The sequence below is a fragment of the Zosterops lateralis genome (genome assembly GCF_965231275.1).
Source record: "Zosterops lateralis genome assembly, chromosome: 3".
NCBI classification, from domain to species: Eukaryota; Metazoa; Chordata; class Aves; order Passeriformes; family Zosteropidae; genus Zosterops; species Zosterops lateralis.
In genome coordinates, this window is record NC_139764.1 from 52909447 (window position 1) to 52981535 (window position 72089).

Genomic DNA, 72089 nt, shown 5'->3' on the forward strand with positions numbered 1-72089 from the left:
TCTGCTAAGTATCTCTTGGGTTATTTTAAAGAAAGTAAAATTTACAACACTGAGAATTTTAAGTTATTCAGACTGGATTTCATGGTCTTTATGCTCTACTTTAAGTCTCTGTGAATGATTAATAGAGACAGATCTGATTTGACTCTCTTTAATATAGGTTCTTGGCATTGTTCAAACCAGGATTAAATAACACCATTGTACTTTTCTCTTCTCTTTCTTCCTGGTTCAGAAAAAATTTGAAAGAAAGTGATGTCTTGATTGAGGTGAACTCAAAAAAACTATCCTGAGAAGAAAATATAGGATTGTTATCATCAAAGACACAAAAAAAATTACAACAGACACAATAACCTAATTGTCTCTCACAGTTCAAGAATTCCTCTATCAGAGGCAGTGATGGTCTTGACACTAATTACAATCAAAATGACATCCATGCTCCTGTTTCAGTTTTATGCATTCTAATAAAATGAAATACTTTATATAAAAAGTAAGTTCTTCTTTTCACATTGTCACTCTGCAGTTTTTCTAAGATGCTCTTCTGTAAGCTTTTCCAGGAGGTTTTGTTATTATTTGTGGCAAAGTCTAATTCTATTCCAAAGCACACACAGGATTTTGGGGTACTTTTTTATGGGACAAAGAAGACTAGAGGAAAGAAGGAGTCATTTGCCTGCGGTCCAGATTCGAAAAAAAAAAAAAAAAAAAAAAAAAAAAAAGAGTTAGTGATGGGGTCTCTGTGTAAAATATTGTTTAAAATATTGTTTAATTTACACAGCACATGGACTATTAGGAAACAGCTTTGGACTGGTTTTTAGAAGTATCATGAACAGGAAGTTTCCCAAAATACTAATTTTATGCCTAGCAACCCAGTCCCTATAATTAGACCCTTAGATACATGCTATAAATTGTGTTAAAAGATACAAAGAAGGAAGCTGGGGAAGAAATGCTTGGTTTGGATTTATTTACATTCATTGTTTGCTGTTGAAGAACTGACTGTTATAACTAAAAATACACTTTACCTCTCCATACTGAATCTTAAGTTAGTACACTGTTTGATAAAGTGATAAAATTAGGTAGCACATCAATTTATATTCATCAGCAGCTGAGAATTAGGGCGGCACAGAGATGAAAAAAAAACCCTAAATGTATGTTCTCATAGTGTGAAAAACCTATTTATATAGCTTGAAAGAATGACAATTTGGAACAAAAAGATGTACTTTAAACCAGCACCATTCGTCAAGATACAGCTTACTAAAATTCCTGGGAATTAAAAGCGCCTCCCAGTTTTATTTGGTAAAGTTCACTACGCGAGCTGTCCCAGGGACATTAAAAAAAAACCCACAAAAAAACCCAACAACAAAACAAAAACAAACAAACAAAAACAAACAAACAAAAAAACCAACCAAACCAAAACCTTATGAGCCTGCTACAAAAGACTTGATTTAAAAGAGGTTTTGGTAACTTTCCCCCTCTTCCCTCTGCACGATTTGGGCTCTGGGGAAGCCGAAGGCGCCCTGAGGGGCGGGGGTTCCTCCACAGGGGGCGGGGGTTCCTCCTCAGGGGGCGGAGGCTCCGCCCGCGTTCCCGCTGTGCCCCGCCCGGCCGCGGAGGGGGAGCAGGCGGAGAGGCGGCTGCGTGTCCCGGCCCAGCTCCCGTCCCTTCCGGGTTGTTGTTGCCGCCGCCTCCTCCGTGCCCCGGGCCATGGGGGCGGCTGCCGGCACGGCCGCCCAGGACGGGGCTGTGGCCGCGGCGCCGCTGGAGTCCGGCCGCGGGCTGTCCCTGCCCCGGGGGAGCTCTGCGGCATCCCAGGACAAGCTCTTCTTAATCAAAGGTGCAGACAGCCTTCGTCTCCTCGCCTCCCCTCCCTTCCCCTCCTGCCCTGCACGGGTCAGGGCCGAGCAGCGGCGTGTCCGGCAGGCCTGACACCGTCCCCAGCCGCCCTCCCCTTGCCGCAGCCCCAGGTCTCGCCGCTCTCTCCCGCCCCTGGGGAGAAGGCGAGGCGTTTGGGAATGGCCTCCCCGAGGCTTCTGGACACAGCGAGAAAGCCCCTGGAGCGCCGGGCGCCTTTTCCCTGGCCCTTGGCAGCGGCGGCGTGGGTCACCCTTCAGCCGCCCTCCCCCGGCAGCAGAGCGGGAGCGGGGCGGGGCTGGGCGGAGCCGCCTCCTGCCGGAGGGAGCTCAGCCCTGGGGGGCCGTGCTCGGCTGCCGGGCCCCAGGCGGCTGGAGCCCTCGGAAAGAGGCGACTCCTGCGGGCTCCTGGCAGCGCTGCGGATTCCCTAAGGGAGGGAGCCGGTCTGCCCGATCCGAGCCGGGCCAGGGCAGAGCCAGGATCCCCGCAGCCGCACACAGCTGCGGGCAGCGGGCGCGAGTCCGGCGGGCTGGCGGCGCTGTGCGACTTTACGTTTATATTATATTGTAATTTTTATCCGTATCTCCGGGCTGCTCCCGGTATCTGCTCGGTCTCCCCGCGCCCCCCGGCGGAGTGGAGGCCCGTCCAGGGGATGCGCGTACCGCCGCCAGTTATTGTGCCTGAAATTGGGGAAATGTTGGTTACCAGGCCTGGAAATGTAAAATTTAGTGGACTGCATAATTCGGCCAAGATGCGAAGTCTCTGTGCTCCCAGGCAGAGGAGGTACCTTACAGATTTCATTGGGACGAGTACAGGAAACTTCTTCAACACAGTAATGAGATCAGTAACTTTTTTAAAAGTGAGACCTAACTTAATAGTATTTTTGCCTACTTCCTGTTCAGACCATTTCTAAATTACCTAACTGGTATTAGGAAAGGCAAAATAGGATGGGTATCAATACCTGCAAAGGAAGAACATGTAACCCCCTGAAATTTTAAAATTTTCATATGAATCAGATTGGTTTCTACAGTGCAGTAAGTCTTGGTAACAAGCCTCTTTCTTAAAAGTGGGCAGGTATGGCTACATGAGCCTTTGGTGCAAGAACTAGAAAGGATCAAATTACCTCAAGTATTTTGGAAAGACTTTGGAAACATTGAAAAGCAAGGGATGCTTTCTTGGGATAGCTTTTGCTAGTGTAACTTCATTTTTTAAATTAAAAAAAAAGTTTTTAAAATTTTTAAAAAATTTTAAATAGAGCATTTAAACATAAAGCTGAAGAACAATTGTTGCTTATGTAATGGTCTTCAGAGGAGCTGGTGGCGACCATTTTTAGGTGGCCATTTGAAATCACAAGTGATGCAACAAAACCAATTACATTTCCCATTTGGGGAAGGGTGGGGCATCGCCATAGAACAAGATGATTTTAGTAGGCTGGCTCTGGAATGAGGGAAATTTCAAACTACTGCAAAAAAGGCATCCTGAGATTTGAATTTTGTATGTGTAGCTTGATAGTATGTACACATGCTATTATTTTCAAAATGCCCTGTTTCATAGAACTAATTCTTTGTCTTGCTATTTTGTCATACAGAGCATAAAAAGTGGAGACAACTGGGCCTCTCCCTTCAGCATGTACTGACAGATCTTACTTTTTCATGTTTTATTTTCTAAATAGGTTGGTTGGTTTTTTTCTTCCTCTTAAGTAACAAAGTCTTGACTTTTATTTCTTCAACTTTTCTTGGCAGGTGGAATTTTTCTCGGTACAGTTGCTACAGCAGGAATGATAGCAGGTTTTGGCACTACGCTTGCAATGACAAAAAAGAAGAACCCAGACTGGTTCAGTAAGGTTTGTTCTTTTAAGCTGTTTTCCAGTAGTGATACGCAGGAAATAAGAATGCACTGAATGCTTAGTAGACGTGGCAATATACATGGAACTTGGCAGAGTCGATGATAAGAGCACTAAACTTAATTGAATTTGGTACAGGCGTAGGATTAATTTAAAAATCCATTCGAAGTTGCTCCTGCTAAATACTTAAGTACCTGAGATTAGCTGAAATACGTAATGCTTATGCTGTTTGCTGGGATCATACTTCTCTATAGTGAAATACAGTTACTGCTCCCTTCTGATTCTGTGATTTGAACACACTTTAGACATGAGCCTGCATCACCTCAGAGATCCAGTTCACCACGCAGTCTCATAGTGCTGCAGTGAGTCTGGAAGCGAGGTGACTGCAATAAGGATGGGAAGGAGGAGGTAGAGGGCCTGGAAGCTGTGGAATATGTAAGTGGGATCATTTAGTCAAAATTAAAGCTCTCCACTCCCATCCCACTGTGTAAGGGGAACAATGAGAAGAAGTACTATGGGACTGTGAGATCTCACGGCCAAAATGAATCTGAGCTTAGGCAATTACTAACCGGGTCCATTTGTGCATTCTGAAGGAAAGAACTCCAGAGGAGAGCTAGCAATTATACCGTGTTGGTGAATTAGTTTGAAACACAGCATGTTTAATTGAAGGATGCTTTTTTCCTCACTAATGCTGTGTGATTGCCAAAAGTGTAAAAATAGGCCCTTAAAATTGATCAGTCTCATCTCCAGCAAGCTCTTAAAATGCAACATATATTACAGATGTTCTTAGGGAATTAAGAACTGATCTATTGTTTATTTTAAAAACAAAGATTCAATATCTCAAGTTAATTCAATGCATATCAAGAGAAAAAAATTCTTTCATTATACTTTATATCAGAACCCTTCATTTCTGATCAGTTTCGAGTCTCCTTTCTGGTCAAAGAGCATGAGATCCTTCATTTGCTTTCCTACTTTCCTCTGTGGGCTGCTGTGTCATAACTCATCCATTGCCTTTACAGAAACAATAAGCATGAATTTCTTTTTTGAAACAGATAAGATAGAAAACTCCATGAGATGTTATATCACAAGCTGTGGAAATACATTACAATAAGGAAATTGTCTCCTTTTTTACCATCTTTTTTTTAAAACTTCCTTTTTCCTGAGCACTGCATTTTTTCCAGCTTGCAGATATTCCTGGGTATCTGAGCTGTCCTGTTATCAGTGCGAGACTTATCAGGAGTGACATTGCATTGACATCTGAGAATATATATGCTAGGAATGTCATCAGGTGATGTATACAATTTCAGTCTTTGCTGAAAACTGTATCGGCTGCTATTTGTGCAAAGGCATTACAACAGTTTGCTAGCAAAAATCTGTGATTTCATGGCCCCTCAACTTCAATACTCCAGAGTGTAGAAAGATACCTTTTAGTCAAGGTACTTGTCAGTGAGCAGTTTAAAAAAGGAAAGACTAGACTTTGACAATGGCTTAACTCACTATAGAAGCTCTCTGAGGTACCAATGAGGTTTTGCATTAGCATTCTTACTTAAATTTATAGTTACTTACTGCCAGTAACTTTTAATAGTACATGCATCATAATAACTACAGAAGATTGCATCTTTTTTAGACATACAATATCTAAATATTATTTTTATCCATGTTAAGGTGAGGCCATAGTTTGACAGATACTTTAGGCCAGCTTCAACCAGCACTGGTTTTGAAAGAATTAATTCTACCAGCCCTCAGTTTCTGGCAATTTATTCCTGTTCCAGTGAAGCCACCAACACATGTGCTGTTGGGTTGGTGATATGATCCTGGTTAATTGATGGGGTTTTTTTGTTAAAATTAAATGCTCAGCTGCAGCAGCCACCTTTTGAGAAGTGTCCAGTTTTACCAGCATTTATCCAGGTGTTTAATTTCACAAGGGATTAGGTCACACAAAAGATTGAACACACTGAATACAATAAACCAAAACTGTTGAACACACTTTATTTTAGGCACTGCTTCCTTTTAGACACACTCTGCACAAGGGAGCAGTTACATGATCAAGGCCAGTGTCTCAATAAAAAACAATGTGATCTTTTCCTTCTCCCACTTCCTGTTTATATCTTCCAGAGGAGAACAAAACAACAACAACAACCAATAAAATGAAAAAAAGAGTATATATTTGGAAAACAAATCAGCTAATTCCGCACTGGTTGTGTTGTTTTTTTGGGTTTTTTTGGCCTGTTTTTAGAAAGACTCAATATTGTTTAAAAACTCTTTTTTTTAAATTAAAGAATGATTTTTTTAAAAATACAGAAGAGTAGTGATGAGAAAACAATCTGAACATAGAATAACAGGTTAGTGAATAAAACTCAATACTCTTAGAAATGCTTTTTTGTTGATGTCATCTTTTTCTCTCATGCTACTGTTGTCCTTTTAAATTTTTTTAGCATTTCAATAGTCAACTTTCTTGATCTGAACAGCATATCTGGTAATCATTTAACCAACTGTCCTGTTTACAGAAGCCCTTATCTGAGTACTTAAGTACCCTGAGGAATCAGCCTGTGACTGAACCCCGTGTGACTGCAGTCAGTAAAACCGGATCAGTTGTTTCCATTTACTGCTTTTTTTTTCTGGGACAATCAAACATTTAAATAGTACTGGGTTGGGTTTTTTGCCAGCAATTTTCACAGATAATGACTCCTATTTAAAGATTCTGTGTAGAGGATATTTTTGTCCATTCACTTCCCATTTTCCAAATGGGACCATTTTTTTCTCAGTGTTGTTATATATGGTTAGACTATGGAAGCAGGAAAAATGTCAAAAGTAATCAGCATTTCAATACTCAGAGCAGTCTCTACCGAAAGAGTTATAATAGCTCATTATGTGTGGTAAGGAGATAATAGGGCCTGATATTATAGTGTGACTAGAGATCTCTGCTGTTTGTGTGTGTGTATGCTTACAGAGCATTGTTTTTGTTAACAACTTCCACTTTGGGACGTCCAAATTGGAATGAATAAGGCTCAAGATAGGTTTTGCTTATGCCCTTTCCAAGTGCATGTTTGTCCTTGGGTAGCTGTGCCTGCAGCTAAATCCCAAGGGAAAGTGTCAATGCTGAGGACTGTCTATTTCAATAAATACACAGCCAAGAGGAGAAAAACTACCGCTGCTATTTGACTGACCATAGCGGTAGACATTAAGTATGTTTAATTGTATCAAAGAAGAGAATAATTTAAAAAGAAGCTAAAAATGTAAAGCTTTTTTAAAGCAAGAATACAAGAGATTTTCCCCCCCATTTTTGTGATGAGTAAAAAGAACAGTTCTTTGGCGTGTTTTGGAGAAAATTATTTTTGATCCTTCCACAAGTTAATCTTGCTTTTCAGTATTTTAGACTATAAATGAAAGAAATTTTTGTAATTTTATGTGTACAATCTCATTTATGTTACCCCTGAGCAATACTTACTTGATTTTTTTCCAAGATACCCAGTTAAGTAGAACTGTTGAGTTGTGTAAGGACCATAAATGCTAATCTTTAACAATTACCATCTGAAATTTATGTTTGCTTGTGAACAATTCAACAGTGACCATTCAGAGAGCAAAAAACTCCTCTGAATGGCAGTTGGCACTGTGAGCAAGAGAATTCTGTCTGCCACTGCTGCTGTGGGCTACACAGGTTGAAGCTTTGCTGTACCAAGTAGTTGCAGTACAGTGGGCGCTGTGAGGCAAGAACAGCTGGCTGGCAGTGAGTGTGGGGTGCACATGTATGGATGCCACCCAGTGTGTGCCTGGTGCCCCTGGAAGCTGCAATTTATGTGCTGTGACAGAGGTTTCCTTATGGTGGGGCCCCCATCATAGCCAAGGCTGCATTCTTGGCCTGAGGTGGCTTTCCCACATCTTCAAGGTACTTGTGTTTTCAAGATATGTCTCATGGCAAACTTTTGACAAAAATGAGAAGTGTGGAGACCACACAGAATTTTCAGTGTTGCTGCTTGGTGAACTCTGCAGGGGAATGGGTTCAGTGTTGTTTGCTTTTACAAAATTTTCCTTAGTAGTTTCCAGAACTTCTTCAGAGTTGTATCCCTCTGAAATTAGTCCCTGGGTCACTGCAATATCCTTTCTGTTAAAAAAAATAAAAGCTGCTCTTGCAGGTTCCCAACGAGCTTTTCCAGAAGTGCAGATAAAGACCTACAGGCCATTGGTTGCCACCCATGAAAGTACTAAAATCAATGACATACCGTGATTATGTTCAGATGTCACTGGCATAAAGGCTTGTGACTGGCTTAGATTCAGTTTTGTATTTTGACTGGTGAGATAACTTAGTGTTGGATTCTTGTGCCCATGGAACAACTGACTGGTATTTCTGGGCAATGAAAGTCATCCCCAGGTGGCACTGGCTACTGTGAAATCTGCTCCTGGTAGGAAGGCACTTCATCCAGCTCCTTTCTTGGCTCTTGAGGTGTGCTGGCTGCCGTAAGATCTTCTGTGCCCACACAGAAAATTTCCTGACCGGCAGATCAGGAAAAAATCTAAATCACCGATTTTCTTAGTGTGGTGGTTTGGTTTTTTTTGTTGTTGTTGTTTGTATGTGTTTTTGTTTGTTTGTTTGTTTTCCAATTATTATTCACTTTGTCATGATCTTTATCTTTGTTTCTAGGGGATTACTGCCACAGCTGCACTACCAGAGAGTGGCTCATCACTGGCCTTACGAGCCCTAGGGTGGGGCTCACTCTATGCATGGTGCGGAGTTGGATTGCTGAGTTTTGCCATCTGGAAGGCTCTGGGCGTGCACAGTGTGAGTAGCAAGTATGATCCCCTCAAGTCCATGTTTTTCCTTGGGTAATGCATCTTGGGATGGCAGCTCTGTACTACTTCAGCCTAAGAATTCACCACTTGTAGAACGACTAACCAGAATGTGTGCAAACAGGGAAGGTGCTCTTATACCTGCAGAAAATGGCATGCTGTGGGAGGAGACAGTTTAGGGGGAGGAACAGTTTTGTCCTGCTTTATGTTTATTTGCACAGATGTTTCAGGTACCTCACAAAAGGGCCAGTGTTCTAATTTAGAGACTAAAATAGTAGCTGCAGGCTTTCTATAAGCTTTGCTTATTGAGCTGAAGGCTACCCCCCCTGAATCCTATTTTTAGAGCAATAGAGTTGTTTGTCCAGATTCTATTTTTGCATCAGGGCACAGAGGATGTAAGAAAAACTGAAAGGAAACCAGCTGGCTTTCTAGAAGCAACAAGGGGATAGAAGATTGAGTATCTTGTGCATTAGAAAGGTGGTCCTGGACCATGTCATGTCAAGGCAAAGAAGCTCAGGAAGCATTTGTACATCCCAAGATACCAGCTACGGCTATCTTTAGTAAATTGATTATGTTTCAGTATTTCACAGAGTTGAGTGTCAACACTAAAGTTGATGTGAGCATTTTTGTTTGCCCCCAGTAATGAGCCATGGCTTAAAGAGTCCCCTGCAGCTGTAAGTTTGGGAGAGCTGTTTGCATCCTCTTTAGGACTAGGAATGAATAGACTTCCTCTGTCTTACATGGCAATTATTTATATATTCAGCAAAGCATATATAAAGGAGAAAGATGATACTACTTAATCTTATTGCTGTTCTCATTAATACCTTTATTCAAGGTCTCATTTCTTATGTACTCTGGTGATGTATCCTGTAGCTCACAATTTGAATCCCAAATACAGCATTACACAACCCTTTATTTCTTAGCTTTCAATGTTGATTCTCAGTAGGAAGAGATAAAGGAAGGCTGAACACCAAAAAAGCATGGTAGGACATAGGAGGCAGCTACAACACATTTTGTTTAAACTGAAGTCCTCCGTGTGCAGCTGTGGTGGAATGTCAGGGAAGGGGGAAGAAGAGTGGGAGTTGATACTCTCTGCATGCTGAGCTGCAACAGCTCACGCAGTTTGCTGGCAGTGGGATCACCACTCAGAAGGACTCATTTGACACTACACTGCCTATTCTGATTCCTCATTCTGTCAGAGTGTCTGGTCCTGCTGAAGGACAGCAGAGCCTGACCCTAGTCTGCAATTTACATTATCTGTTTCTTGGTAAGCTTAATTTTTACTTCCTTGAGAAGTACTGGCCTAGACCCACAGTTACTGGTTTCCCTGTGAGGCTTTTCTTGAGGCAGCCTGCCAGGGAACACTCACATAAGCTTGAGATGGCCAAACCCCAGGACATCTGAGTCTCATGGGGCTTCTGACAGCAAGGACTCGTGTGTCAGAAGCAAACTGCAAGCATTTTAGAGAGTTGTTGAGTGCTCCTGATCGGAAAGGTGCACCCTACTATATTCTGTGTTGTGTTGGTGTTGAAAGGAGGTGGAGGAAACTGTATTTTAAGAGGCTCTTGCAAATGTCTGTTAGTATTGTTTTCTGTTGTGGAGTGCTTATGTTTCACTGTAGAGCACAGTGAGAATTGCAGATGCTGAAGGCAATAGATTTCTGTTGAGATGATTTGGAACAGCTCTCTCTGCTTTCACTGAGATATTTATTGCATTCACTATAGACTTCTAAATTTTCGCTGCAGAAAGGAAAAACATACAGTAATGCTATTCATAATTGCAGAATCAAAAATCAGCAATTTTTAAATTTCCTGTCACTATATAGCTGTTAATATCAAATATATATATGTTTAAAATTACTGCAGGTACAAAAGAAGCAGCATGTTACAAAAGGAAATATTCTGACCAAAGAGGTTCATAGCACTAAAAATAATTTAGACCCTTAAATGTATGCTCATTTTCAGAAGGGCCTGTTTTTATTTGATGTGTTTTCCTGAAATTTCTGGGGAACATTGTGATACTTTTGAAAAATTTTAATCGCTTTCATGTAAGCAGAGATAATAGATTAAAAGTCAGTTACAATACTGATTTTTGAGTAAATCGCTGTGTATATGCGATGTCTAATAATTATTAGTTGCCCACAAAAGTAAATAAAGTTTTATTTTTAGGAAACTGAATTTATGACTGAGTGAAATAAAGTTTCTTTCCACAAAAACTGTTCAGATCATGGAAGACACCATAGATTTTGCACTAAGCTTTACACTTTCAAATGAACATCTTAACTTCAGTTAAACATTTTAAAAAGAGGCTTTTACAGATTCACCTGAACAAAATGTCTTGAGTCTTCAGTGTACTTGAGAACTGTGAATTTGTAGTCTATGTAATCTGGCTCTGTAGTCTGTGCACATTTCCAATCCCTGTAAAATTTCAAGTCACAATTTCCGATCTAGCAACAGGTATCAAGATTTGAAAACTGTGGACTCAAGGCAGAATTTAGTCTTCCAGTGTGCTATTCTAGATGTAACCTGAGGGGAAACTTCACTCATTTTGATATCAGGAACCTGTGTGAATTTAATATCTAAAGTTTTGGCAGCTGGACAGAGAGAAGAGGTTATGCCCAGCCTCTTCACCATAACATTAACGAGCTGTCCCTGGGACCTGCTGATTAGTGACCTGGCCCTGCCAGGCAGCAGCTTCATTTCTTTAAGAGCAATATTGATAACATTATTGACAGCTAATACAGTCTCTTGATCTTAAATTGTTTCTTATTATTAAATTGTGAAAGGTAGTAAAATTCTGATTGTAAGCAGTGCAGGTGTTTAATTTAGCAAACAGGAAGGATGCTTCATTTGCATGTCCGAGTACTCAGCTCCAGCACACTCTCAAATCCTTTGCCAAGCTCAATCCCTGTGACTCTCTGGTGGGATCTTGGTGAATAAAGGACTTGACTTTCACTTGCAGAGTTTGAAAGGAAGTTCCAAGTCAAGTAAGACTGAATTGTTAAGTGTTTAATGGCTCGAGTCATCTGCGAGAGTGAAGTACGAGGAGCCTCAGTGGAAAATGAGACATGATGGGATCAGCAGAAGTCACACCAAAAGGAGTAACAGGGCCAGCAGATCTTGATGCAGGACTGGTGTGGCCAGGGGGGCCATGGGGCAGCTCCCGTCCAGGCGAGCCCGCAACTCCCCGGGGCAGGGCTGGCTGGGCCGGAGATGGAGAACAGAGCTGGTCGCTGAGGTTGGAGAAGTGCGGCGCAAGGTGTGCTCGGTGCTTTTTGTGCCTTGAACGCTGCCCACGCCAGCGGCGCCCCGGGGTAAGGGCAGTGGGATTGCAGTCGAGGCACGGCCCTGATCCCCTGCACCTGCAATGCCCTGTGAGTGGCCCGGCCCGGCAGGAAGCGGTGGCGAGCCTCTCCCGCACACCTGGAGGGCAGAACTGAGCCGGGCAGGCGCTGCTGTGCCCCGCTCCCGGCTGGGTTCTGGGCTTTGTGTTCCTGCCCCGCTCCCGGCGCCTCCCCCAGGGCCGGGCCCTGCCGCTGCCCCGCAGCGACACCCTGTGGCGCCGGCCGGAACTGCAGCGGGCGCGCCAAGGGCCCGGCTCATCCCTGATCCGGGACTGCGGGATGTGTCCCGCAGCCAGCCGGGCTTCGGGCGAGCCGTGCTGCCCACAGCCACAGCCCCGCACAGCGGCCTCCCTGGCCATCGCTGCCAAAATGCTTCTCATGGTGGAATGCGTGTTTCCCGTGAGCGTGAATTATTGATGGGACAGAGAGTGATTGATAAACTATGTATTACCCTAAGCTTTGTGGCTGTTTAAATTATCTTGTCATCACTCCCAAAGTCAGAGATGAAACGACAAGAACAAAGTGGAGTGATATTTCCTTGATGAGTTGTAATTAATCTGTGTTAGTGGCGCGATTGCTCAGCAGTTTGTGTCCTGGAAGGAAACTGTAGCCACAGTTCAGAGCGCCTCATCCTCATACCTGAGCCAGCCTGTGTTTACCCTAGAAGCAAGTGATGCACCAGATTTGGTGATTCTAGATTTTTATTTAATCTTCGTGGTTTATTAGTTCTTAAAACAGTTCTGTGGCAATATCTGCTTCCAGCTCATAAATGGTTTTATTGTTAAAGGTGGCTCCCTATAGCTTTGCAGTCCGCTGCTTTTATGCCAGCATCAAAACCCAGGGGTGAGAGTAAGTAACTGATCTTTATGTCTTGGTAAGGAATATAAAAGATATTATGCTGTCTCAAGTTGGGTTGTTAACATTCCCTGATTGCAGTTACCACTGTTGTAATCTGGGGACAGGCTGATAAGTAATAAACGCTACTAAATTCCACTCTTATTCTGAAATGAAGAGGTGATGGTTCAGTGAGGACTTACTCTGATAATGGTTTCAGTTCTATTTTTCAGTAGCATAAAAGAAATCTTTATTTTAGAACCTAGGAGATGGTGCTTATATACTTTTATATTGTACCTCTTGCAGAAAATGATTAGGTGTCAGACTTCTTTAACTTGCTTCCTGCAATCAGTCGGGAAAATATTTCAATTTGTACCATCTTTGATTATCTCTGAGCATAGAAATTCCATCTATGTTAGTATCACTGACCAGCAGCACTGGGGCAGTGAAACACTGGCAGGCTGAGGACCTGATCTACAACCATTCCAGGAATTTTCAAAGTTTGGAATGACACTGGCCTTGCCCCATGGCTTGAATGCCTGTTGGCAGTTGGGCTATGCTAGGTGCACTGCTAGAATGCTTCATCAGATTTGTGTCACCCTAAAAAACTGCTAGTCGTGCATTTTGAGACTGTTCTGTAGTTACACAGACTCATGCCCAGGGAGCATGGATAACTGGGAGATTGGCTTCCAAACAGCACGGCTGATCTGAATCTGAGACTCATCCAGACATACCTACAGCCTTCCTCTCTGAGACACCTTACAATGTGGAAAGACACATGCTGTGTTCAATACAAGCTTGAAATAAGTCTGGCTTGAAATAAAATGGCACCATTGTTTTCAACAAGTTTGTTTGCTTTTTAACAACTTACACATCATGGTATTATCTTCCATGGCATTACCTTACTGGCTTTGAGCTTGCAACATCCAAACCATGTAGGTGGCCACTCCTGGTGCAGTGAGATGGCTGTTTGCTGATGCAAAACACACAAGTATCGAAATACTTTTTTTAGAAAAGGTTGGGTTAGGCCATTTTATCATTTCAGGTTTATTTTTCAGTTGAATAGTAGTTGAAACATCTTATTTCAACATTCTGCATATGAGCTGTTCAATGAAATTTAAAAATTTCAGTTAAAGAATAAATGGCATTTCAATCAGTAAACATTTTTTAAAAGTAAAATATTCAAAACATCTTAAATCCACTGTTGTTACAGTTGAGCTAAACAAGTATTTTCATTGGAGTTTCCAAAAATTAAACCTTTTTTATTTTATTTACCTATTCTGCTAGTGTTAGGATCCACCACACCTTTTTATTACTGTGAAAAATTTTAGTATCATGGAATCACAGAATAACTAGGATTGGAAGGGACCACTGGAGATGATATAGTCCAATCCCCCTGCCAAGGCAGGGTCACCTAGAGCAGTGACAGTTTTCTGTAAGTTTTCTAGAAGTTTTTAGAAGTTAACTCTGGAGTTGAAAACCTCTCTTTTAAATTAAACTCACAGCTTGGAGTACTTGGCAGATACTAAAATATACCTATTAATGTCTGATGCTCTTTTTTTTTTTTTTTTTTTTTCTTTTAAGCTGCCAGCAATTATGAGCCTTCTTTTAAAAGCAGAACAATGCCCTCAGCCTTTGTAGACTGAAGTGTACAACAATTAACAAACAAGATAAATTATGCTTTAAAAGCCCTCTTGTTCTTCATGTCCTCAATAAATTAGGTTTCATTTCCTCAAAAATAAAAGCATTCTCTGTCCCATAGAAGAAAGGCCAGGATGATTCATATGTAGGTTTGTGAGATTCTGTTTGTTGCTGTTCTGTGGAAAGCTGGAAAAGCAGCTAGAAGAATTGCTTAGAAATTTGTGACTAATATATTACAAAATATTAGTTTATCAGTTTTATGGTGTCTCCTAATGAAATATCCTGTTTTTCATTGATCGTAACCTTTAAAATATTAAGAGTTTAAAACAATTGCATGGCCATAAAGAGACATCTAAAACAATTAAAAGCAATGTAGAGAATATATACTTGTTGTGGCTTTGATAGTAAGAACATTTCCTAAGTGAACTGCTTTTCTCCAGAGAAAATCTAACCTCTGAATCACCATTTTAAGCACAAAAATAACATGCGCCTGCCAATGGTGAGAGATATTTGTTATAATTTTGTGAAATATAGTCATAGGCACAGTATAAATACAAAGGAGTATTGACTTTAAGGATGGATTAATTTAAAACAAAAGGTGAGAGCATGGAGACAAAGTCTTCAAATATGGCATCTGTAAATTGTACTAAGATTTATAAATCCCAATGTAGGCATATTGCAGTGGCTGAAATTCTTAGTCCATTTCATAAATGAGCAAATGTTGCTATAAAAGCACCATATCTCCTAAAATACTTAGAGTCATCCTAGAGTAATTCCTAAATGTTTTGTTCTTAGTTCTTAATTATTGTTGTATTTAATCCTTGCAAAAATAGTATTCATGAAATTTCTATTCCTTATCATGCTTGTGTCTGATAGCATAATAGAAACTTAGCTTTTCCTTGCTATTTCATGATCACGTATTTCTATATAAATCAAATCTGCCCTTTTTTTTTGATGCTTTTATTTCCTCAATGCTTATTTAAACTCAAGCTCTTAGAAAGAAGATGGAGTACAAGTAAGCACTTCCTCCTCCTGTTTGTACTGGATTTTTCTCTGCTGTTTATATTGCCTAATTAGTTTGGTTTGGAGAAGACTTGCCTCCGCACGTACGTACTGTTAGTATTTTATTCAAGAAGGGGAAAAAATTAAACCAATGAACTTCACTGTTTACTTGATAAGGCAGAATGCTTATTCAAGGATTAAGATCATCATTTTCCTACTGGAAAGCTGCTACATCTGCTTTATGAATAGGGACAGCTGTAAGGGAGTATTTCAAGGAATGGAAAGGCTGCAACTGGAGCTGTCTGGAGGAGTTTCGCTGTTGTGTCCTGGGAGAGACTTGCAGCTGTTGGCTGCCACCAACCCTTTGGGAATCCTGTGGTCTGAAATGCCTGTGTCAGCCTACGTGGGTGAGGGGGGTATCCACATCTTGACCACATGTAGCTGTGAACTGTGCATGTACAAGTCAAACCTGAGTCCAGGCTTCTCTGATAGGTGTGAGTTATTTGTGCTACATCTTGGTCCTGTGGCATCATCGTGTGTGGTGTGTGGCCATGCCATGCCCCACTGTGGGACAAGACTTGGGCTGCTCTGCTTGCCTGGGGGCATCTGGCTGTCCCTGCCTGCCTCTGTGTGTCACACTGGCTCTGACAGCTTCCTGCGTGGAATGCAGCCCCCATCAAGGCAATGAAGCTGAAGCCTCACCAAAGAGTTTCGGGTTTTTGCTGGCCCTTTCCCCTGCCTTGAATCTCACTTGTGGATCATGCATACAGTTAAGTCCAGGACATACAGAAGAAAAATATTACTTAGGTTGCTCTTTACAGGAAGTGCCTGCTTGCAGACCACCCATATTTTTGAGTTTAATTCAGAAATCCAAATTACAGCTCAGAAGAGTTGATAGGGTTGGGGCACTCATCCTGAGATTTTCGGTCCATTAACCAGCTAGATTTATAAATTTGGATATTTAACTAGTTTAAATTTAAAATTATTTCAAGATTTCAAATTGCCCAGGGTGACTAAGGGGCAATGACTAATACACCATAACAAACTAACCGTCTGAATGTCCTTTCTAGGCATCCAGATTTGAAAGTAAGATTCTCCAGAAATAAATGACACATTCTTCAGTAATATCCACACCACATTTTTCTTCATGGCACGGAAGTCCTTACTTTAAGATACTATATACTACAAAAACATTTAACTCCTTGACATTTATTTCAGGAATATCAACATGGGAATGTATAAAAGTAAAAAGAACGCTCCTGTATTTCTGAACCTAAGGAAATTCCCTTTTTTTTCAGAATTCAGTTAACAGAATTGCTGTGAATAAAAAAGTTGAACATAATTAGCTAGCCACTTTTTTTTGTTTGTTTTTGTTTTTTGTTTTGTTTTGTTTGTTTGTTTGTTTTCTAGCCGTAACCCAGAACAATTTTACTTTCTTTAGGCTTTTCTACTCGATCAGCACCTTCTCCCCACTTTGGGATCTAAGTCACATTTGCACAGAAATGAAACCAAAGTGAGGCTAGTAAAACATGTTTGTAATGTAGATCAGCTCTCTTCCCATTTATGAATGAGGAACATGTCTTCTGCACTCATGGAAAAGTAACATGAGGAAAATATTTCATGTGTTTTCTCTCTTCATGTGACCCAATAATTGGAAAAGAGGCGGCTTGACCCCTGTGACGTGACAGCTCTCTGTAGTTCACCAGTAATTCAAGACAGAATATGGAGTAGCTGTGGGAGGCTACTACATATTTATAATTGTTTGGGAACTGTGGCAGCTTTGTTCTAAATGGTGATGGTTCTCTCCCTCTCCCCCTGTAAAGTTCACTTGGGTTGTTTTCATGGTGTTTTTTTTTTGTTTTTTTTTTTTTTTTTTTTTTTTTTTTTTAAAGTACAGGACATATTTTACCCACTTACACAGGATTTATAGAGATAAATTAGTGGGAAAATATGTCTGTATGTTTGTTTAATTTTAGGCATTGTAAATAGCCCTCTAATTTCAAAGAGAGTGCTCAACACTGCGTAAGGTTAGGCATGTGTGTAAGCCTCCATGAGATGGGGCCAGTATGAGCTCCTGATTTCTCTAGGTGGTTTAACACAATTCTGCTGCTGCTTTTCTCTATGTAAGCCTGAAATGCTGGAATTAGCAAATAGGTGATAAAGAGGGTACTGTGAGAGTACATCGAAAGTATTAAGTTGTTTACTGCCAGGATTGACACTCTCAGGGCCATTTTCATAGACCTATAGTTCTACACAATCCAAATGTTCATGATGCCTTTGCCAGTGAAGTGAAAGATGCAAGAATGTGAACCAGAGCTATATTTTCCGTGTTATTCCAGAGCTGGCACAGAGTGACCCTCAGTGAGTGCCCCATTTTACACTGAGAGGAGGACAATCACCTTCAGCTGCCAGGCTGGCTGCTCTTCCAGTCCTGCAATGGCTCAGCACTTGTCATTTTCTACAAATAACTTGCTATTTCTGTATGTGGCCCTTGGTAGTCATTTGCTAACAAGGGCAACAGCAATCATTTTAAGATTTGGGTAAAGGTGGCAAGAGCAATCCTCACTGATGCTTTTAAATCCAGGGCAGCCTGCCTCATCTTCATCATGCCTTGTGAAATGGATGGTGGCTGAGGAGAACAGAGGGCATGTATGCACTGCATTCTGCTGCCACTTGATCTTCCAGTTCAGGGCATCTAACCTCATTTCACTTGGAAGCTAATGTAAGCAGTTCTTACTGATACAAGTACTAAAAGAGGAAACTAATAATTCCTGGAATCTGCGTTGGCCTATTATGAATGTCAGACATTAAAGAGACCATTTCTTCGTAAAACTTTCATTCTAGGAATCAAATAGACTCTTTTAGCCCCTCTTCCATTCATTTTAATATGAACGGCCATGTAAGTGCTCTCAGTAATAGTGCTATCCCAATTTTTGTGTGACATTCTGTCAACGATGTACATTAAAAAGAGATTATTAAATGGAAGATGCTTTTAGGTCCCCATATTTTTGCCATCTGAGGCAGGATCATTAGGTTAAGATAAGAAAATAACAGTGATCTGTAGCTATTACAGATTATTTAATGCAGTAGGGTAGATGATACCCTTTTAGAAAGAAGCCTGACAGAGGTAGAACGGTTACTGTAATTTATTTGGCAAGAAAAAAACAGAATAAAGCTCTGTAATATCTGTGACAAAAAAATAAAATTCACTTGAGTGAAATTCACTTCAGAGAGTTGCCTGCAGGAATGGAGTATGCTGGAATGTTAAGAAATGTGTTACAAATTGTTCATGTACAGGAAGGTTCAGGAGCAGCAGTTGAGAGTGGCCTATGGTGCTGAAGGCGGCAGGAAGAGGTAAAATACATTCAGCTTTTAGTGCTGAGTTTACTACACTATTAATTGAAGACATTATCACAGTTGAACTGAGTACCCCAGTGCCAGTGCAGCTGACAATAATAAAGAGGCAGCCATTGCAGTGGGTTATTCAAAACATTCCAATACTAAGTACATAGCACATTAGTTCTTGTAATTAAATAAATGCCTTTTGATTTGAGACAACTGACATGAGTATTGTGGAATCTGGACGAAATAAAGGAGGAGATTTTCTGGGAAGGGAGGAGAGAGGGGAAGAGACCTCTCATGTTACATGTCTGGTAAAAAGAAAAGGCAGGGCAAGGCAGATTCTTAATTGCAGCATTTCACTCATCAAGAAATGTGTTTGTTCCAAGCATTAAAGCAAGTAAAGACAAAGTCCCAATTCTCACGCCTCAAGCGTTCAGTATTAGTAGGACATAAAGCTGATTAATCATCTTCACGAGAAGCTCACCACATTGCAGGAGGACTGGACACTGCTAAGTCCAGTTTGTTGAAGGACTAACTTACATGTTTACTGGACAAGTTTTACTTTCAGTGCAAGAATACTTTGAAGTTGCAATGGGCCTAGTATGACAGTGTCAACTAAATGCAAGCAAGAACAACAGGAGGTACTTTGGAGGCCAAATTTAGTCCTAAATATAAAAATATATTTAATTGAGTTAGATCAGTCGAGGCCCAGAATACTGAGCTCTACCTCTCTGACTGAAAGAGTCAGAATCATTTTGACTGGAAAAGACCTCTAAGATCATAAAGTTTGTCCATTAAAAAGTTACAGCCTAAGATGGGGTAAGAGAATGGTTTGTAAGCATTCAAGCCATTGTCAGTGGGCGAGAAGGGACAGGAACTTAGGGATGCAATTTTCATGGTTATTTATGTGAATATACACCAGTTCTGTGACATCAGAGAATAGTTCTCTTTGAAAGCTTTCTCCATGGTTTAAGGTAAGTGAGTTTTAGAGGAATGCTGAGTGCAGGGAAGACATTGACTGGGATTTGGAAATGCATTCGGGAGAACACCAAGCACAAATGTGGAAATGAAGGAAGAAGCTCAGAAGCTGATGTTATTGGTGGAACAGGAAAGAAAGGGGAAGATACCTTAAAGGTCCAGATTGAAGCCCTAATGAAACATTGAACTGCACTTCCTGACTGGAATGAGAGGAGGAAAATAGGAGTCCATGATTGGTACTAATTAGGTTGCTTAATGTCTTACTGGTGAGAACTCAAAAACTGTTGTGGAGAGAAATAATCAGGTGCAGTATCTTTTAAGGGCTATAGAAATGAAAACTTCTACTAAGAGTGAGCAGCTGTGACATTTGTACCAGGAAGAAATTTGCCACATTTTAGACATACTGTGAAGTCATGTATTGATGAGGCCCACGCCAGTCACTGCAGATAATGTCCTTCTTAAAGAGCTGACAGCCTGAAGTGTTATACTCAGAAAGAGCTGACAGCCTAAAGTGTTACACTGAGAAGACAATGCACAGTAGTGATCAGCTTGGCAATATGATTTATTGAAATAGATCACTGTCCAGGAATCACGAAGGAAGAAAATCTGTGGAAAAACATAAACATGGTCAAAGTTGTGTATTGCAATGAGAAACTATTTTTGTACAGAGCAGGCTTGTGGAAAAGGGCAAGCGAGAGAGGAAGTGGCAAATGAAACACTGAGTCTGGCATCACTTTCAAAGTGGTTTTACAAATAAGCATCAAAGTGTGAGAAGACAAGGCTGAGGAAATTTCTCGGTGAGTCTTAAAAGCAAAAGGACATTGAATAATATTTCAGATCTGATCCACATGTTAAGGAAAAATTGCTTTTCCAGGAAATTAGTTGCTTTTACCTGTTGAACATGAATTAATGTTCTGAGGGGACAGAAATCTAACTAATATTCTTAAATCTGTGGCTGCTAGCAGTGTTTCAGTGCTTTCTAAATAAATACCTTTTTTCTTTCAGAACCAAGTTGTAGTGTTTTGTTTCCCTGACAAGTCTGCTTTTTGCATTCAGGAGTTAGGGTTTGGCACATTAGTAATTGTGAGGTGATTGTCAGAGTGAGGAATCACTGCAGATTTCTGAGTCGCTCCACCCATCATTTTCTTTTTGGAGGTTTTATACTTCTTTATATTTCTTTTTGTTTTCCTTTGGTTTTGTGCATCTTTAGTGGGGTAGAGGTGTCTTCTAGGGCTTATGAGTGCATAATTTAAATTTTACACTAAGAGAAATTTAAGGCTGGATTTAGAAGCAGCCAAAAAATCCACATTGGCTGGTGCTGAATGTTTTACCTTTGGTTATATCAACAGAGCTACAGCATCTTACATCAGGTTAGTGTTTGACCATTCCTGTGTTCCAAACACCCAGATAATATTTAGAGTGAGCTGAAAGAGTAGAAGAGTTGAATCACTCTTTAGGAAGCAAAAAATGTTAAATAAATTGAATACTTTCTGCCCATCAGTGAGCTGGGAGGACTTAATCACATAGGACTGGAAAAAACAGCTAAGCCAAAGCTCCTAAAACATTTCCTACTGTAAATACTTGTATTGAATTGGCAGCAATTGTTTAATGTAATTTGGGCTGTTCCTCTACGTCAGCTCTGATACTGGTGTTTATTATTCTTGGAAACATTAGCTGTCTATGAGAGCTTCTCTGTTTTAAATGAGAAGCAAAAATGTTAGTTTAGGAACAATTATGGGTGATGGCCAAGATTTTTAAAAACCAAGAAGGAATAATTAATCAAAACAACTATCTGATCAGAAGGAAATATGAAACAGAGAGTGAATTAGTTTTACTTAGGAACAAAATTAGGAAAAAGCAGAAAGAATAATTTGGCTCTGAATTTTCCTTCTACTTTATATAACATATATTTTATTTGATTAGCAGTTCAGGCATTATTACACAAAAAACTAGAGTTCTGAAGTGCTTTCATCCATCATAGTTAGCTACTGTCTTACTAAAGGACTGGCAATTTCTTTGTAAATTGTTTCATTCTTTGTATCAGCTGTAACATGAATAATTGCACTCCAGTAGCATGTCTATAAAGAAGCACCAGTTCTTTGTCAGAATTATTCATACACAGAAGGACTTGAAGAGAAAACAACCCAGAGTTACTTGTATAAATACTGATGACCTATAACACACGAAACATAGGCATATGAGAGTAGATGCCTGTGTGCCTGTTTGGAATATCTAGATTTCCTGGAACCTCTCTGTGGGACGTACTGCCTGAGACAACATTTGCTCTTCAAGAGGTCATTGCATCCAGTGCTTGAATACCACATCCTGTCTTCTCTGTGTGAATGTCACAGATTCTGTCCTAGAGCTTCCTAAAAATAGCAGACCAAAACTTCCCCTGTACATCCTGCTGTTTGTGTAACAGGATTTTCACTGATCTGGTTTTTCCATGCCTATCCTTTAAAAATAAATTACCTGTAATAATACATGTAAAACTCCTGAAAGAAAGAAGCTCACTAAATCTAAATATTCTGATAGAAGTGATTTTTACTTAAATGAATGTTGGATTCTGGCATTTCTGGACTATTGAATCAGACATTGGTGATAAAATTCTTAGTATAAATATAAATTGTAATATATCGATCTATATAATATAGCTATACTTCCTCCTCCACAGCATTTTAACAGCAGTGAAAGAAAAGCTTGGTCCCGTATATCGTAAGGAATCTTATTTTCTTTCCTACTGTTACATACATTTGTATGAAACTTTGTCACCTTTATCCATATAGTGGGATAAACCTAAGCCGAAAGAGCTGAACAGTATTCTGCTTTAGCCCTTGCTTTAAAATCCTTGAAGAGACTACTGGACTTTTAATCCATTACAAGTGTAGGAAAAGGCACTGCAGTCAAAATAGGGGGCACATTCCATGGAGGTAATTTTCTTCCAAACAAAAATATTCTAAGTGTGTGTGTGTATAATAATTCATGTAAGAGCAATGGATCATTCAGGCAAGCACTCCTAATCAGGCACCCCAGCGTGGTGCATTAGAAAAGGTTATTGTTGTGGATCCCTTCATGCTTTTTTTTACTTTGTTAATTGAACCAACATAATCAGAGGGAAAGTCCTAGTTTCCTATTTTAAAACCTTTTTACTTATTCTTTACCTCACACAGCTTGTTTTGTGGGATAAGCCTGGGGTTCATGGTGCTATTTCATTTGCTCCTTAGTAGCAGTTAACTGATTTTATTTTTAAATCTCTTTTATAGATGAAAGAATTCCGAAGTAAGATGCAGTCAATCTTCCCAGCAATTCCTAAAAATAGTGAGTCCAATGTTGAATGGGAAGACTTACTTAAATCCAAGTGAAAGACTCAGAGCCAGTTGGAGATGTCTCTTCCAGCAAGAATAGGAGTGGAAGTAGCAGAAGTGTCCCCTCTGGAAAACAAAGAAGACTCAGACTGAGCAAGTTACTGACTGACTGCACTGAACCTGGGAATGGCAGTTAGCATTCAGGAGCAAGGGAATTCAAACCAATTTATACTGTACTTTTCAGCATGTTTGGTATAGTTGATTCATGAGAAAGTGAACCCTCCAAGATAAGTTGGATTCAACTGGAAAAAAGACTTTTTCAAAGACTCAAAGAAGAAACTAATCTTGATTAGTAAAAATATGAATATAATCCCAGTAAATTCTTGTCCCATCCTGCGTTTCAAGAAGAATTTATGAAATTTCTCTAGGAAACAAGAACAGTACTTTCAGTGACTTGTCCTATTACGAATATAACCATCAAGTCAATCACAGCAGATCTCTTGTTGATCCTGAGGGTAAAGCATATAGTGTACTTGTCAAAAATAAAGGACACATTTGAATTTGCAGCAGAGAAAGTATCTAAATGTTTTTTGTATGTCTGAAGGGTAAGTTTAAAACCCAATATGCAAGTAGTGACCTATGAGCTCCTCTGCGGAGCATCAGAAGAAATCTCTACGAAGTTCACTGTTTTCTCAGTATTAACTTTTAAAAATTGGATCTCACAATAATGAATCTGATTGTATATATAAAGTCTCTACTATATTTGTATATCAATTGAAATAGTAAATGAAAAAGATATAAAATAGTGAGACACCCAGTCAGTCCTACGCAAACGTTTTCAGCTAAGAATGTGTATGACCAGGACTAATTTTGTGTGTTCCAGTCATTTCTGTGGCCCTTCTACCAGGAGAAGCAGTGTGACATTTTCCACACTGCAGTAATCTCATGAAGTGTGGGTGTAAACTAGAAAGGGTAATGTCTTACTCAAATGTTGTACTTGCAGAACTGAAGATATGTAAAACTGCAGAAATAAAAGAAGTGCTATCAGTGAACTGTCCTTTGTTGCTCAATTATCAGATTTTCTTATTAATTGCACCAAGTGCAGTTAGTCAGTTGTCAGATTTAATAAAGTCCTGTTAAAACTTGTCTTTTGTGATCTAAGTCTCTATATTCCTAGGAAAGAATATAAAAAAAGCTTTAAATGTCAGATGAATAATAGAGAAGTATAGTTTTCCTATGAAACATGACACTAAAATAATACCTTTAAAACAATTGAAGTGTAATAGTTGACGTCTTTTCCACAGCTTGATGCTTGTAATTCAATATTAAATAAATTGTGGTGAATACTGCCATCATGCACACCTGAAAAATGGTACTATTTTGTATTTTTGTTAGTTTCATGTGGGTGGTGATACCTGTTTTGCCTACATTTAAGCATATTAGTGCTGACTTAACAAGTAGCTGTGTCATTATAGCTGGTCAAATACTGAAGTGGACTAAATAAATGCAAGTCACATCACACATCAGGATTACTTTCAGTTTCTAAAATGGGATTTGGGTCCTCTCTCTGGGTTAAGTAACTCAACTAAATCAGTCATTCAAAGTGCCTTGCATGTTTAATGGAGGAAAGCTGGCCAGAGGGTGGCTTGCCCTGTACTGGAGTGAATGGCTATCCCTGGAGTTGTACAAGGCATCAGATCTGTCCTGCCTGCTGGCTGCCTTTGGAGAGACTCCTACCCTTGCTTACCCACATCAGCACAGTGACTGCGCGTGGACATAGTGCAGGAGAAACTCAGAAGGAAAAGGAGTGGTCTTCTAGCACTTCAGATCTCTGAGGGTTGGGTAGGTAGTGAGTCTTGGCACAAGAGAACTGTCCCTTCTGGAAACGGTTAGCCATTCGATTAGTGTAGCTATATTATAAAAATAAAAAATTTTCCTCATGACAGATCAGATTAATTAAATCTGAGGGTACCCAGTAACAAGGACATATTAGATGATGCTCCTCAAAAAATGCTAACAGCGAAATATACAGACAAGTCTTTAAAATAGAATCACACTTACAGGGCAAGTACTGAGTAATGAAATAAATCCATGTTGAAGTATAAGGCTGAGCATTAAACACGTTTCAAAGAGAGAGGAATTCATAAATCATCTTATTCCAAACTTTATTCTGTGCTTTTGGCTGGAAATGGATTTTCTCTATATAAGGGTTTGTGTAGAAGAGTGCAAGCGTAAATCAAGTCTCAGTTGACATGAAAAACATGGGAGATCTTGGATATTTGTTGCTGTACTGTGCAGTTCTCTTCACTTGGTAGTCATTCTGCTGGTTTTGTGATGGGTCATTTTTTCTTTCTATGAAAGAATGGCAAAGAGCTTCTCTTTGGCAAAGAGTTACTGGAAACTACAACCAAACATTGAACAAATAGAGGGAAAAGTACTTAGTGTACCAATAGTGGCTAGATACAGTAGTGTATGTAGTTATTGAAACTGAGCAAATGAAATTAGGCAAAAAACAACAACAGACGAGACATTAAAAAAACCCCCTAACAATTCTCAAAAGTTAAGTACTAGAAGTAGATACTGGTGCAAAAAAAGTTGGTGGGTTGTTGCAGCAGCCCTCTTGTTAGAGGGTAGAAGCGAGCCAAGATAAACAGACTTCTTGTTTATCACAGCATGAAAAGGGTCCTGGTTTATTCCTGTTTACAGCTCAGCCATCCCGACTCCAATTATTCACTGCCTGCCTGCAGCAAGCTCCTGCTGTAGGCTTCCCTTGCAGCCTCTGACTGCTGGTTATTTCCTGCTAAACTATGACTGCAGGCTTTCACCTGGCTAGACTATGGCTGCAGGTTCCAACAACAGACTCTAACTGTAGACTCCACTGACCTCACAGCAGTGATTCTCTACCCCAGGATCCTTCTTCATGATTCCCCCTCACTAGCTAGCCCACTCCCTTTTATCACACTTATCTTCATTGGCTATAGCTGTGACTCATCAGGGGTGAGGCTGTATTGGGTAATTAACAGTTGTTACTTATCAGGGACAAGGTCACCTGTATTCCCTTCTACAGTGGCTCAGTGACCTCCTAAGTGGTTTATTTTATTTTAAAACAGCTTACTATCCATCTCTTTCAAGGAAGTGTAAGAACAAAACAGAAGTTTATTTTCATCATCAACATTTCCTGTGCAAAAAGTTACACAGAAGTAAGGTGACATTTACACTAATACTGAAAGTGGATAATGTAGAATAGCCACAGTGAGTTCAGCTGGTCTCTGTTTCATTTCCACTGATTTTTCTCAACTTTCTGGTCACATTTAATTGTAGGAATAACAGAGGGCATGTATGTTCTTAAAATTAGCCTGTAGGCTAATGCTTAATAATCCATGAGCTCCCTCCATACTTGTGTGTTGCTTAGAAGCAAAAAGAAAAATAGGAAAACAAACGGTGATGAGAAGAGATCAGCAGCCTGCCCCATTCTGCCATGCTTGCGATTACAGAGGGAGCCCCCACAGTACCACCAGCCCCAAAGTCACTAACAGTGTATTTGCTCTAAAAGGTAGAAAATTAAAACAAACTGGGAATGTTTGTTTAAGTTGGTCCACTACCCACTCTGGCAAAAAAATCTCAGGGGCTTTTGCTGTGATTTTGGTCACCTATGGCATCTGCTGACTTAAACCAGGCTCCTAAGAGCTCACTGTTTTAGAAAATTCAGGTCACCTAGCATGCACGCAGAACCAAGTAGCCTTCAATATTTAGGCTGTCAGTCAAAACTCTCCAGAGGGTTACATGCCTGAAATGCAATTAAGGATGAAGAGCTGAATCAACACTCTGAGAATCTGGGCTGGTGGTTGTGAAATTTCTAGATGTTTCAAACCTGATAGGCCAGAAAACAATCCCATCTGGGCAAATGGCCTGCTTTAGCAATCGGGATTAAGCTGACAGAAGTTTTCCGTAATTTGTGTGTTTCTTTTGTAGTGTGGACATATTGTTAAATTAGTTAATGGGAAGAAAAAATGTTTAACAGCTAATGTGATCCTTTATGTGGCATACCATCTGTGTATTCTGTGCTGAATGTCACTGGTTGTGGGAGAGAAGAAATCATAAAGAATTTCAGCCTTGTCTTCTTTACTGTCATTATCTTGGGCAAGTATGATAAATAATCATATTTATGTTCTGGAGCATATACAGTTTAAATCAACCTATTAACCAGGAAGACGTTCTTCACAGACTTTGGAAGGCACAAAAAAAGACATCATCTCACCATAAGCAATCCATTTCATGGGTGCTGAGCACTAGAAACTTAGAATGGAGTGAACAAGACAAGTTATTTTTCCTTTCACATTTAAATAAAGCTATTTACAGAGACTTTATTCAGGTATATTTGAGGGCTAATCCTGAGGAAGGGAAGGGAATTTTCCCTGGAAGGGAAAAATCAGATTTTGTAGTCTGTTATGCAGATTGTTTAAGAAATTTTTAATCCTCTATGTCCCCAAATCATCAATTTTATTTAATTGGACATGTTCCTATGAAAGACTTTTTGCTATTAATTGGACCTTCAAGACAATCAGTTCAGTTATTCATCAGTCTGACAACTGTGGATCCTGCTCTCCTTCCAATCTGAGGTGTTTCTCTGATCATCAGCAGAGCAGGGAGGAGGTAGCTGACAATGAGCAATTGGGGTATGGGTGCAGTTCTTGCCCTGTGACTTGCTGGCCCTCACTCTGGCTCACCCGCACTCACCTGCCGGCGGTGCAAGGCTTTCCTCTCCTGAGGACAGAGGTGCAGCTGTCACTCACTCACTCACTCACTCTCTCACTCACTCACTCACTCACTCACTCACTCACTCACTCCAAAGAGTTTGAGCAGTTGATGCCAATTGCTCTGCAGCACAGCCCGCTCAGCCACAGCAAAATTTCCCAGACCAAAGCTCTATTGCCATATGCACGGTTTAGGAGCGTGCAGGGACAGTGTCTGCCTCATTATTAGCTCCTGCTGAAGCTCTTTAATTGAATGTAAATAGCACAACAGTTATTGCATTGGAGAGAAAGAGGAAAAACCTGAGGAGCTGACTGACAATTTTGTGGTCAAGCTATTCATGGGATAGGAAAGGGTAAAGTTCAAGAATATCTAACATAAAGGGGGAACAGTTTTGACAGTGGAGAGGGAAGCCTCCTGTGTCAGATATGCCCCAGGATAGCATGGGACATCCTAGGACATGAAGACGTACTTCAAATTTAATGCTTTCTGCTTTGCTCTTCCTTACAAAATAAAACCTCAAAAAACCAACTCAGAATGGGAACATTTACTTTCATGGTTGGTTGGATTTTTCCAGTACAGAAACATTTTCTGTATTCTTTCCTAGAAGAAACATTTTCACCACAAGACTGAGCTTACTTTCATTGTGCACCACTGGACTTGATTTACATTTGTCTTTTCTGTAAGGCCTCTGGAGTTCTTGCAAGCAATAGCAACTGATTAAACTCTATTCCTGATTCCTATCCTTCCCCTTGGCAGTTGGACTATGACTTAAAATTGATAAAATGTACTGGACAGGTTATTGTTCTCTACTCTGCTTGGCTACGCAGCTTATTTATTATTTGGTACGACTTATCTCAAGAGTACTGTGGAGATGATTTGCAGAAAGTCTGGGATTCACTCATATATCTGAGTCTGGTTCATTGCTTTCATACTCTGCTGTTCTACAGAGACATATGTAGATCCATACCAGTTCTTTATTACTTTTCCTTCTCCTTTCATTTAGGTCCTCTTTTTTTTTTTCTTTAAAAGGAATGAAGAAAAAAAGGACAAGCAGTTTTAGATGTGTGGATTTCAGATGTTCACAGTAAGACCTTTATTGATAATAGATAGGCAGACAATACTGACAAGTACTTTTTTTGCAGCCCTGTAGAAGAGAAGGATTTTCAGATTGGGAACACAGGGTTATCTGCCTTTTAAAAAATTGCTTTACTACATTATGTATTTGTATTTGTAACGTATTTGTATGTCTTGTGGGACCACAGTGTGGCTCTGTTACAGAAGTCTTATTCTTATGGGTCACAAGTTTATTTTATGTCATTCATTAGAACACACTGTAAATTAAAGAAAATTTACTGCAGTGATTCTGTTGAAAAACAGAAGCTCACTTACCAGGGATGACTTACTTGATGCCAAACACTAATCTGATATCAAAGTACATAGCAGTCAAAAACAGTGCTTTGCAGCCAGTGCTTTTCAGTTAATGTACTGGATTTCCATTCCCAATTCCTATAGATGTCTGCAGAAGTATATTTCAGAATTCTCAATGTTAAAACATTTAAGTGAAAAATAAACTGCACCTTAAAAACTATACCACAAATCGTATAATAAATTAATCTGATTTTTTAGGCCAATTGCTACTGTGTAGTCAAAATGATAATAACTTTGCTTGCAGGTTGACGAGTCAAAATAGAAACGCTTGTTTTGAGTTAAGTTGGTTTTTCCCTCTTTGTTGTTAAGCAGCATTCTTTCCCTCCAAAACTTAGTGCTCTGGACCCTACTGTCATTAAGAAAGACCAACGATTTTCTGGTTGCCAGGTTTTGCTACCAGATACGGAATTTTGGAGAAGAGCTTTCTGAGTCCGTGTTGGAATCCTGTGGCCCTTGGCTGGCCTGACCTCAAACCAGCTATAACATGGTGGGTTTTGCTAGGGTTTTCTTTTGGGTTTTGAGTTTCTTTAAAGCTGAGACTTTGAAGCTCAAAATCCTCAGAAGGAACAGAAAGAGAAATCTCATGCAAACAAATACCACTGATCTTTATACAGCTTTGATCTCTTATGTATCTATAGTGCCTTTCATCATGAAGAAGCCCAGTAAGATTTATAAACTGCCTTCAAAGGGAAATATCTTATCCTCTGTACCACAATGTGCACACCACTGAAAACCAGGCTTCAGAGCAGATGACCTATACCTCAATGTGCACACCTGGACCACAATGCATATTAACTGGGTAATAATTAGCATACACAGAGGAAAAACATTATTTAGTAGGATCTACAATGCCAGAGAAAATGGTAGAGCCATCGATGACATTTTAATGTCATTATTTATCTTAACAGAAGAGACTTTATGAAGCATTTCAAACTCCTGGGTGCAACAACTCCTACTGCTGGAGGATGGCTCAGCAAGTGTTTTTGTTGCACCTGTCAGCAGGTGCCAGTTATGCCAACCCATCTTCAGCACAGGGGCTTCTGTATCTCCTCTCAGCATGCACTGGTACCCCACAAGACTTTTGCACAGAAAATTTTACAGGCGCATTTCTCCTCTCCAAGTCTGGCCTCTCCTCTTTCAAGTCTCCTCTTGAAAGTCCTGGCCTTAGGGAAGTGAGCTGAAACAGCTCTTCTCCCTGCTTTCCATTACCCAGAATCTTTGATTAACTGAGCCTCTGACTGTCTGAAAATTGCAGGCACCCTTGAAGACTTTCAGGTAATTGCAGTGTCTACTGCGTTTCAAAGCTAAGGCTTAGGTTACTAAGCCATCTCCGTAATGTCTGATCAATGTAGTGATCAATTAGGAATGGGAAAATGAGCTACGGTGCAGCAAGTAGAATAGCTAATAACCTATCATGGAGAAGTCTTTTAATCTCTGGGTCTAATGACTGCATGCCAACCTGCTCCCCCACAAAGCTGGCAGGGTCCTAGAAAGTTGAAAATTACCATAAAAAAGGGAACAAATGGCGACTGGGTAAAAATCAATTAAAACTAGTGGTATTGTAAGGACCTAGAATGGGCTCAGGAAAAATTCTAAGTGTTTGTTTAATGGATATGTGAGCTTGTTTGCCCTAGTAACTGTGTCTCTGTTTGATATGTATGAGGCTCTGAATATTTTATAACAGTGATGGCTGCGATCACTTAAAGGCAGCTGCTTAAAAAAAAAAAAAAATTGAAATTCCAGAAAACACTTTGTCTTTCAACTCAGCATTATGTAATGTTTCAGGCTTGATACCCATTTTCTTTGAAGGCTTTTCCTACTGATAACATCAGAAATGTCACCCAGAAAAGATGTTTTATCTGAAAAAGAAAAAGATTGTTGGGTCTTAAAGGTTTTGTTTTGTTTTCTTTCTTTATTCCACTGACAGATAATGAGTGTTAATGCTTCATCTGAAACAAAAAAAAAAAAAAAAAAAAAAAGATAGCTGAATTGGAAGAGTGCTGGAGAGGAGGGCACTGGGGAACACATTTGTAAGCCATCATACAAATTCTCTGAGAAGCCCAGGCAGAAATTCAGAACATCACATCTTAACAGAACATAATGTATACTCCAGAAAGAGTAGAGATAATGTATCCTAATGTATTCAATATTTGCCTTTGATGTACGCTTAAGCATTATTCCATATGTTTTACTCCATCACTATATTAATTTTGGTTGGAAACCATCACACATTAATTATCAAATATGACTAAGCTCCAGCTCACTCATTTTCCTAGGTTAATTGATGTCTGCTGTGAGACAGTTACACTGCAGAATTTTGTTTATAATAGCTGTGGCTAACGTTAGCAGTGACTCTGCCAGATTTGTCAACCATACAAATAAATACAGCTCAGCTGTCCAGGGTGGAGGCTGTATAGGAGGGGAAAGACCTGAGCCCCAGCAAAGATTTTGCAGATGCATGCACAGGGTTTTCTTTGAAACAAAATAGAATAAATTACAAGGAAAGAATCAACTCATTTGGACCAAACATTTTATATATTGCATGGCAATTACCTCAAGCAAATGCTTGAATAGAAAAGGCAGAAATGTATTTTAATTTTTCCCAGTATTACAGACCACTCCCTGACCTAATGCTTTACTTTGTTTTGAACAGCTTTTATGTGAATTTTCAAGAACATTTTAAATAATAGATGTGCCATAATTACAGCCTGTGTTTCTTATGAGAAGGGGTTTTACTATTCAGATCTTGTCATTTTAAGATCAAAAGATTTCTATTTCAGAACTCTTTTTCTTGCTGAGCTCTAGACAGACAGACTAGTTCGTGAGTTGCCAGATCTTTAGCTCTTGTAAGCTCTATTTCCATTAAACTAAAGAAATGTTCCTGAAAAATCCGTTATTACACAAGCAGCTTATTGCAGTATTGCCCACGCTTCTTTAATAGAAAAGACCACGTTCCCTTTGAAATAATCTAGAGACTATCTTGTGTAAGTGGATCCAGAGTGATTTCATCTAAAGAAAACCATTAGAAAATTTGAACTAACAGTAGAATTTCATGGTTTTTTTCTGTTTGCTTACTTAATCGTGGATGTGTGCAGTTTTTTGCAATGTTTCATCATAACTTGTTGGTCACCAGAGATCCCTAAGATATGTGGCAAGAGTATGACTCCATAGTCAGGAAAACAAAGGGAAAAATGATACTGAAGGTTTTCTGAAGTTGTTCTTTGCTTATTCATCATCATAAACTAACATATAACCTTCTATCACAAGCTAAAGGTTCATAAATCAACAATCTCTGTTGTATGAAAAACAGCTCATCCAGTCTGTTCCGTTGACGAGATGCCCCTGCCTACAGGTGGGGGAGGCAGAAGTGAGGAGGGAGTGTACACAGCTCGTATTTGGCTCTTCACATTCAAGGCTAAATGACAAAAGCAGTCTGAGCACAATAATGGTAAAAATCACACAAACTGCAAAAGCTTCGGCCCAAATATTTTCAAGGGCAAAAATCTCTCAAGAATGATGGGCTTTTTCCTGCTCTGTGTCATTTCAAATGTTGTTAAGAAAATAGATTGTTTCTAGGTTTAGGCTCTGACAAAAGAGACGGTTTGGGCTAGAATGGAGATGTATTTGTTCTACTTATGACCTGTCTCTAGTGATGTGCCAACCTTGAACATTTGCTTATTCCTATTACAACTGCTTCTAGCTTCGCTTGGGGCTTTAATGGGACATTTATTTAAGAGGATACTGTTGCATGAAAAAGTAGCCTGTAAGTATCTTTTTTCCTGCAGCCATGTCCTTTGCCATCCCCTCAGCTCAGCTACCAGTATCAGTAGTGCGGCTGAGTGACAGCTCAAGCTGAAAGATAATTTCTCCCAAAAGGATTATTTTTCAGCTGCTCTGGTTCCCTGACCCAGTGCATCACAATTCCTCAGCTTGGGCTGACACAGTGTACAAAGTAGAGTTTGGGGACCAATTTGGGGCAAGCAAGCTTTGATCTTGTTGAAGATAGATTTTTATTGTAAAAATCATGACCTTAACAAACAGGAAAACTCATTACAGTTACTTTCATAGTGAGCTAAATTCTTCAGGCTTTAATCACTTTTTACCAAAACTTCTGCAGTCAGTGGAATGTCACCAAAAAGGGTGAAGGCACAGGCAAAGTGCAAAGTGCTTTGCCACAGGCAAAGCTTGAGCCAGTGAAATATGAAACTTTAGAGACAGGGTAAGAAAGGGGGAAAAATATGAGAATGGCAGAGATACAATAATTAATTTTTAGAAAATGTTGAAAAACAAATCTGGCCAAAATATTATGTAATGAACACCAGAATCTATTCTTGTAAGACAATGTTCAGAATCAACTCCTACTTTTTTTTTTTTTTAATTGTCCTACTGGCCATCTGTTAGTATTATTCCACTTTCCATTTAAAAAGCCATCTCATCTTTAGCAGATGTTCAGTTTGTCTACATATATGTTTTCTAATACCTCTCAACTCTACTAATGGTTTTTGTACTCTCATAACTACAAGTTTTCTTATATTGCCTCCACAGTCACTGTAACATCCTCTTAAAATTTGAATAGAAAGCTTCTATTAAGATCTCCCTTCTTTGCGGAAATAGTGTTCAAACATCTTCACAAAATAGCCTTTGCAGTTATCCCTAATGGGCTGTATCTGTAAACTCCAAAGTTCCAATTCATTCTGAAATATAAAGTTGAAAGCCTTAACTATCTCTCCCATAGCTTAACTTGTCACAAAAAGAAATGGTTGTCTGTTCACGAGGTAGTGAAAATTTCAGCACAGAATATCTGTCTGATACTACTTGACTGGGGACTGAAATAGACTTTTCCCACTATTTCACATCCTGTATAGAAGTCCATGTGTGTGGTTAATAGTAAAAAAGGTAAGGGAAATATCACACAAGTCCATTTTGTGTCCTTCCAGCCAAATGAACATGAGGGATGTTTGCCTCCTGTTTGGTAGGCAGAGGTACAAAAGGTCAAACATTTGTATGGCATATATTGCAGTGCAACTTCCTGACATTTATAAGTTTTTCATGTTCTAAAGGAGTCATGTACCTGTCTCCTTTAATATATGTGTTAGCATTTTCTCTTCTCCATTTCTAAATTCTCTCTTATTTTATGAAATAGTTGTACAGCTAGGCTTTGTACCTGTGACTGATAGAAAAAATCAGGGTAAAAGCAATTGAGGAAGGAAGAAAGGGATGTTTGCAGTGAGTGAAGAATGTGGATTAAATGATGACCTCAGTAAGATGAAAATTCTTAGCAGGGCAGCAGGTGAATGTGAAAGATGATGAGACTAGGGACACTGAAGGCTCATTGTCATACTAAAACAAAAGGTGTGCAAAGGTCGCTATTTCATACCAAGTTGCCTTAAACTGATATGTTCGATACAACAGCTACACAAGTGGGAGTCAATTATTAGGTGGTGCTTCAGATTTTCTGCAGAGGAAGCATTGCACTCTTCCATCATTGCTGACTAACAATTAGGTTTTCTTTAAAACAGCTTGCTTCCAGCCATCTGGAGCTCTTAGCTTCCTTATCTTTGCTTTGTGCTTCTGCTTTCCCAAACAGACTTCGTTTTGATTGTCTCAGTAGCTAAAATAGCACAGCCTAAAACATAACTGGCATATACAAGCTCTCTCTGCCCCCTTACTTGCTAGAGGGTTTCAGCCTTCCCACTTGTTTCTGGATCTGTTTTTATCTCTGCTGTCACTTCCAGCAGGGGCATGAGGGAGGTGTGCAACCTGTGCAGATCTGGGCTGAACACTCTAAGAGAAGTGATGAGGAGAGCAATTTTAGCCATGAATATCCTAATGAAGCTCCTGTGCTGACCTTACACACTTCTGATTAAGCAAATATGCAAATGCGAAGCAGTTCAGAACTGGATTAGCATTCAAAGGTTTTTAAAAAGCTACTGTGGCTACATGCAGAGTGACCTTTAGGCCTGCTCAAATCTGCTAGAATGCAGATGAGGAAAAAGAAAGACATTATAAATACAGTAGAACTTGCAGTCACCATAAAATGTGCCACAGGAGGAAAATGCTATCCAGATCAAGGTTTTACAGCTGTTCTGGTTACAGGGCAAGAGATTATTCTGCATCATTCTTGGGGATGTTTCTTCCAGCGCCTTCCAAAACTAAAGTTATCTCAACAGTTGATTTGATCATAATCCTGCAGGTTTAGTACTTTAAAAGAAAGCAAAGCTGATAAGTAAGGAACCAAATCTGTGTCCCAACAGTGCTGTAAAAATTCAGGGAGGAACAGGAAATCCAGGACAAGTAGGAGACATATCTCAAGGTAACAGGAGGGTCAACACTCAGGAATCTGCTGTTTCCAGCAGCTGGTGATTAGGAGGTGAACATTAGGAGCAAAACCTTCAATTCCCTTTAATTAAAGAACACTTGTGTAACGAGAAGATACTCCATTATCATTGTCAGGTGCAATGCTGGATACAGCAGAGTTCAAAACCACTATGTGGGCTGTGGTTTTAAGATCGGGTAATCAAGATCCACAGATGCCTGAAGGTTGTTCTAAGCTTGTACTTCTAAGAGGAGGGAAAATCACTAGAAAGAAGTGGTTAAGAAATACTGGCCAATTTCAGGAAACTGCACCATCTACAAATACACACCTTATTTCTAGGGGCACAGCACTGGAAGAGCCCCCCTGAGTTCTCAAGACTCTGATTTCAACACCATGTTATATTCTTCATAAACTGATGGGGTTTAGTTGCAGCTGTTCTGACTAAACTCACTGAAAATCTGTTCCAGAATGAGCTTCCCTTATAACTGAGAACTTCCTTCTGATTTTTCAGGCTAAATGTATTCGTAGCTACCTTTCACCCATTCTTTTCAGAAAGCTGACTTTGTTCAGTTACTTCCCAAGACCTATGTATCAATGTCTTTATTTTCTTGTTCTTGGAATGCTATTTGAAAAAAACTCAAAACCACAATGAAATAATGAAACAGGAGGGTACTATAAACCATATAAGATCCTCTACTGGTATAAACTGTTTTAACTTTCATGCTAATGTGTATGGCCTAGGAATTTAAAAGAAACTTTTCATGTGGGTTTTTTTTTTTGCAGGTTAGACAAGATAAAAAATATCTGTGCTAAAATGCTATGAATACATCCATAGCAACCACACTTTTGGGTAATATATCTGTCTTTTTTTTCCTAAGAATTCTTTTAAAAGAAGAACTGAACACTGAAAGAAACAAACAAGCAAAAAGTTTTCCTATTGTGATTTCTTGGTCATATTATATTCCTGTATCTTAATGTAGCATGTCTATTTCTGTTTATTTTTGCATCAATCAACTTCTTGATTTGAAAGATATTGTCAGATATATTTGTTTGCCCAATGCATACTTGAGGTACCAGAATGTCTTTATGCAGATGGCAGCAAAACATTGCTTTATTTCCTTGTTTTGGAGATAAACAATAAAGATCAAAATTTACCACAGCCCAAAATACTATAAAATGTTCACAATAATTTGTTTGAGTTACAGCTGAAAGATATAAATTTGTTTTATATCTTAGAAACAATCACTTAGAGTTTTTGAATCTACTGATCCTTTGCATGAGATGATTATTTTGGAGAGGTTCAAGAACTTGTTTTTCAATAGTTTTCTAAATCAACAGTAAACAAAAATTTTGATAAAGATAACAAGAACCCTTAAAAACCAATATCATGAAACTGTATGGGAAAGTAGCAACATTTCTGTTCCTAATGAGGATAGAACATATTTTTCCTGTGATTTAAACCCCATCAAGCTGTATTTAGAACTCAAATAATAAAAAAGCTCCATATTTTATGCTGATTTAAAATGACAGGCTTCATATGGGCTCTGAGGCAAACTCTAAAATAGTGCAGGCTGGTTCAAAATCAGATCTGAGTCCTGTGAGAAAGCTGGCTGGCTGTTCCGTGCTTATCACAAAATGTGGAACTGAATTTTGTACCTTCACATGTAATAACTCTTCATACAGTAAATATCCTCCTTTATTTCTGCCCAATAGGAGGGCTACATATTGCAGCACCAGGACAAATATGGCTGATTATCCTATGAGACCTTCTGTTTATGCAGTCTGCAAACCAGAATCAAATGTTCCTTTATGAAAACAGCCTACACTTTAAGAGAAAAAAACAAATCAACAAACCTTTATGAGACATAATCGGGATCAATAGAAATTACTGTAATTCTGAGATACATTCTACAAGTTTTTAAACCATCCTTTAGTATTCTGTACTAAAGGCATGATTATACATTAAATTATAGCAGATGGCATCATGTAGAAGTATCATTTGTTAATATATTCTGCTGGGCTTAGCCATCAAGGTAGTACAAATTGGCATAAATTACACTTTCTTTGGCTTTTTGGCATGTTGATTACATTGCATTATGTTCTTTCACAGCTCTATTCTTACCCTCTAAACTATGACTAAAAAGTCATCTTGTATAAACTAAATTCAAGAAGAGCAAAATCTTTGAACGTCAGAACTACAAACCCCATTGGCTGGCACGAATTTTACAGAAAAGTCCAGTCAGCTCATCTTCCTCCTGAACTAGACAGTCACCCTGAAAAGGATAGGTTGCCAAGAAGATGGACAGAAGACAGGGGGTAGATTCCAAGATTCCAGAGGGGAAAAAAAAAAAAAAAAAAAAAAAAAAGGAAGCTAAGAAGTGGAATTAGACAGAAGCAAATCGTGTCCATGCAAAGAAAGAAAGCTGCAGGGATGTTCGGGTTTGGACCAGCTTTTTACATGCGTTCAGGGCTGAGATGAAAGCAAGAAGGGCTCTGTGCAGCGTCACTGCCACGCATTACAGGAGATAATCGTGCCTTGCTTTGTTCTTAGAGCCCTGCAGAGAAGTCAGGGATACCTCTCTGATGTCATATTTTCCACGTGGAGGGCAGCCAGGAAAACACTGCAGCTGGTGTTCAGAGCAAGCAAGCCTGTGAATCAGGACAGCAACCTGATTTTGTCTGTGTCACTCCCAGCGAGCTTGGGACGAGTCACCCGAGGAATAAGGCTGGAGAAAAGGCAGCTGTAGCGCCGCAGTTCCAGCAGAGAGCAGCATCCGTATATGGAAAGATGCTGCTCTCCTCCAGCCAGCGCATCCTGCTCCCTCTCTTACAGAGCCCGGGAATATCACCCTTTTCCCCTCTCTGTAGTTCATAGGCCAATGAACTTATCATCAGAACCTGAACACCTAATTAAACGTGGAATAGTATGATATTAAAAACGTTAAGTCAAGATCTAAGTTTACATTTTAAAAATTAAAATGATCAGCAATGACATCATTCCGATTCCAGAAGCAAAGTTGAACTCTCTCTCCATGTCTTACATTCTGCATGTTTTATGACACAGACAGTATTATAACATTGATTACTGTGATGATTAAATATACATAGTTTAGGAATGGATAAATCATTCAATCCCAATCGGGGAGTAGATCCTCAGTTCAGAAGGTGTTGAATGCAGAATCATAGAATATTCTGATTTGGAAGGGACCCCAAGGGTCATCGAGTCCAACTCCAAAATAAATGGCCCATGAAAGGATCAAACCCACAACCTTGGAACTATTGGCACTGTGCTTGGACCAACTGAGCAAATCCCAGCGTGTGTGTGCCTGTGTGCGTATAAAATTAACACATTCCAGCAGAAACACACCTGAGCAACTTTGTTAAGCACTTCTATGCTCTTGGGTTTTAAAACATGGGGTGAAAAAACAGTCTGCTTATGCAAAAGCAGCTAAATTAGTGGTTCTTGGAGCCTAATCTTTTACTTTTTTTTTTTTTTTTTTTTTTTTTTTTTTTTTTTTTTTTTTTTTTTAATTGTTGTAGTTTCATTGTCTCAGTAAACTAATGTTGTTGCATTAATGTAAACTACTGGAGGATATTTGCCCATGTTGAGAGGCTGAGCCGCACTAGGGCTGCTCTGCTTATCTGTGCTATTTCTTCCTTCCAGGTGTCCCTTTGTCTGAATTTATGTCTTTACAACATGATGCGACTTAGCTTCATGAGCAGGGTGGTGTGATTCACTATAAAGATGCTGAAAGAGCAAGTAGTTTGGATGTTCCAGCCACAATTCAGAGGTAATTAATCTGCAAGGCTGCTACCCTTTCCAAGAAGTTGACAAGTGTCATTAGGAGAACATGAGTGAGCTTGGGAAGTGATGCTACATAAACAGAAGTTCAAGAGACTGCTGGAAGCAACAACCATGTTTTAAGATGCTGAATTAACCTCTGAACTTCTAAAGTGCACCAGTGACTGTGGGAGACACACCTGCTCTTCAGAGATGTGATTCATGGTAATGAGTAGAAAATGGCTGAGCAAAACCAACTTTGTGAATTTTTTGTATGGTTTGTGTGACACTGACTATCAGACTGATTTTGTGGTTTCTCATGCTGAGAAATGATAAACCATGTAATAGAAATGAGAATATGGCTTAGGACATATTTCTGCTCTGTGTCTTTTTGACAAAAAAGATATTGACATGAAAAACCCTCAAAAATTAAATAACTTGTGCAGGCAACCCTTCAGCATTCAGAAAAACAAAGATCTACGTGCTCCTCATTTATTTACAAGTCTTTCTCTGAGATGAGAGAAAAAATCCAAACCAACCAAACATAAGCAAACAAACAAACAGAAAACCCCATACCCAAAACCACAACCCCATAAAAAACAAAAAGCCCCCTTAACCCCCCACAAAAACAAACTCTCCACAGATCAAAACAAATCAACAATTATACCCACCTAATTAATTCTGTTGAAAAACAAGAATTTAATAGTAAACCAGTGATACTTTCTTCATAGTCCTGCAACATTGAGTTCATATTATAAAAATACAGCTGATTTTAATGTGACCAGTTTGTGCAAGCTTTGAAAAGTCAGGGTCCGAGGATGTATATAAAAGGGAAAATTAGAAATTAATTGAAAAGAAAACACGTTACAGAAACATGGGTAACAAAAACTTGCAAAAAGAAAATGAAAAAACACCCCAAAGTACTAAAAAGTGAAGAGAAAAAAAGGATGGAATAAAAAAATAACAAATTTTGACTTAATACATTGTGAAATGTAGACATTTATCATAAATACTTATATCTATGTAACTCAAAAAAACGCATCTATTTCATTGCATTTTTCAGTTGAAAATGATTATGGTTTAAGTGTGTAGTATTTGCAATCTAATCTTCAAAGTAATTTTAAATCCCCCAGGAATGATAAAAGTAAAATCACTGCCTATTTGCTTTTTTCATGCTTTAGTGCTCCCGCCCTATACCTTACTTTTTTCCTTGTACAAAAACTCCAGTTAAAAAAACCAGAAAAATTGTCATGTCAAATGTCAGGCTTTTCAAAGCTGTTCCTGCTTTGAATGTCACAGAAAAGCATACCCCCAAGTGCTCATCTGACTTGGTCCATTAAAAATTATAATTGAAATTGGCTACACCAAAATACCTGTATGATCCAACATGACCTTCCTTTTTTCTCCTTCTGCATTTCAAAGTCTCTTATACTTTCCCCAGACTCTCCAGCTGCCCCAGTGACTCCATCCCTCACTTGTCTTCCCTCTTATCTATTCTCAACCTGGGTAAGACTGGCCACACATCCCAACTGCAGAAAACTCCACAGATGTTTGATAAGTTTGCCATGTGGAAGGTGTATCCAAATTTTTGCTCGGTAGGGGATAATTTTCAAAGGCCAGCTCCTTTAAAAGAGACAGACATAACATAGTTAAAAAACAAAATGGAGACACTTCAGTATACATGCAGAAAAATCTACACCAGCAGAAAAGGAAAGAAAAAGAAAGGAACTCTTCTGATAAACCTACTTATCATTCTTAGCAGAATACTTTTCAAGAAACACTGGATGTTGTGCTGCCCACAGAGGCTCCATACCCTGTGAAGGACATGGTCTTATTGATATCTTGTTTTTACTTTCACCTCAGTAATGGCAGAGATTGTATCAGAAAGTTTTAAAAGCAAAATAGAGGTTAGATCCATTTTCGATACTCCAAATTAAAAGAATAAATGAATCACCCAACTGTAGTTAATGGGCAATTAACATAATTCTGGTCTGGTGTAGCTGAAAGATAATGAAAAAGCTGATTGCAAATGAACCAGCAGTAATGTGGGAGGTCATAATAGTCCCATAACTCTGAATGAGAAACCAATTTCTCCTCTAACACTTGGTGCTTTGATTGGTGAAGGGCTTTATCATACTATGAAATTTACCCGTGGTAGTATGAGACATTAAAAAAAAAAAGTTCTGCTGTGTAAGTGGTGGATGGCTGACAGAACAGGTACCCTGAGCTGCTGCATGAGCCTGTAGTAGCTATCATAAACTAGAGGGTAATTAGAAGTGCAGTGGTGAATAGAGAGGAGAGGAGCATATATCTGAGTAATGAGCTCACAACTGTACTACAGCAGGGCAACAACCCACCTGGGGAAATGCAGCAGGGCGTCAGACTCTGTTCCAGCCTGGAGACTGGATGTGCTGATGCCCTCTAACTCAGCCCACCTCCTGGATACAGTGTAATATCTTCTTTGTGCTCAATTTGTTCTTACTTAAAGAAGGGGTAATGGGGTGGGATGAATTCCACCCACAGTGCTTCTCTCCACTTGCCATCTCTGTCCTGATCCTATTAAAACTTAAGATCTTGTTCAGCAAACTGTCATCAGATAAAGTAAATTACATTTAATGCCAGTGGTAATGCTCTCAAAATCAAGAGAACCATTGTGTCTAAGGCAAGGACCGTCTCTTTTCGTAGAATTTTAAGTAAATCTATATTTAGCCCCTTTGTGGCTTTTGAGGGGGAAAAAAAGGTAATCATGTTAGAACACTGTAATGGTAAATGAATCTACGTCCTAGCAGCAGATGGCACATTAATAGAGTACAGACACACGCACACAAAAAGGAACTAACCCTTAAAAATGTATTTTTTTCCTTGGTATTTTTCATCACTGTTTCCTCTGTCTTTTTTACCAGGCTGAATAAAATGATGGTAGATTTAACAGAGAGGACTTATTCCTAGTGCTATATTTATATCATGACAAATCAATAGCTTATTGCTGCATTATGCAAAATAAAAAAGTAAATAGATAAAGTGACAGTGCTTAACACTCATAAATATTTAGCATAACACTTTAGGTGCATGGATTATAAATGACCTTTTTGGGGAGATTTTTGCATCATCTTTCTCACCCCTGTCCTGTTGCTAACACGAGTCACAGAAGTCACTAAGGCATGTGAGATGACTGGATCTTCTTGCATGTAGAGATGCATGTAGCCCTGACACAGGAGCACCAATGCAGACGCTTCCAAGCAGTGAGTGTGGTAGCAGATACCTGTAGTCCCTTCACTCTGAGTTTAACACTCGTCTTTGTGGTGTCCATCAAATAGCAGAGGACTGGGTTCAAGATGGAAAAGCACATATATTAGAGAAAGTATTACTAAACCTCCTGTCTAGCCATCAAAAAAAAAAATCACTTCCCAGATAGTGTTCCAAGAAATACTTGTTGGAATAACTCTGAAGATATCATATTTGTCAGCTTAGAAAATTATTAATAGCCCAAGAAAGAGCAGGTAATAATTTTGACAAACTTAGGAAAGTCAACATGGCTTTTATAATGGACAGTCTTGTCTTCCAAATTTACTAGAATTCTCTGAAGAGATAAATGTGTATGGAAGGTGTTAATTCAGTTGGCTTAATTTAATTTGATTTACAAGGATCTCCTAAAAAATCCTTCATAAGAAGTTTATAAGAAAGCTGAGCAGTGATAGGATAAAGGGAAAGGTCCCCACATGTATAAGAAACTGTTTAATGGGGTGGAAACAGGAAAAGTGAATTAATAATTTTTGCAATAGATTGTGTTTCACCCTTGCAGTTCCAGTGGAATCTGAGCTGCAACTGGGATAGTCACTGTATTCATAAGTGATTTGGGAGAGTGGGTGAATAGGGAATTCAGGAAGTTTGATGAGGATACAGAGCTGTTCAAGATAGCAAGGGCAAGCAGCGACCAAATAAACTTACAGAGGAACCTTATGAGTCTGAGTGACTGGGCAATTAAGTGACAAATGAAATTCACTGTAGATAAATGGAAAGCAATGCACATGGGAAAACCAATTCTAACTCCACATATTAATATGATGGAGTTGATCATTACTACTTAGGAGATAGATCTGAGGTTATGACAGATAGTCCTACGAAATGTCAACCTGATGCTTAATAGCAGTCACAAAGGCAAGTCAAATGTTAGAAAACATTAGGAAATAAATGAAGAACAAAACAGAGAACATCACTGTGCTGCTACAGAAAACCATCACTCAACCCCATACTGAATAGTGTGTGCTGAATACTGTCAGGTCCCTTTTTTCAAAAATGATACAGGTAAAACAGAAAATTTCAGAGAAAAGCAACAAAAATGATCAAAGCGGTAAAGCAGACTTCATATTAAGGAAAGCCACTCAGCAACTACAACAGGAGCTGCTAGCACATGTTATCCTGGAAAAAAGGATGACCTGTAAGAATATGACAGAAATGTGAGAAATCATGAACACAAAAAGAAGGATGGATGTTGATCCTTCCCATGTGGAAACTAGGGAACATCAAATGAAGATATTAAGAATCATATTTAAAACAAACACAGTGGTAGATGCATAAAAATAATTTCCTGATATTGTGGATTCATAGACTAAAAGGGGAAACTAAGCAAGTAGATTGGTCATGCGCTGAGCGTAATGAAAATGCAGTGACCACATCTATTCAGGATGAACATGGCTGAAGTCTGGAAAGCAGCAAGGGAAAGTATCATGCAGAAATAGGTGCTGAACCTTTGGCCTTACTAATAATGACTCTTAATATGATCTTACATTCTTCTAAAATATCGCTGCACCTGGGATATTCAAAATGCAGCTGATTAACTAAGACGAGGATATGAATAACACGCATGTTGTACAATTCAGACAAATGGTAGGTATCTTGAACTTCCTGTCAATACACATTAAGGATAACTAGTCCTGGCAGAAGGCAATGCACACATTACAGTGGTAGGCCCTGTAAGAAAATTATATTGTTTCGGATATTTCTTCTTGACTCACATGAATAAATTTATTTTCTTTGATTACTTTAACAGGCCATTTCTTATTCTAGAGGGACAGACTTTTCCTCCTTCTACTCTCAAAGGAATCATGACAGAAATCACCTTATCTAGTGATCTGGGACTATTTGCCAGGATCTCCAATAATCTTCCAGTGTAGTTGCTACCTTAAAGAAATATCTATACTTTGTTCGCTACAATGAAATCTGAATTATTTCAGATAATGATGCCAACTGGGAAAGAAGAAAATGATCTAAATTTGAGAGAAGGCTAGGAAGGCAGGGGGGCTATATAAAAGAGACTTAAATAAATTGCTATAAAGACGGCATCAGCAGATGGAGCTGTTACTTACACTCTTCTAAATTCTTCTCCTTTGCATGCAAGGATCCTCTCAGTTTTAAGACTTTATATATCACATAATTTTGTGAAATATTTTCTGTGTTCCAGACTACAGGAAGTAGCAGGAGAGTTTGCTCTCCAGTGCCTCTATCAGAGCTGCAATTCTGGGAACTCTTTGGTCCTTTCTCGAGACCTCTGAATAAAGACATCACCTGAACCCTTACTGCTCTTTTTTCAGAGACTATTACATGACAGTGGAAATAAAGTATCCTGCACAAGGATTACACCCTGATTTCACCCTGCAATGGTAAGCTCCCCTGCAGGGCTCTAATACTGAAGGTTGCTTTGGCAGAAAGACAAGCAGTTACAGCTGATCCACACATAACCTTATCGATTGTATCTCTCCTTTTCCAGGCTTTCCAGAACTGTGCTTGAGATGGGAGCCTCTCTGCCATTTTTCTTGCTATAGATCTGCTTATTCTTTCTGTTATCAGTGCTCCCAATATGCATTATCTCTGTACATTACCAGCCACAACAAAGCCAAAAGAAGAAAAGCTTTCTGTGTAAAATATTTAACTTAAAAACCCCAGATATCTGATCAAACCTTTAGCTCTGTCCCAGGGAAGAAAGCAACCTTCAATTTATTGCCCATAAAGGAGCCTATTCTTATTAATCAAGGCACCTCAGCACCTTATTCTGTGAAAAACCATGTTTGGTGAAACTGGCCTGATTGCTGCCTCTGTGGGCTGGTGTGAGGGAGACTGTATTTAGAGAGGCTATCACAACCTTGGCAAAAATTGTCTCCTTTTCATTAAATTCTTGCCTGTACCAGACACTGTCACAGGGCTTTAAATTCCACTTTGGAATTCTATTTTTAGAGCTCAAGTGGGATTTATATGGTGCTCCGACCTAACACGAGCTCCCTGCACAAGGCTGAATTTAGCCTTGCATGCACCCGCTGCTGAAACTGCTGACTATAATAAACCGAGAAGGGCTTGCTCTACATATGTCTAATAGGCTCCTATGTACCCAAAATGTAGGACTTCCATGATGGCTTTAATTTCACCAAATGCTTGTAACAATAAAGATGACAGATTATGTTTCTAAGTTCACTTTCCTTATTAGCAATGCTTATACTTCTTTATTGACTGTTACAGAAAAATACCAAACCTTTGTTTTAAGAATAAATGAAATAAGATTCCCAGATATTTACAGCTATGAAAAAATTACCTTTTTAGCCTGGTCTATGATCATGCTAAAGTCAGCCCTGTCTCCCTTCACTTGCATAAATTTTGAATTGTTGGCCAACTTAAACAAATAGATAGAAGAGCACAGGGGAAGAGGTCTCATGGATATTAAACTCCTTTGGGCTTCATTAGGTAGAGGAGAAAGAGTACAAATATCCCAGTCACAGAAATTAACTGAACTTGTATTAGACAGTAGAGAAGGCAGACAAGAGCAGACAAAGACATAAATGTAATTGAAAATAAGGTGCTTTTGATTCAGTTGCTCATGGATAACATATTAATGTGAGGGAACAGATACACAGGAGATCAATGTGTATCATTGTGAGACCTATGTGCTCACAGTGTTGTTAATGTTGTGTGCTTTGATGTTTGTTGCTTCAGTTTCAGGTGCAAACTGGGCAGCCATAAATGGAGCCCTTTAATATAAAAATACGGATTGAAAAATCAGTCCTGAGTGTCTTGCCCAAATTCAACCAGTAATGGGAACAATTATATATGTTGTTTCAAACTGTCTGGCCCTGATAAATTTCCGTTCAAAGCCTGGCTGGGGTAATGAAAAATATTCCCAAGATGGTCTCAATTTCATAACTACACAGTAGATATAAGCAAAAAAATCCCCCAAAACAAAACACCAAATGAAGCCAAACAACTCACAGTAGTAGAATAAAGCAATGAAGAATGACAAAATAGATGAAGAAATCCACAATGTGTTCGCCTGTGCCTCACAGTAATTAATGCTTTTTGAGATATTAGATAAACTTTTCTTTGTTGTAATAGAAACAGATTTCCCAGATCTCCTATTTCAGCTCTCAAGCTCCACCTTTTCTCAGCTTTGTCTGGAATTAGCCACATTTTCTACCACTTTAATAAACGTGGAATACAATTTGGAAATTATCTGTTTGCATCAGCACTGGCAAAGAACAATAGCTCAAATTTTGAGAGTCAAGGCTTCAATAATAAGGCCTGATTTTCTTAGCAATCAGATGCATACACACGCGTACACACACACACGCACGCACACACGCCACATGTCTTTGTGAATAGGGCCCAAAACAGCTGCAACCTTCCAGAAATTAATTGGATTCTGGATCATTTGCATTTTTATATAGTTTACCAACAAAAGACGGAGATAGCAAGTTTATTAATGTGAAAAAAGAGAGACAAAGAGAGAGAGGGAGGGAAAGTGAACGTTTTGGTTGAGCCACTAATCCAAATTTTAATACACACGGTGCCTATTCACCTTATGATACTGCAGCAGATCCTCCAAGGTGGAAATTGATATGCAGGTCTAAACTGCAGGCAGCTGTTAAGGACTCCTACTGATGCCTAGGGCCCTTACAGTTCCTCATCTGGGTAGACATTATGATTTGATAATGGCCATATTCAGACAACACCCAAGGCAATTCTAGGATTTGCTGTCACAATAGACACACTGAAAATAAAGTCAGTGTAAATAGATTAAGAAATTGACAGAATAACAAGGCAGAAAGAATTAGAATGAATACACAAATGGCAGATGACAACTCAATGTATTGTGATGCAGAGATGGGATAAGGAAAGTGGAGCTGGAGGATTTATCTGCTGCCAGTATGCCTTCAACCTGCTTCCTGCCTGCATGGATTCCTATTTCACTGAGAAGTGAAATCTTTATTAGAAGATTTCTTATCTCCTTTGCTGCCCACTGAAAAACTTCCTTTCCATTCAGTTGAAAGTGAAAGCTCCTGAAAGCTCCTGATCCATAGGTGTCCAAGACACCATTTCCCTATGGAATAGGATGAAAATACTGACTCGATATCCAGAGGAGAGAGTGACCCTCAACTCCTATGGGAGCTGATGTGAACACCCAGTGACAAGGTGGTAAACAGAACATTATTCTATGTGATTAATTTACAATTTTTTTAGAATTGTGCTGAGGTGTATGTGAGGTTTAGTGCATGAACTCTTCTGTGGAATCTCTTATGCAATGCTTTTTGGGGTGGCAATAAATGGATGGAATTTAACTCATTCATTTTTATCATGTTTCAATTGCAACTTCATCTCTGCTAAAAACAGCTTCTAGCTCTGCTCAGCCCAGCCTGAAAAACCAAATCATACCAGAGTAAAGAAGGTATCAGATCAATTCCTGAAATACGGAATGTGACTTCATGTGCAGAATAACTGTGGATTGGGAATGGTTTCTTGGTTGTATGATGGAATATCAGCACTGACATCTCCAGTAGGTTGGTGGGTGAAGAAGGAACTAAAGCTGCTGTTGCATTGAAAATGAAACTCAGTGCTTTGTTAGTGCTCAACTGCATAAGGATCCTATAAACTTCAATTCCGTGTTAGTGCAGTAAGTGCTTCCTGAGTCTGTCAGACAGCTTTTCTCTGGCACAAAATCTGGGTGGGAGCACACAGGAAGGCAAGGCAGTAGCATTGCACAGGGCTGGCTGTAGCAGCAGGAGGCTGGAGACACCGTAGAGCAGTAAAATGCCGTCTGCTTTGACTACACTGGAGATTTGGGCATTGAGACTGGACACCAAGGAGACACTGGAGTAAAAGGTGCTGCTGGGAGGAAGGAAAGAGTAACTTTGTCCCCCTGGGGCTAGATGAGCAGGAAGTTGTACTCGACTATCCAGCCCAGCTCCACCTATTCCTTCAAGCCCTTTCGTATTTACTTCTTTTGCTAAAATCACTGAGAAGCCATGAGATAGCTCTTGTGTTTGAACAACACAAATCCCAAACTCTCAGTGCAGAGTATTCAACCAATACATCTTGAGTAATCTGGAGGGAGCTTAGACTCGTTTTAGTAATATACTTAGTTTTGCTTGACTTCATGGGAATTAACCCAGTGCTTGAGTGCTGCATTGGATCAGGGACAAGATTATATGTGTCTTGCCTAAATAATAACTAAATATTTTATGATTTTATACATGCTTATTACCTTGTACGGATCTTTTGAATGTAACAGTTCTATCAAAATCTGAAACACTATGCAATGGAACAGTTTTGAACTTTAATCTAATATTTGAACTTTAATTTCCTTATCTCATTTTATTTCCTCCTGCCACATTTCTTTCACCCAAAAAGAGGTCTCCATGACTTTCCTGCATGTTCTCCATGATTTTTCTACATTTCCTGCATTTTCTGTTTGCTTTTCTTCTGCGTAAAGTTTGACCAAGTCTTCTATATAAAAGTTGATCATAATCCCCACTTTAAAGCCTTTTTTTTGCATGTTAATTTGTTTTTCTCTTTGCTTTCTTCCTTTAGGTGTTATTTTCATTCTTCGTTCTTTGGGTGTTATCAACCACTTCTGTTTAATATTCTCTCATTCTTCTCTCTTTCTATTCTCTTTCTCTAATTTACACTGAGCTTCTATTCCTCTCCCATAATATGTCCTTCAGAGTTAGAGAAAGAGATAAGTTGATGGCCAGAGGAAGGAGAAATCAGGCAGCAAGAATGAAAAGGGCTAAGTGTCACAAAGCCTTCAAGTATGATGAAGAATGGGACAGAATAACAAATATTAAAAGCAGAGGACCGAAGGGAAAGTTTCCATAAAGAACATGGGAAAAGGAAAACAAAGTTAGTGAGGGAAAAACTGCAAGGCTATTACTTTTATTCAGAAGTTGAATGTCCCCTGATTTTTGAAGGACCCAAAGCTGCAAGGAGTAGAGAGCTCCATTTAACCCTAAATCAATCTTGTTAAAAGGAATACCTTGATTACAGTTAGCTTGCCAGCATTTAGATATGAGACAGGAACATGGCCAATATTCTTCTGGCTGAATACACAGATAGAGCAAGACACATTATGGAATGATAAAATATCTAAGTGCACCAAGCCCTTATTTATCTAACTTTTGTTAACCTTTGCAGAAAACCTGCCAAAGTATTCTGGTAGGACTGAAAAGCCAAGCAAGTAATAGTCTTATAACCAGGCTACATTTTGTATGGCACAAATAACTGTATTTGTACTGCCTAGGGACTTTGTAATTTCCTGCTTTTGAGACAGTAGAGAAATGTGAGCATTGTAAGATTGAAATCCTGGCCTCACTGAAGTCAAAGGCAATATATCCACTTAAATTCTACTAGTGCAGCCACTTTCCAACTAAAAGGGTGTTTACGGAATGTTGCCTGTGTGCAAGTACCTAATTTAGAGGGTTTAAAAAAGCACCAGAGGAGAAAACGCAAAAAACTGATGAGTATTAGGGCAGGAGTGATAGAGAAACTACAGGTAGAGCAAGATCATGAAAGGACATGGGCTGAAAGGAGGAGAGAGCATGTCCATAAAGAACTTTAAAAGGAACAGAGGATCAAAATTGCCAGGGACTGCAAATGAAATGGAAAGGAGGACACAGACAATGAGAATTCAGAGCATTCTAGGCAAAGCAGAAGTTGTTGCTACCAAGTGGACTGAATTTTCTGCATGAGGCTCAGGATGTGTTTATGGAAAGAGAGAATTATCCTGTGGCTGTGTTTGGGAACCCAGCACAATACACTGTAGCTTTGCATCTATTTATTTTATCGCTATGAAATAGGTTTTGTTCCAAGAAAGTATCAAATATATGTACTTCTTAAATATGCAGGATTTATAGTACTCTTCTTCCACATTTCAAGGGTGCCACACCCTGAATTCTTCCTGGAGACTGCCTTCTGCAGAATGAGAAGGCAACACCAGGGGCAGCTCTTCCATGGGAAAAGATGTATTTCACCTGTTAAAAATCTTTCAATGCTTCTTCAAGCAGAAATACAAATATTGGACTGCTGCTTCACTAGGCAATTTTTTTTCCTCTCTGTGGTAAGAAAATACTAATGAACCACTTATTTCATTCCCTGAGAGGAAGCAAGAGAGAGATGCTGTTACATCACCAAAACCAAAGCCTGATAACAAAGAACGGTATTTGATATTAATTTTCTATTGTCTTGTCAAAACTCGTTTAAATTCCCAATGGATAAGTCTTCTGCAACTCCCTTGGGGGATCACACTCCATTGTACTCCAAAACTAAAGGAGCTTTCTGGATTTTGTCTTTGCTTTGCAATAAGGTAATTTTTCTTTCTCCTTAGCATTCATACCCTAGAAAAAAAATTAAAACTTGTTATATTTCATCTCAGTTTCTCCTTCACTAAGTTGCCTCTACTTGACTGGTTGGGGTTTTTTTTCTGGCAAGTTCATCTTCCTGTTCCCATTCTCTGGATTTGCTTTAGTTTGTGAGCTGCATTCTAGTGACATGATAAATCAAAAATGTACGTAGTATTCTATCCAGGCTACAACAGAACTACACAGAGAGGGCTATTAAGTCAGGGCTCAGTGGTGCACAGCTTTTGCACAGGCAGCCTGAAATTTTGCTATGCTTCATTGCAACTGTGTCATGTTACATATGCATGCTTAATTTTCTGTTCACTATTACCCTTTTTAGAATATGTAAGACAGTGGCATAAAGCTATCCAGCTGGTTTACTCTTTCTGAGCACTGCTTGAATGCTAGTAATGATGTCATAAAAAAATCTGAAATCTGAATTTGGCTTCTGTCGATTTTACCCAGAAATTACATTTTTATTTTATTTTCATTTTAAGCTGCTATATTATGAGAGGTCTGATGTTTAACAAAATATTTGCCTTTTGCAGATAATAGTTACACTTAATGAAAACAGGTTTTTGGTTTGCAAAGTTTGAAGAAAGCCCATTTAGGAGTTTACTTACCCAAAAACCAATTTTGCTAATCAGAAAACAATTCTAATGCTCCAATGGACATGGCTATTTCAAAGAGTACTTGAAATAAAAGATTAAAATCAGAATAGTATATGGGCTGGTAAAGAGTTTATACTGCACCCTCCTGAGACACCAGCAGTAGTGCACCATTGCTTGCAGAAGTGAAACTTGTGGTACTAAATGCCTATATAAGAGCTTCAGAATGCAATTTATCAGGAGGAAATACTCCATTAATACATATTAATTATTTCAAATAGAGTACTGTTGTTCTCTCACACAGTTGGATCTTCCCAGAACAATCTGAAGATTGGAAACCTCCACTATAGTGTAGTATTAGTATTTCACTAGTAATTGTAAATCATTCTGGGGTAAAAGATGAGGAGGAGATGAGTAGTAATTTTTGTTTCAGTACCTCGTGCTGTTTCTCTGCAAAATAGGGGATGATCTAGCAGCATGGTTGATTGCCTTGAGAAAATGAGACAGAAGTGAGGGTAAGTGTACCTATATTACTGCTGAATTACTTTCCCTCAACATCAGGAAAAGCATGAGCTACTCAAGTTTGCCTGGGACCCATGGCATATAGTGAGATGGCTGGTTTACATGGAAGTCTAATTTATATTCTGCTGCATTTCCCTGCTGTTATTAAAGTTACAGTTGCTCAGGAAGCAATTAGTCCTTCTTGTTGCAATATGGACACTGCAAGGCATAGAAAGCAAAACACATCACTTTTTTCATGTCAGTCCCTCCTCGATTCTTGTCACACCCTCTCCTACACTGACTTTGTACCTTGAACATTAAGGCAGGAGCAATGCCTTCCAGCTGTGCATTCTCTCAGATAAAGAAGATAGGATCATCTTGAGACACTGCAGATCAGAAACCTACAATACAATGTCAGCTAATTCCATAATGTTTATAAATAATTTTCAGATAATGGACACCATGGAATTAAGATTATTCTTAGTTCTTTAATCTGGTTTGAAGCTGATAAAGCTAACACAGTTTCACAATCCAAGCCATACTTCCCACAGATCTAGAAACTAGGTTTGTACATAAACTAAGCTTAAACCAAGTTTGACCCTGTATTGGCAGCTCAACCCACATTTAAGTCAAAACTGCATGGAGTAGTAAGTTTTTATGCCAAAGTAATAAAAACTGTAACGAGACACATACATACACGCGTCCCTGTCACAACATATATACATTGTGTCCTAGGCATACTTTTAATCTATATCTAACTTTTTTAGTAGTGACAAAGCGCCTTTCAGTCATTACTAGAACCATTAATTTAAGTATCAGCATTGTCTGGATGTACTGTTCTCCTACAGTGCCTAGGATGTCCATGCAAGCATTGATTTAGGAGACAATATCACTTGCTTCCAAGTTTATGAGGCAATAAACAGCTCCCGCATATTGATGAATGCGGAGGTGTTTGCTCAGCACATTTGCAGGGGACGTTTATTACCCAAGTGCTGTGCTTTAAAAGCAAATGAAATTGTAACTATTCTCACTTTCTTTTGTTGGGGGGAAGGGAGAAAAATACTGTTGTGTTTAATTTGTTCCTGCACTTTCCCTCCTCTTGTGACTCATTAAAATGACTGACACAGGCACGGACATTTCCCTCATCTGTGCAGTTGACGACTACAGTCATTTTTTCTGTGGTGGCTTTACATGAGACTGCTTTAGAACAGGGTGCAATTGTCAGAATACCAGAGAGACATGACTAAGATTATTCCTTCGTGCTTTATTACCCTATTATCCCCTTCCAAAGGATTAAGTTAGCTCATCAGCATAGCCACTTAGACTTACTAACTCTACAATAATATTCATTGCTCTGCCCATACAATAAAAGAATGAAATAATTTTTAATCTGGAGAATTGGATCATGCGAATGTAAGGGATTAAAAGATGAGCCTTTGGCTTGTACACCTGGCAAAACACTGCTTGGAATCTAAACTCCTTTGAAGTATATTATACTGGGAAGGAAAAGAGAGTGGAGGAAAAAGATGAGCTTGCAAAGCTGCGTGCCAACTGAGTTGTTATGAGAATGCCAGACAGAGAAAGCAACCTGTGAAAAATGTATTAAATTATCAAAACCACAAAGCTGATTTATAGCTGCCGTAATTTCTCCTTTGCTTTTTGTTCCCATACGAAGAATGTCAGGGATGATATTTTCTTACAAGAAAAAAAAAAATGTTTCTAGCTGTTAATAAAATATATACAAACATATTTTAATTATTTTATTTATCTTGGTTGGGAACGAAAACAGAATGACAATTTAAAGAAAAGTTGGAATACAAAATGTAAGAAGCAAACAAATATTTTCCAAAATTCTTGAGATGAATGAATCATTGATTCTTCTGGCTTGTATGAAAAGCTTTTAATCTAAAAAGCCTATTTGTTATTTTAAGAAAATGATGTTTGAAATTTCTAGCTGAGCAGATGATTCCTTTCTTGCTATTACAATATGAGATTAGGGAAAAAATATTAATTTGAAATATTTCATAATGCTCATTAACTTGCCTCATTTTTTGTCTCTTTTCTAATTTAAGACTCAGATATGCAAACTTGCATTCATTTATATAAACCTGTTCATCCGAGTAGTGGCATTAAATTTGATGGGAACACATTCCACATTCTTAGGTCAAGCCAGTCCTTAGCAATGTTATGCCAGTAGGCTGTAAAAGGTCATACCTTTCCTTCATGTTTGAAAAATGCCTTCCATCCACCTAGAAGTGTAAAAATTATAATATTAAGAACCAATCCGTATACTTAATAGTAGAAACACTTTAATTGGTTGTACCTAATTAGCTCTTAATACTTCACACTGTTAGAAAGGAATTTTTCACCACACCTGTTTTAATCCGTATACTTGGACTTTTCCATTATAGTCATTTTCTCTAGTACTCTTTCTGATCCTTTCAGTCATCCCAATTTTTCATTTTGCCTTATTTTCTGTCCTTCATTCTTATTTGATAGAGAGAATTTTTTAATGGGAAATTGAAGGATGCAGTGGGGACACCAGGTTATGATGGCATCCATTCAGCCTTCATGTCCTGTGCTGATTCATTGCAAACAGGCAGACTCCTCTTTGCTCTTACTGTCCTTTGCCCTCCTGCTGCTGTGGTCTAAAGGGAGTTAGTCCATGGGAGCAAGTTGGACAACAGCAGCACCCCTTGAATTTACAATTCAGTCGGGGCAGCATAGGGCTGGCTGGTTAAAACCACACATATAGGTTCTGCTTTAACTTATCTGAATTCACTGCAAAAAAGTGTATTCCAGAAAGTCAAGAGAATGAATTGATGTTTTCCCATGCTTTCAATTTTAAATAATGGATGTGTGGAATTTCGAAACTGAAGTGACTTTTAAAAAGAAGTCATGGCAATAATGCATGAAGCCTGTGCTTCAGTCTGGGAACTGAAGTGGAAGTGTGTCATCGTAAAATGGTGTAAGTTAGATCTAGTTACCTCAAATGTGAAACAAAGTAATGGAAAAGAATGTTTACTATATAAAGGTTTTTATGTATCCTATTCTATAACAATTGGACAATTGAGGCCAAACATAGGAACCAGGTTCAGTTGCTCAGTTAAGTTTACTACATATTTTGCTCTACTGTTACTAAATTCATCTGAATGACTCTCAAGATGTTCACAGCAGCCTTGACTAAGGACCATACATGATCCCTTTCTTTGGAGGTCTGGGTATGACAACAATATGCTAAGAAAGGAAGTAGGAAGAAATGGTGGCCTTAACTACAAATGAGGCATCTTACTGATTTAATGGACCACAGGAACAAAACTAAATAGCAATATCAAATAGCACAGGGCTACCTTGCCTAATAAAGAACTTTTAAAATTATAAAATAATTCCCAATCAACATAGTAAGAAAGAATCAAGTCCAGCAGTACATACAGCTGATAAAATAGGATATTTACCAAAGACATAGAATTAAATGGGAGTATGGTATTTTTTTCAGAAAATATTTTTTAAAGTTATTTCTTTTATTCCTTATTTAGGCTATTACTAAAGAAAAAAACAGGGTGTAATTTTGCTGTTCTAGTTTTGGGGTTTCATCTTTTAAGGTTTTTCTATACAGGAAAGCTCAAGAAGAATTACTTTCTTTTCAAAAAACGTTTTCAAAATGACTAGTGCATCATATTTTTCTTTCTGGTAACCCTATTTGATTTTTCTTTTCAAAACAATGGGAACACAGTAAGGTTACCTCCAGGAAGAATAACAGAAGATTTGGCACCACATGTCTGAGAGAAAAGTCAGCAAAAAGCAAATGGAGGCAGTGACTAGTCTTTGTTAGTCAGGACTGTTATCCACATCTCGTGGAGGGAAGTGGCTGATGACTACTTTGGAAAAGATACTCTGAATGCTAGGGCAGGTGTCTCAGTCCCACAGAAAAACTAGGACATGGCAATGATTTTGAGAGAGGATCCATTTTTTTGATGGATACTATGTGCTAGCTTCTGCACAAGGAAACTTCAGAGGTGTACACCAACAACTAGGACACCTTTCCTTCTATATTTTCTCTGCTAAGGGTCTCAGATATGAGCAATACTTACTGTACTCCATAAACTTTAATTGCCTGGAGAGTGTTGAAAGCCTATAATACTTTGTGTGAAGATTATTAGGGGTTCCCCAAAAATCTCGTGTTGAGTGACTAATTGCTAGCAGCAGACGTATTTCTAATCAATTATAACACAAATTATTCAGATACTCTCTTTCATTGTGTAAAAATTCATAAGTAAGCTCTGCTATTTGCATATGCTCTTTAGCCCAAGGGACATGTTAGTGCTGGCAGTGAAAGAAAACCAAAAAGCACTTTTGCTAAAGGGAGAAAGGAATGATGCAATCAGGTCTGTTCTCTGATGCAGTCTTCCTGAGTTACTGAAAACACAGCAAGCCTGTATCTCTGAACACAGAACAAACTTAGGTGATTTTCACATTCACAATTGCCAAGGTTGCCTTCCTAGTCTGTTCTGTGCCCCAGGGTCTTTTCTTTTCTTCTATTCCCTATTAAAGCCAGCACCTTATATCTCTACCTGTAATTGATGAATTCAGACTTTTAATGATTCCCTTACATGAAGCCTTTTGCTAGTGAAGGGAACTCCTAATCTTTCCAGCTGTTCCATTTGTATGAAGGGCCTTAATCAAGCCTTCCCTTTAGTCAGATTTAGGGGTGTTTAGCACCCCTAGCTAGAGCTACAATGGTCTGGAGATCACAGGCTTACTTGACAGCAGCCTTCTAACACTTTCCAACACAGCAACATCATATCCAGGTACAATACCAGGTATGATTTAATTTCAAATCCCTTTTGTTCCTGCAGGGGTCTCATGAAGGAAAGCATACACTCAAAGTATAAACTCACAGAAAACACTGGCTCCCTATGTGGATAAGAGATACATGGTAAAGGGGAAAAATCAAAAGGAATTATATCTGGCCTGCTGCTTCTGTGTGATTTTCATATTTATTAGCATAATCAGATTTATCATTATTCTTATGTATCTCTTGAGAAGCAGAGTTGCCAATTATTTAATTTTTTAGTTGTAAAGAAAAGCACATCTCTTAAGCACTGGGTGACAAGGGCAGGAGAACCTCTGTGTGAGAAGCACATGTGGATGAGCCAGTATCCATGAAAGTATGTGTATACTGGAGTACATTGGACACCCTGAATGGAAAGCAGAATTAGTAGAATTAGTAGAGGCAAACTTTGCATGCTGGATTTATTTACTCCCTTCCTCCCCATAAGAACACCATGACACACTTACCTACTGAAAACAGCTGCATTTTTGATGTGTTCTGAATCTCATTTGTTATTTCCTGGGCAAAACTGAACTGTGGCTCACCCTCCAAAAAAACTCCAGTAGACACAGACCTATAAAAACTATCTTGCTATAAAGGACTCTATAAAACAGTATGTTATAATTGCTTCCTGGTTTCAGCAAACTGTTTTATATTCAAAGTTAACATTAGGTTGACACTTAACTTCCTTGGGCTTTTTATTATTTTAAGGCATAAATTATCAGAAGCTATTTATTTTAGCATTTGCTTTCATGAATGGAAGTAGCATTTGTGTGACTGATTAAGCACTTAAAAAAGCAGCACAACCCACCGCAGATTTAATTAGTTGCACAAATTATCACTGAGCACCGTAAATTTAATGTCATCTCTTTTACAATTAAAAAAACCACAACTGAGCAGGTAATAACACATTTGTATGGATCAACTGAGTATCCTGTGGGCAGGTTTGTATTGTACTCATTTGGGATACAAGAAGATGGGATTGAAGGACTTGCCCAGGGTGATGATGCTCTCAATTGATGGTTTGGGGTCTGAAGTGGGGAGACTGACAGTTCAGGAAATAAGGGTGTTTGGATTTGTGCAGAGATGACCAGAGCTACCCTGCCAGCCACCTACAGAATAGTTTAGGAATCACAAAGATAATCAGCTGAGAAATTACTACCTTTCTTGGAAAAAAAAATACACAAAGCATTCTCTGTTTTCATTGTACATGTCTAACAGTGTTTCGGTGCTCAGCCAGGTAAGTCTTCCCTTAATAACCTGTCTTCTCACAGATGCTGACCCTGTAATACGGCTACTAAAATGTATTTAAAAGGTTTATTAACTTTGAGACTCTTTGGAAATCTGTCTCACAACAAAGTGATATCATTCTGGAGAGAAAGATAGACAGTAGTTTTTGTAGTGAGGCTCTGGCACTGTTTATCTCCCAAATGAGATAACAGCTCATGAGGTTAAAAATCAACCAAGTGAATTTTTACATTACAGACTCTCACAAGAATCAGATGAAAACTGGTGATGTGCAAGAGAACTGAAAGCATACCTGCTACTTATAGTAAAATCCAGCCATTAATAACCTACTCCCAGGTATTGTGTGGTGATCTGTAAGGACAAGTGGGTCATGGGGTAGTTTAAAAACACACAGTTTTTTAAAAAACCCATTCCACATTCCTCTCTGTGGAGGCAAGGAATGCACGAGACAAAGGAGTATGTTACTTAAAGGTTAGTCAGCATCTTATTTAGAAACAACAAATTGAGACTGCACAATCTGAAGACTTAGCCCTCTTCTTGGAGCAGTGAAAACTTTCTAAGCCACAGCAGAAGCAACAGAGCAACTGCCTCAGTAATAATCTTCTTCTATAACAAGCGCTCTTCCAAGGTCATGCATTTAAGGGAGCTGACAGATGAAATCTGACAAACCTAGCTGCAGCAATTTGGGATGTTATTCCCAATGTTGTCTGGATTCATCTCTCCACCACAGATTACCACAGAACAGAATGCATGCAGCCCATCTCAACCTTGTTACTGGAGGTCTGTGCTGCAGAGGCAAGCTGTGAACAGAGTTGGCTGGGTGCAGCCAGTCCTGCTGTTGTGCTGCCCCTGCTGCAGGGGCTGCAGCCTCTGGCACAGGAGCAGGACAGCCTTGCTGTCCTTGGCTCGGTCTGCCTCAGCCTGCCTGTTGAATTCACTGGGGCGCACTGCAATTCAGAGGCTTAACTGCAACCCCTGCAGATAAGAGCTTTCAGCTGCCAAATATTATGCAGGATCCCTGATGGGCTCCTCAGCCTATGTCAAACCCTGTGAGGTTTTAGTTGCCATCACGCTGCAATCATGGATCTGAACTGCGGGCTACAATTGCACCTTGAGAGGAGCAGCACTGAGAGAACACAGCAGAAATCTGTCTAGCATGCAATGCTATCTCAACAGCAGATGCCTGGAGCACAATATAAGAACACAGGTACTTTTAAAGCCAGAGTTTGCATCACAAATTTCTCTTGTACAAATCTAGCTAATTGCTTTTGGAACTCATAAACTTCTGACTTCTACTTGAGGAGATCCAAATGACAATATTTCCTTAAAAAGCATTTCTTGCTGCTTTCAACCAGCCTTTTCCTAGTTCCAGTGGCAGCACCTGTTTCTTGGGTTGAAAAAATAATAATTCCTTGTTCACTTCCTCATATATGTCATAGATTTGTATTGTAAACAATGTTGGTCATTGCTTCCCCAGAAAGAACCATGCTAGTGTAGTTGTTTCTCACCTGAAAGTCATTCCCTAAGCTCTTGCTCTTGTCATTTTTTTCCATCTTTCTTACTCTGCTAGTTAGGTGCAGGTAGCAGACTGTCATCTTTGTGTCACGGGAGTCAGAGTGGCAGATGTGGGGAAGAGCTAAACCAGAGTTAACTGCTCAGCATGGGGGATGGCCACCAGCCGAGCATCCCCAAGGATAATGTGCACATCCACCTGTGATGTGGACCTCCCTGCTTCCCATTGCAATCACATGCTCCACAGCCTAGGTTCATGGAGGATTTTCTGCTCCTCTCAGGCCTCTCCACTTCTTACTTTTTGTAAAGACACGAAAGACCTTGCAGAGATGGAGACTCTCAATAAATAATACTGCTCATGCTAAATTGTAAATGTGTGCTGATATCAGATTTATCAAGAGTTAGAAATTTTTTAAAATAAAAGTGTAAGTACTTACTCTGCTCCTCTGCTGCTTGACCCATTAGGGTAAATTCACTGAATTAACAGGACTATTTTCACTCAATTAAACAATCAAACAGCAAACAAACACCAACAAACATAAAAGCAAAGCAGAAGAGAAAACAACAACCACAACAACATCCAGAAGTACTAGACTGGGTTCCAAGAAACTACGAAATTACAGATTATGAGGGTAAAAACCCCCTGAATAATCTGGGATAAATATTTTAGTAAAGTAGGGATTCTGTTCTCATGTTCTGTCAGCAATTTTAAGATGAAAAAGGTTATTTCTACAAAGAAAGCTGCCTTTCTGATGCCAAAAGCCACAGACTGAAAAGAAACCATTAAAAAATAGTAAAACCGGTGAAGAAATTCTCGGTAATGACACCAAGATGATTCCAGCCAAGGTCCAAGTCACATGGGATTTCAGTTGGCTTAGCTTTTTCAGTTTGTGCAGTTAAAACTCACCGATTCAGCTCTTTACCATAAACTAGTGAAGCAGGAACAGTTGTTCAGTGTATTTTATTAGTTCAGGTAACAGATACTCTGAATTTTATATTCACCTTCAATATATTTCATGTGTCTTCTTTTCTATATCCCCTGCCAAAAAAGGAGAAAATACTTTCTGAGACTGGCAACACTCATTCTGGGAATGACTGTGCCTTCATCTTCACAGCCTCAAGAGGAAACTGGAGCTGCTGGGAAATTTGTGTCCAGTAAATTATCTTTTCAGGAAAAGAAATGTGAACAGATTGCTGAAAAAAAAAAAAAAGTACAAGACAATTTCACTGCTGAGAATAAAACAGAAAAACCCTAACCAACCAGCCAATCAAAAAACAAAGCAAAACAAAGAAACAAACAAAAAACCAAAAAAACCCAACAGCCAACCAACCAGCCAGCCAACCAGTCAACTAAAAAAATCACACAAAAAAAGGCATTGTAAGGAAATTAGCCCTCAAAGAATTTTAGCCAGCTGCAATTACAATTAATACAGTCAAGTTACACTTCTCCAAAAACATTCTAGCAGTTTTCATAGTCATTATTGATCATTAATTACCCATGCTTGATTGCTAAGATATTTTAGTGGGAATCCTTCGGCCAGCACAGATCAAAGCAAGTCCTTACTTGCCACTTCTGTAATATTTCTAAATTAATAGATATGCACAACCTAAAAGACAGGGCATAATTTGTCATGAATATTCAAAATGAGTCTCACCTTTTCCATATTAGACAAGAATATATTTGCTTTAAAATAAGAACTCAACATTACCCACAAATTTGTATGGGTCTCCTCCATTATGTCTGAAACTGGAAAGAGCAGTGAATCTGCACTCTGTATGATTTACATATGGAGAAGAAATAAGGTTTGCTTAATTCCTACCTTGGCCAATGCTATGAAGAAATACAAATTGAGAAATCTCAACCTCAATTTTTCTCAAATTTCCCCAAACATTGCAAAAATCTTTAAAATAATTATAAAACAAATAATATTAACCATGGTACCAAACTGTATTATTTAATACATAAATATTAAATAATTTTAAATTTTTAAATAGAATATTTATTCTTGTCCACAGAAAATATATAATATTTTTCACTGGAACTGAGAGCAAACACTTAATGTATAAAATACTTCTGAATTTGTTAATTTCTAAGGGAGAAATATAATTAGCAATAATAATTCTTGGGATCACTTTATAGTCAGTCTTTCTCAATTAAAATTGCAATCTATAATTTTCCTGGAGGAGATACTGAAATGTCTCAGATCTTAGCAGGCTAAGTTCTGTGTATGAAACAGCACCATAAAAGGTTGTCACACAGCAAAGCATGGGCTCTGTAACCTGAGTAATAGTCATAGTAATAACTATAGTAATATTCAGGTTTTGCAGTTTGCAGTAGAATAACTTTCCTGAAATCTTGTGCAAATGTTCTCCTGCAGTCTCTGCCAGCAATAAACTAGATTTGAAGAGGAAATGCAAAAGGGATATTTTGACCCACATCCATCTCTACCCCTTGATCTCTGTGCTGGTGGGCACTTGTCTATACATGTTGTAGAGACATGTAGACTTCCTGGACTGCTGACAGCTTGTGCTAGAAGAATTCACTATTTATATATTGCCATCAGTTCTAAGAGGAAGAATTCCTTTTTACTGCAGGAAAAGCAACTTCATAGTGAAGGGAAAAATAAGGTAAACCATACTGGACTACTATTTTACACAGACATAGAAGAGTTAAACTCTGTGCAGCTTTGATAAATTTGGAGGATGTGTCTTTTATCCTACCTTATATGTAAGGTTTGTCCACCTAACCAAATCCCAGGAACATATTCTAGAAATGCATTTTACCCAGAACCATCTCTAATAATTTTGTTTACAGATGGGGGCACTTTTAGGAGTATTACAGATGAAATTACTTTTATGTTGCTTCTCTTAGTTCAGCATCCTAAAGCACTGACATGAGCAGGAGGGCAATACTGTCCTCCACATGACATACAAGACTAACAATGTCCAGTTTAAAACATGCATTTCTAATTGCACAGTATGGTCAAAGGCAACTATAGACAGAATCTGAATTGGGGTACTGTGATAGACACCATAAGTAAGTATTGTAAGTATTTTAAGGTAAATATGTCTTGATTTCCTTTCAAAAATTTTATAATAACTTTGCAATCATATGAAAAACAGTGTTGCAATCACACATTGTTTTGCCCCTTGCCCTTGTTCTGTCCCCGGGCTCTACTGGAAGGAGCCTGGCCCCATCCTCTTGACATCCACACTTAAGATATTTGTGTGCACTGATAAGCTTCTCTCTCATCTGTCTCTTCTCCAAGCTAAACAGGCCCAGCTCCCTCAGTCTTTCCTAAGAAGAGAGACGTGCCAGACACATGATCATCTCTGTAGCCCTGCACTGGACAATCTCCAGGAGCTCTTTTTCTTTTATGAACTGAGGAGCCTGGAACTGGACACAGCACTCCAGATGAGGCCTCACCAGGGCTGAGCAGAGGGGCTGAGCAGGATCAGTCATCAGCCTCAACCTGTTGGCAATGCTTTTCCTAATGCACCCCAGGATACCATTGGCCTTCTTGGCCACCAGGGCACCGCTGGCCCAAGGACAGCTTTGTGTCCACCAGCTCCTTCTCTGCAGAGCTGCTTCCCAGCAAGTCAGGCCCCAGCCTCTACTGGTGCCTGGGGTTATCTTTGCCCAGGGGCAGGACCCTGCATTGGCCTTTGCTGAATTTCAAAAGGTTTCACTCCAGCCTATTGAGACACTTCTGAATGGCCACAAAATGTTCCGGGGTACTGGCCACCCCTCCCAGGGAGGAGGTGCTCTGTTCCTTCATCTAAGTCCTTGATGAACAAGTTAAACAATACTGGACACTAATCAGAATCTGTGTAGGCAATATATCTGTGTGCAAACAGTGCAAGGGGAATTTTATCCCAAAGTGCCTCTTTACTAGAACCTCAGTTTTTGATCCCACATAACATCATTCTCCCCTTCTGGCCTCTCATTTTGGGCATTTTACTTGGAAGTACAGATTATCCAAGAATATGGATTACTTGAAGATTTTTTTTTTCCCCCAAGGAACAGAATTTTTAAAATAGCAGTTTCCTTGTGGAAGAAAATATGGGTAATTCACTCAATCCCTCTATCAGTGTGCTTGAAGCCAAGGAATCCAATACTCGGCTCTCTTGGTCAGGTTGTAATTTCAGATACTGCTGGGCAGCTATCTGAATCTCTTTGCATGTTTACGTGGCCTATCCCCACATGCTGACAGGTTCACACCTGTAAATCTGATTAGCAGACAATGTTTGACTTGATTAGTCAAGTGCAAAGCTCAATGCAGTCAGACATTTGAAATTCAAGATTTCCTGGAGCTGTGTTAATAGGTTTGAGACCTGAGCAGTGTGTAAATGAAGTAACAGGAACCACACATTTTTACAGATAGTGTTTCATTTTTTCATTCTCAGGGGGAATTGAATCAGGAACTGTTTGGAACTGTGTGTCTCTCCATTACTAAATGCCTTAGGACAGACAGTGGTTGCCATCAGAGCTCTTCTGGAGCCTCTTCAAATAGAAAACAGTAGGTTTGTGTAATATGAACCAGCAAATTCCAGTTTCCTACTGGTTACTGTCTGTACATTTGATGATCTCAAAAGGCCTACAGACTGCTTTCAGATTATTCCTTCAGATGAGAAAGAAGAACCATATTCTCCCTCCAGCCTTTCACAAGGGTTGTCTATTTGTAGTCTCTGAACTCAACCTCTTGTTTACTTACTGCTCTTCCATTCCTGTGAATCCAATTTCTGCTCAAATTTTTGTCAGTGCAAAACTCTCTTTATCTTCTGAGACTGTCTCAGTGAAGCATTTGTGATACCACATATCACAAGTGCTCTGGGAAATCTGTTCAGAGTAATGATTATCTACACGTGCTGAGGAAGGCACTTATATTTCCATAATATCTCCTTGCATATTGTTAAAGTTTGTGAACCAAAATGACAAGTGGTTCTGCCACCATGAGGAGACCAGAGGAGAAACACACATGACTAAAGTCCAGTCCAGTCCAGTCAGTGTGGAGAAAAAGTCATGGAAATGTTGCTCCTATCTGTATCTACCCACTATGAGCATGGTATTTTACTATCCAGTAACAAGAGATGAATCCTTGCCCCTTGATCCTGTAGATCCTGGAATATAACAGAAATTACACTGCACTGGAGTAATTGCAAACCCTTGATACTGACACAGTTTGTAAGCAGCAAAGTAAGATTTATTTTCTTGTGGTGCACCCAATAACACATTGCAATAGGTAGTGAGGAATAAGCTCTACTCTCTGGTACCACACCTTAATGTCTCTATTCAGACTCCCAGAATAGTGTCTTAAATTAGGTCAAAACATAGTACAAGAAAACAGGACATTATGACAGGGCAAAGTAATGGTGGAAGGAAAAAAAAAAAATCAATAAATATAAAAAAAGGCTGAAAATTGCTTTGAGGTGAGTAGTTATTCCCACAGAAAGACTATTTGCATTGATTTAATTTCTGACATGCTTTGTTTTTAAGACTTATAATGAACTGTACTATTACTGTTTGTTCTGAAGCACTGTCAGAACAAAGTCAGGAATAAGCAAGAATGGAAATGAAAAATGTTAGTTCTCCATGCCATCTGTGAAGGGCAGGAATCACCTACAGGCACTAAAACATGAGCTGGATAAACAAGGTGGGCAGGAGGCTGGAGGACAACATAGATCAGAAAGCAGTGACTGAGGTGAGAATGGGGGATTTGCTGGAAAATAATAGACACAGTGCTTTAGTAACCATTGACCTTGCACTAAACAGCACAGGAAAAAGTCAGTGCTTCAGAGATTTAACATAGGACAAACTCAAGAGGACCAACATTAAACAGATTTCTCTCTCATGTACACATTATTTCCCTATCCATTTCTCTGTAGCCATATTAGCTGTGTCCTTTCTCCAGTATTGTATCTACTCCCCTTCCCACAGACAGCATCTCTCTCTCCCCCAGCCACCAAAACTCAGAGGCCTCTGAAACCTGCGGGGTAACATTTATAGACAAGCCCATATTTTCTTTGTTATGAGAGGACTACTAACTGATGAAAATTCGTGATTTTTCAGAAGACATTTAAAAAGAATAAAACCAAACCCTAAACTTACAACATGGTATTTAAACTGGGAAAGCCCACGGAATGGCTGGTTTTCATTTGGTGCTTATGTGAACGTAAAAATGACTATCAGAAGACTTTTCCCTGTACCATTTGCTTTATTGCAAAGCAGCCATTGGGAAACTTCATGATGATTTCAGTGAATTTGCATTAAGAGCAGTGTTGGTTACACTATCATTTGGCACAGCACAAGGCAATTTGAGAATCTGTTTATTTTCTGAGCAAAATGTTCCTTGCTCATGGACTCTTTCAAAATGAAGCCCATATTTTTACAAAAAATGAGTCTCAGGGACTGACTGCCCTCTGTCATTCACTTTCACATGTTCTGCCTCGTTTCCCACATCTTGCAAGACACGTGTGAAGGCCCTGTGGTTTAGAAAGGTGATGCCTCTGGTGCCTGCAGCCATAGGACAGGAAAACATGTGGTGCACCAGTTCTGGAGAGCACAACCTTGCACAATGCCACAATCTGTCCTTGTCTCTTACCCCAGACATTGGGTAAGTCTGCTTGGTAGATCAAAGAATCAACATTCCAAGGAAGCATGGGTGCTCTGTGGTGCTCCATCAATGCATGTGATGTGGTAGCATACTCTAAGACACGTTTTCTAGGAAGTGGAGTATCCTGTCTTCTTAGACCAAAATACTGGTGCACCCTCACTGCTGTTTCCACTTCCCTTGACTGACCCAGTGCCCCTTTCATTATTCATATTTCTCCTTCTACAGGTGATGCAGAAAGTTCTCTCACCCAGGGCTCCTCCCTCTCTGCTACCTGGACCTCTGTGTCCCCATCTGAAAAATCTCGCCTACCCTCCTGATGACATGTGGCTGTGGGTTACACAGTGCACACACACACACACACACAAACACAGATACAGCCTGTGGGAAGGCATGAGGCAGCCTGCTCTTACACCCAGCTCACAGTAGGGCTGTAGCCCTGTGACAACTACTAGCAAATGCCTTAAAGGAATCTTTAGGATAGTATTAACTCAGTGTTATCCTCACATTGAATGTACTCACTGGAAATAAAGAGGAGGGAGTCCTGCCTTAAGATCTAGCTTTCATGTTTTCATATTCTGTGCTGCCTAGGGATGTAGTTCTGAGCCTCATATTAAGTGTTAGTAAACTCTCTTCACAGAGTAGGTAGACAAAACAAATCCTTTTCCTGCTGAGGACCAAGGACAACTTTTAGCCTAACAGCATAAACAACAGTGGACTGAAGAGAAGAAAACAAGAAGGATGAGACCTCACAACCTGAAGCTGTAATTGGACAATTAAACCCCAATATGCAAATGAACCAAAACTTATAAAGTATAGGACCTAGTGACTCATTAGCCATTTTGTGACCATTCTTGATCCACCCTGGGCACAGCCTTGGGTCAGGCTCCTATCCTGCCCATGGTGGATCCTGGAGGCTTTTCAATAAATACCTACTTTATTCTCTAGCTCTGTCCAGTCTCTGTTTCAGGTCAGCCTTCCAAGGCATCAGGAGCAAATCACAACTGCTTTACAAAAGGGCTGCACAGTCTCCAGTTTTGAGAATTTCTGCCTCAGGAAGCAGGCACTGGGAATGGCATTTAAACGTTACTGCTTGTCTGCTGCTGCTGCAGTTTGTTTGAGACCTTGGGCCACCAGATTCAGGCAAAATCAGCCAAGGTGGTGTAACCCATTGAAACATGCAGTGTGAGTTTTCCTGGCTCATTTTGTTTGAAGAACTCACACAAAACTGGTGCCCAGCAGAGCTGCAGGAAAGGGGCAGCAACAGGCGATTGGGAGGCAGTGAAGGCTCGAGTCAGAGCTGTATGAAACATGAACATCTGTGGCTCGGTCATTTACCAGTACAGTTGGTGTTTGTCAGTGTGGTCAATGAGGTCATTTGTCAAAACAAAACTCTGCTGAGTTCCCAGATGCCTCATTCTTTCATGTGAACTTCCCTAACATAAGTGCAGGAATATAAAGAATGTACTTGTCATTACAAGAATAAATTCATTAAAGGTTAGAGCGAAATCCAAAACAATTATAAGGAAGCATTTACCTCTGCACAGACAACATCTCTTTGTTATTTTTGCCAGCAATTTGGAAAACTAATTAATATAATGGATTATTGTACTTTCTGTTTTAAACTAATCAGTAATCCTAACATACTATGCATTTGCTATTTCCTATAAACCAGATTTTTAAAAGCCTTCCTAAATTGACACTTTAAAACAAAAATTATTTTCTTTCTCTTCTTACTTATTTCTATTCCAATAAATAATTAAGCTCATCTTGCTTAATATTTGCATGAGTGTGAGAAAGCACAGGTCATTCAGCATGGGTAGCTGAGACGATCCTAGATCCCTGTGAAGGGAAGATTTTCATAAAGCTTTTCTAGATACAAAATACATAATGTTTTAAAGCCATTGACCTTCCAAAGGGTTGAACACCTTTCATATGTCTCCAGGTGAGCTTTCCAAAGCAGAAGCCCACTAACCTAACAGGCAGGCTTGACTGCCTTGCCTCGGGGTGTTTTTCACAAACAATAGACACATACACTCTGCTCACAGCATCTGTCTCTTCCATTTGCCTGAGAACTAAAAACTAAATAAGGGAAAGAGATCCTCAGTTGAGATATGAAATATGAATAGTTATTCTGTGAACTGAACTTTGAAGCTTAAATAACAGAGCAGAAAAAGTCTGGGAAACTGAAAGATGTACACTCCTAATTTAGTGCTACCCCAAAAACTCAGTTAAAAGATTTAAACATCTTTCTTTACTTTAACTAGACTCTTCAATGGACCAAAAGTGCCTCTGGGGAATCAGCAAAGCGTTCAGCAAGATCTGAAGAAGATTCGGGGGGAGGAGACCATGAGGGGAATTATCTGCACTTCAAAGAGTTTCCTTCAATATCACTATTTCAGATGAAGATTTACAAAATGTTTATTATTTATACATTAAGTTATTTAAACAAATGTAATGTATTACTCAGATGAGAACAAAAAGAGCTTGAAAACTTAATTTTTATGCTGTAAAAAAAAATAAAGTCTATTGGACTGAAGTTCCCTTTGACATTCCTTTCTCTTTTTAAGGAGACTTTTTTCAAACCAAAGACAAAAATAATGTCAAGTTCTCACCTCTCTGTTGAGGTTCAAAGGATTTTCCCCTCTTCATTTTAGTATTATTTTGTATGGTAAGTATCCTCTCAAATAAAGACTCTGTTTGCTTGAATTTCAATGAAAAATAAGACAAAATTAAGAAGCCAGCAGCAAGTATTCCCAAGAGTGCTGCTTTCTACCCTTTTGATACAACTTAAGAGTCTGCAGAAAGGGTAGAAGCATAAAAAAAAAAAAAAAAAAAAAAAGAGTAGAAAACCCCCATACTGACAATTTCGCTGTTTCATTATTGTTGCATCATTTAAAAAGAGCTACAGAAAATAGGAAAATAATTTCTAAAGCTGAAGTATTTAGAGGCATGGAGTGGCCACAGCTGTTACTTGTGGGCAGGAGGTTGGCACAAAAATGCTAGCCAATTTCTTGTTTTTTATTAAGTTTCTGTGAGATACAAAAGTCTATAAGGATGTTTTGAACTCTAAAGATACACTTAAATTCAGTCAATGTTACATGACTTTAGCATGTACTTGCACTGTCCTAAGGTGGCTTTAAGATCAGCAACAACCTATCACAATGTAACTTCTACAGGCTTCGTCATTTCCAGGCCCCATTCTGTACCTCCAAACCATTTCTTTCTTTAATATCACACATTTTCTGAGGAGACAGTTTAATTCAGACTAGTCAGGCTAACTTTTCAAAAAACCTGATCAGGCTAGGTGAAAGAGATTTTTTTAGAAAAGTGTTAGCAAGCATCTCTCCGTGTCCTCGAGTCCTTTGTGGGACAAGTCCTTTGAGAAGACAATCAGTGCAGAAAAAGCATGTACACCATTGCTCTCACTCCACCTGTTTTCCATGCTCTCCTGTGCTGCCAGAGGTTCTGCCTGGCAGCCCCAGGTCCCTCAGGAGCATTTCTTTCTGCGAATGGACACCTGCCTGCACTCAAGCTCACAGCTGTGCTGGACCCTGCCCCACCCTACAGCCTTACAATGCCGGAGACAGCCAGCCCTCCCAGCAGCTTCCAGGACAGCATGGGCAGCAGGGAAACACAAGTTTCTGTGCAACTTTTGGCTGTCAAGGTGAGTTCCCCCAGACTACCCAAAAGGCAGCAGCGAATCAGAAGCATTGCAGTGGCATGTTATGTATTTGAGCATAACTTCAGTCGAATCAGAGGCTCTGGATTGATTTTCAAGGCTGTATGAATGCTGCCAGCTCGACTAAAATACGTGGCAAGCCATGTTAATGTGCCAGTAAGAAAAAGAGCTCTTCTCAGCAGGGAAATACAAATCTCTGAATTCTCTAAGGCTGTAGCTGGGTGAAGCAAATCTATGGCTGGTTACCTACTGTTGTGCTACTGTGACTTGTGCCGTTCACAGAGCTCATGAGAAACTCCTAGAAAAATGTGGATGCCTTGGCAATAGTGTGCTTAGTTTTGTTGAAGCATTTTAAGGATTGTTTGCCTTTTCTTTGCTTGAAGTAACATTTATCATTGTTTAGAGAGTGCCAATGGCAGGGAGATTTGGCAAGCTTCTCCAGTGTGCTGTCCTTCATCCCCTTCTGTTATTCCTATCCCTGCTGACAGCTAGTCAACACACTTCTTTATTTGGGTTAAAATTTGTGTTTTCTCGACTGGGGACTGAACTTCTACTTCAGTTGAGAAGTTAAAAAAAATACTGCTTTCAAATGTATTTTTATTATGGGAAGCATTCAGGACAAACCACTTGAATTTACTAATTGATTTACTGGTTGGAAGGAAACACCTAAGCAGAATCACAGGTATGAAGACAGACCCAAACTAGTCCATGATCTCTCACCTAAGTTGTTGAGGAAGAAACCTGGATAGAAAATCTGAATGATCTAAGTCTTATAGAGGCCTTTGTTATGTTAGGCAGTTTTTATCTACTTACTGAGAATATTTCTATTATTTTACCTCTTATAAATTGCTATGATTATGTTGTTTTCTTCCCAATAAAAAAAACCCAAAACAAACAACTCAAGATGTTCTTGATATCTTATTCTGCAGCCACCAGATTCCTCAAATCACAGAAATATCAAAATATTGCAACACTTTGTTTGTTGCTATATAGTTAATGGAAGAATGGGCTATTATTTATTTGGTTGTTTTTAAAACAGCACAGAACTTCAAAGAGATTCTTCAAAAAAAGTGAAGATATCATGTGTTTTTAACTTTCACATGTCTACAGCTGATAATGCTGATACCAACACTAGTAAGCACCACTGCCTACAAACTAATTAGAAAACGAAAATTTATGCTTAAATGATTGTTCTGCTTGCATTTTTCATAATTGACTATAAAAAAAATCATTGTTCAATCTTGAGCATTGCATAATAAATGGTACCAGCTACTCTTTCTTTATCAGCTAACGAATTTTGGAACAAAATACATTTTTTCAACTTCTTTTTCTGTTAAAATGAAGAGGTATGTCTTTAATATATTACCAGGACACTGAAGGGTCTTACAATACTGCATAGTACTAGATGCTTGTAAACATGAGGCAAGGATTGCATTTTTTAAATAGCTTAACAATGATAAAGTGGTTCTTTCAGTGAATGACTGCTATTCATATTTCTTTCAATATGGGCTGAAAGGCCTTTTTTTTTTTTTTTCAACAAGCTGATTTGTATGTGCTTAAGTTTGATATAATATGCTAATTGCTGGGTTCCCAAAAACTGATGACAAAAGCTGTGCTCATAAATAGAGGTCTCGTACAAACACATCCTTGTGAAATTGAAAAAAAAAATTATACGTATGTGTGTATGTTTGTGCTTTTATATCCACTTCCCCAGTCTACAAGAAACATGGAGAGAGGCTTTTAACAAGGGCATGTAGAGACAGAACTGGGGGAATGGTGTAAAACTGAAAAGGGGCAGGTTTAGATTAGATATTAGGGAGAAATTCTTTCCTGAGAAGGTGGCGAGGCACTGGAACAGGTTACCCAGAGAAGTTATAGATGCCCCATTAGTGGAGATGTTCCAGGCCAGGTTGGATGGGGCTTTGATCAATGCGGTCTAGTGGAAGGTGTCCCTGTCCCTGGCAGGGCACTTGGAACTCGGTGACCTTTAAGGTCCCTTCCAAACCAGACAGTTCTGTGGTTCTGTGGTTTTGAATGCATCTAACAAAAAATTACCCGAATTCTGTTCTCAGAGAGAGGAAAAACCCCCCATAAAGTCAGATTGGCTTTGTGGGAACTCAGCGATGGTGTTCAGCTGGGGACACCGATTGCAGAGGGTGGACGCGGTGGCACTTGGTGACAAGGTGGGGACCAGAGGGTCCCCAGGAGCGGCTGCCACCTCGAAGGGCACCGGGGGAGGAGGCCACT

At 39.2% G+C, this 72089-nt stretch overlaps 1 protein-coding gene across 2 annotated transcripts; it reads left to right on the forward strand.

Annotated features, from left to right (window-relative positions):
* The first annotated feature begins 1183 nt into the window (after nucleotides 1–1183).
* On the forward strand, nucleotides 1184–24062 carry TMEM242 (transmembrane protein 242). 2 transcript variants are annotated; one of them, XM_083858110.1, is made up of 4 exons: nucleotides 1184–1825; nucleotides 3585–3685; nucleotides 8325–8473; nucleotides 22874–22987. In XM_083858110.1, exons 1-4 carry the CDS (start codon nucleotides 1696–1698, stop codon nucleotides 22875–22877), a joined length of 384 nt encoding a protein of 127 aa, XP_083714236.1. In that variant the 5' UTR covers nucleotides 1184–1695; the 3' UTR covers nucleotides 22878–22987. The 2 variants fall into 2 exon arrangements, with proteins under 2 accessions (XP_083714236.1, XP_083714235.1); XM_083858109.1 differs by having other exon boundaries at nucleotides 1681–1825; nucleotides 8325–8462; nucleotides 22874–24062.
* Nucleotides 24063–72089: the final 48027 nt, after the last annotated feature.

Excerpts from the sequence above, each read along its gene's own strand:
- TMEM242 (XM_083858109.1), top strand. The coding sequence starts at position 1,696 with ATGGGGGCGGCTGCCGGCACGGCCGCCCAGGACGGGGCTGTGGCCGCG. Across the intron at positions 3,686-8,324 it reads ACCCAGACTGGTTCAGTAAG|GGGATTACTGCCACAGCTGC; the intron begins GTTTGTTCTTTT and ends CTTTGTTTCTAG. Across the intron at positions 8,463-22,873 it reads AGGCTCTGGGCGTGCACAGT|ATGAAAGAATTCCGAAGTAA; the intron begins GTGAGTAGCAAG and ends TCTCTTTTATAG.